General features: G+C 37.5%; 1 protein-coding gene and 3 long non-coding RNA genes across 7 annotated transcripts; all 4 read right to left on the reverse strand.

The window, feature by feature from the left end:
* Window positions 1-5,859: 5,859 nt before the first annotated feature.
* On the reverse strand, window positions 5,860-6,793 carry LOC113092081 (CD209 antigen-like protein A; the record flags this gene model as incomplete). The annotated part of the gene is made up of 4 exons (XM_026257681.1): window positions 6,634-6,793; window positions 6,397-6,524; window positions 6,077-6,186; window positions 5,860-5,966 (listed from the first exon to the last, which is right to left on the reverse strand). Coding segments are annotated over exons 1-4 (349 nt in total), but the record flags the coding sequence as incomplete, so codon positions are not given.
* Window positions 6,794-19,799: 13,006 nt separating this feature from the next.
* LOC113092085 (uncharacterized) lies at window positions 19,800-20,445 on the reverse strand. The gene is made up of 3 exons (XR_003287499.1): window positions 20,324-20,445; window positions 19,991-20,100; window positions 19,800-19,880 (listed from the first exon to the last, which is right to left on the reverse strand). It is a non-coding gene; the product is annotated as an uncharacterized LOC113092085 (long non-coding RNA).
* Window positions 20,446-32,430: 11,985 nt separating this feature from the next.
* LOC113092082 (uncharacterized) lies at window positions 32,431-54,353 on the reverse strand. Of its 4 annotated transcripts, XR_003287495.1 has the most exons (6): window positions 54,084-54,353; window positions 43,531-43,561; window positions 43,291-43,433; window positions 37,462-37,661; window positions 34,207-34,291; window positions 32,431-32,925 (listed from the first exon to the last, which is right to left on the reverse strand). It is a non-coding gene; the product is annotated as an uncharacterized LOC113092082 (long non-coding RNA). The 4 variants fall into 4 exon arrangements; XR_003287494.1 differs by lacking the exon at window positions 54,084-54,353 and having other exon boundaries at window positions 43,291-43,585; XR_003287496.1 differs by lacking the exon at window positions 54,084-54,353 and having other exon boundaries at window positions 37,451-37,661; window positions 43,291-43,585.
* LOC113092083 (uncharacterized) lies at window positions 46,264-48,756 on the reverse strand. The gene is made up of 2 exons (XR_003287498.1): window positions 48,575-48,756; window positions 46,264-46,665 (listed from the first exon to the last, which is right to left on the reverse strand). It is a non-coding gene; the product is annotated as an uncharacterized LOC113092083 (long non-coding RNA).
* Window positions 54,354-72,089: the final 17,736 nt, after the last annotated feature.

Genomic DNA, 72,089 nt, shown 5'->3' on the forward strand with positions numbered 1-72,089 from the left:
CTGGATGGCTAGTTGACAGAAAACACAGCTCATTTAATTTCATTCATCTTCAAGTGCACTCGGTCCTGTTGGTGTCGTCAATCTGGCAACATGCATGTGCATCAAGTCTGAGGAAGAGGGGCTGGGTGAAAAGAAAGAAATCTCTCCAATATTTGTAATAACATCCACTCAGTGTCAATCCTACACACAGCACCTTTAGGTTTCATTTAATTATATTGTTGATATTATTATTATTGAGTTTACTAGGCATGGTGGTTTTGCTGTTATAAACACAGTTGTTGTCGTTATTGTAGAAAAAAAAAAATTCTGTCTTATTTAAAATAGAATTCTATTCTTATCCTGCTTTAAATTTAATATTTTGAATGATAATAAAAACAGGACTGATAAGTAAAATTTGGAAGATAACAAAATCAGTGTTGTGATAATATTTTTATCCACTCTACTTCTTTTAAATAAATACTGTAATAAGCGCTAATGATCGCTGAAAACTCATGCAGTGTAAGTTGAATTTATATTCGAAGCCAGAGGGTGCTCTCACGGAGAAATTGGACTCATAGAAGTAACTTATGACATGCAGGAAATCCCTAATATGGACAAAAGCATCTGGCTATCACCTTATAGCTGAGTTGAATAAAAAACAGAAATACTTTTACTGATGAAACCGAAACAGTAGCAGGTGGCGAAGACAAGAAAAAATGAAACTAAATTACAATGTCACTTGCAATCGCTACTTGCACTCTCTGCTACATGCGATGTCACTTGTAATCGACACAAATCGTGCGTGTTGCCAATGGAGACAAGAATCTGTAGTGGTGATTAAACGATTAAACCTAATTTAGTAATATAAAATACAGGGTCCTGCAAGAAAAAGACAAAAAGACCGGCAAATCCGTGGCCAGAACACCAGAATATGAATGCTTACACAATGTGTCTCGCTAAGCATTTTCCTCCCTAATAAAAACATAAACACCTAACATGGCTTAATGCATTAAGATGCTATTAAAATATCAAATTAAATATACAGTTCATTATTTTAATAAAAATATATATCGTATTTTCCTCACATACAGCAAAATGTGGCATAATGTATATATATATATATATATATATATATATATATATATATATATATATATATATATATACATATATATATATATATATATATATAGATCAGTGACGTGAGCCCAGAATAAATGCAAAACACAAAGTTTCACGTTTAGCATTTTTCAATATATAATAAACTGTTTACAACTCATTTATATTACTGTCTTTGTCCATTAAGCTATACTATGTGTTTTATTTATTATAACTTTCTATAGGAGGAAAATGTTTAATGTAGTACAATTTAATGCACTGCATTATGTACTCGTCTGCTTGCCTGTACGGAGTTGATCCTTTTAAAATGACGTCACTGTCATGATTCTGCCTTCATGTCCTGACTTTCCTCTAGTCTTGAGGCATTATCATGACAGACCCGTGTTTTGTGTACAAGCACATGGCCTTGTCTTTGGGCCATGTGCTTGTGTTGTCTCATTCCCTTGCCCGCCCCCCTTGTTTTCCTAGTTGCCGTGATTGCCTTACCTGTGCCACCTGTTGTGTCTTGATTAGTCGTCTTATTTATATCCCCTAGTGTGCTCTGTCTTTTGTCGGTTCATTGTTTACATAGTAGCCTGTGAGATATTGTATCATTGCTACCCTTTGAAGAAGTCTTTGTATTACCCGTGAGTGTTTGTCTGTAGTTAGTGTTCCAGTGTTTTGAGTCTTTGTTTATCATGTCTACCCAGTCTTGTTAAGTTATTTAGTCTCTGCCCTAGTCATTGTTTTCCTCCTCGTGGGTTTTGTTTTCCCCTTTTAGTATTTAATAAACTGTTGTGTTGTACTTCCTGTCTGCAAGTGAGTTCATCCCTACCCTCCACATGACAGTCACAGGTAGCAGAGAGTGCAAGTGGCGATTGCAAGTGACATTGTAATTTAGTTTATTTTTTCTTGTCTTCACGACCTGGCTACTGTTGTAAAATGTCGCTAGCAGAAGCACAAGTGTCTGAGAGTGTAAGTCTGAGAGTGCAAGTCTGAGAATGCAAGTGCCAGTGCATGTCTGCAGCCAGATATGGGAAGCCGTTTGAGGCGAAACCCACTGAAAGGCGATACACACTGAAACACTTGCGATTGGGCGATTAAAGGGTATATGCAAAGAGTTTCTATGTAACCGCATGTCTTTCATATATTTGCACAGAGATAGTGATTCACTTGTAAGCGCAAGTGTTTCAGTGTGTATCGCAAGAGTTTCAGTGTGCATCGGAAATGTTTCAGTGTGTATCGCAAGCGTTTCACTGTGTATCACAAGTTTTCAATGGGTTTCACCTCAAACGGCCTCCCATAGCCAGACCCTTCTGGCGTGCAAAGTTTAAAGGTGTCTGAATGTAAGGGTTTGTCCCGAATGAGATCATCAGGTGAAAGATCATCATGTGGATTATTTTATAATTTTATTTTTTTATCAAGCACCCACCACACTCCACTCTGCACGTGCCTGCCTGAATATGTGCAAACTATCAAATAAATAAATGTCATTACCTGTATGCTGAAGTGGTTGGAGTGTGTTTGTCTCTGTCCTGAAGTCATGATCTCTCACAATGATCCGCACTCAACCGTCATCTTCACTCTCCTTCTTTTTTTCCATTCTGTCTTGTCTTGATCACATCAGCATAAATATCTTGAGACATTTCTGCTCAATTAAAGTCAGACACTAGCTATGCTAGTATTGAATGATTTTCCTGTGTAGTTCTCTTTTCATCTTTAGCTGCTCTTCCCTCTGCTATAATAAGTTAGAATGAAACAACAAAATAGACTTGAGCCGAGGTCAAAGGTTGAAGTCTAAAAGGATGTGATCCTCAAGCATCCATGCTAGGCCATACATATGGGTCATTGAAATAGTATATCCAATATTTATTTATTTATTCATTTATTTATTTCACAATTGTACAGAAAACGTTGACTATGAATATACAAGAGTAATTGAGTATTTCATGTGCATTTCACCATTTCTTTATGGTTTCATTGTTTTAATCACCTTTTTACCGTCACTGCACTGTAAAAAATCCAACTCACAAAAAGTTAGACTAATGATTATATTTTAGTTAACTGGACAATTAAATGCAAAAAAGTTGGCATAACTAGTGAAAAGACGTTGGTTCAACAATCGTAGGACCAACCTAGAATTGATTGTAAATTCAATTTGTAAATTCAAGCATACAAGTTGAGTTGGAGGTTGGAGCATACGCACTGTAACGACCATGAAATTGGCGCGTGTGCAATGAAGCACGCCAACACCGAACAGACAAAGGAGCCTTACCCATAACTGTGGTGGATACGGTGAATAAGCTAAAGCCCCAAAAAGTCAGCGTACTCCTTTAACTTGCACTTATATTGCTCGTTTTGTAACATGTTTTGTGTTAACAATTTAAAATGTTAAACATAGAACATTTAAAGTATTTAGGACCGGTTGACTGAGATAGCACTTTGAATGTGTGTGTGTGTGTGTGTGTGTGTGTGTGTTTTTCTGCCTACTAATTTAATTACTTTTTTTAAGAATTAGTATGGCTAAAGTTACCAATGTGTTGCTGCTGGTTTGAAATAAACCTGGACCAAAATATCAAGCATGTAGTAGTTTTTTTTTTTAACCCTGTGATGCTGTTTTAAAACACATTTTTAGTCAACTGAACGTACTTTATTAAGTCAAGTGAAAATAACGTTAAAAGTTGAAATTACAGAACAAAAGTTTTTTTAACTATAAAAACTCAATCAGCTGAACAAAAGATCTTAAGTTGGGAGACATGTGACCTTACTCAGTGAATTGAGTTAAGTGAACTAATTCATTTTAAAGTTGAGTAAACTTAAAAAAGATGTGCAGCAAATTACCTTGTAATTTTAAGTTAAGTCAACTTTTCTTTTTTACAGTGTGCATGCATGCATATCCTATGTGTGGTTGATAACTATTGCTATTGGTAGGATGTTGTGTTCTGTAAGCTTTAATTTGGAGTTCAAACTCTGCTAGCTAGGGTATTTTGGCTAGGTGTTTTTGTTGTGTGTTTTTTTTTTTGCTATTATACAATACAAGTTTATTTTTTATTTTTTTTAACAAAATGTAAAACACTAGGCATTATATCATATACTTGCCAATTGTGTAAAAGGTTATGGAGTAAATCTTTCAATTTATTCAGAACACGGCAAACTCACAAAGAAACATGCACCTCATAGCAATATGTGTTCTATAATCACCTCAAAATATCTGTTTATATTTAATATATGTTTGATATTCTCTGAATGCATAAGATCAAAATCTAAAGCAAAAAAAGTCATGCCTGTGCACTATAGCCACACTACACAATTCTCTGTGAAATTACCTCTGATTGCCCAAAATATATAGACTGCTTCTGGTTTTCGGAAACTATCATCAACTCCTACAGACTGCAAATTAAAGGCAAAAATCCAAAATGTATGGATGAAATAATAATAATAATAATAATAATAATAATAATAATAATTATTATTATTATTATTATTATTATTATTATTATTATTATATGAGACAATTTCTAAAAAAAAAAAAAAAAATCCATTAATGTATATTTTTCAATGTTAATGGACCTAAAGCTAACTCATTAACCTTCAAATATATATTACTTTCTGAGGTGCCCACTTGCAATATACTGCATATATTGCATTGCACCTTTGCCCACACCACAGTTTTACTGAACTCACTCTAAAAATTCAGCTGTAGTCTAGAAAATTAAAAATTTAAGGGGGTCACTTCGATTTCATTGCTGAACCTTGTGTGAACAGAACCGTGTTTAGTATGGTTAGTATTATGCTGCTGTGTGAATGCAGCCATCAGATGAAAACACGGCGGCTCCAAAGTCACTTTTGCTTTAGTTAGTCCTGTATATTTATTCATACCAAAGCTTCTCTGAAGGACGTCAGTCTTCATTTTCTGATGCACTAATCAGAGTTTCACTGTTTATAAGAACGAATCCTCGATATGTGTATATATTTGACATTAGAAAAACTTTTATTTCATTAATGGCAGTTACAGGACTGAGAATAAGATGACAAATATTCATCTTATTCTTTACTAGGTCAAGAAAATATGATCATATTACCCTAATTTTACAGTATCTGCACTGGCTACCTATTAAGTTCTGTATAAGTTACAAATTATTATTACTTACCAATAAGGCCCTTAATGGTTTAGCTCCTGCATACCTAACTAGCCTTCTACCATGATTCAAACTATCACACTCCCTAAGGTCACAAAACGCTGGACTTTTGGCAGTTCCTAGGATAGCAAAGTCCACTAAAGGAGGTAAACCTTTTTCACATTTGGCTCCCAAACTCTGGAATAAGATAATGTTCGGGGTTCATACACACTCTGCTAACCCTGAAAAAATATACAGAACTACCGAATTTTGCTACAAGTGTGAATGCATCATATAATAATTACTGTTAAAAGGGTTCATCGTCTGTTTGACTACGTCTTTAATTAATTTGATTTATGCACATAATTATGCCATATGCACATAAACTGACAGTCACCACTGATAAGCTACTACTAAATATTGTAGAAACTAAATTTTCTGAAAAGTTGCTTTGTAATGATTTGTATCATAAAAAGTGCTATACAAATAAACTTGAATTGAAACTTAAACTTGAAATTTGAAATACAGTACTACAAATGTGTATGTTAACCACTTCAAAGCTTTAATAGTATAGTATATATATATATATATATATATATATATATATATATATATATATATATATATATATATATATATATATATACATAAATGTTCTTCTCACAGATCCATTTGAATTTGTCGTTACATGGACAGTCATGAAACCCTGATGAATAAGACACAGCACAATTCTCATATGTTTTTCCACCGGGCTGTCCAAACCCCCAGAACCTGCATCAACAGATCAGCATTAGATGTTCAGTGCTGCTTTCTGTGTGATATGACACTGACTTGAGAATCATTTATTAGATAATAATAAGTTCAGTTCAGTGATTTCTTACCCAGAGGTCAGTGTGCTGCCATCAACCCATTTCCAGTTGCCCTCTTCTTCACTGTCAGTCAGACCAATCCAGAATCCAGTCTTGCCATCTTGCATTTTATCAACAGTTTTCTGAAAAGCATTTGCTTTTTAAGGTGATCCCTTCTTATATAAAAAAACACCACCATACACACAAACACACTTTCCATATTTTTATGCAGACATTCCATAGGTGTAATTATTGTTATACTGTAAAAATAGAATTTTACCTCTTCTCATATATCAATATACAAGTATTACCACACACACACACACACACACACACACTCATCTCTCACTCACTTGTTTCTCTGTGTTGTTTATGATGACCAGATCTGCTCCTCTCTCTGTACAGTATCTTCTGCTCTCAGTCCAGCTCTTCATCTCAGAGGAAAAGTAGTAAAAACTACATTTATAGTATAACCATCCATCTGTAAGCACAAACAGTTTGAGTATTAGCAATTTATACATAGTATAAATTATTTTACAAAGTGTAAAATAGTGTAGTTTGAATGTTTGTTTATTGTATCTCATGATTACCCATTCCATTAAAACACTCAAACGGTTCATTTTTCTCTTGATTTAACTGTTTGTTTAATTGAATATGGTTGCTGTTGTTAGTTTGTAGCCATTCTCTCTCATCGCTCAGGTTAGTAGTGTTGGTCAAGATCTGGCCTCTCTCTTCTGTGAGGCTGTTGATCTTGGTTAGTAGCTGGTTTCTCTCTTCTGTGAGACTATTAATCTTGGTTAGTAGCTGATCTCTCTCTTGTGTGTAGTTTGTGTTGTTTGTATAGATGTGGACACACAGCGCTGTGACTGCAGTCAGCAGAAGAACAGACAGCAGAACCAAACACACTACAGCTGCTCTGGAGCTTCTGATCTTCACTGAATCACTTCCTGTACACCAAAGACTTGATGTTAAATGACTGAACGTGCAAACATTTAAATCAAAGAAATGACTATGTTTACCTGTACGCTGTAGTGGTTGCTGTGTGTTTGTCTCTGTCCTGAAGTCATGACCTCTCACACGATCTGCACTCTCATAAATATCCACCGTAATCTCCGCTCTCTCAGACTCAGTTCTGATCACATCTTCATAAAGAGCATCAGACATTTCTGCTCTTTTAACATCCAGCAATATTAATTTCTGCTAATTCTAATCATTGTTCTCTTCACATTGACCATTCTCTGCTTTTAGTTTTCATTCAGGTTTGGCATGAGATGCTAAAAGCTCACATACATCTCTCTTACTGGAAAGTAGAAAGACCACCCATTTTTCTGTTCTCTATTTTCTAGACCAACTCAGTCATCTCTTATTTTATTTCTGTGCTTTTGATTTCTTAATACTAGGATACAGTGAAGAGAGGGCAGGAAATTACTGAAAAGAGAAGGGAGTGGGACAAGGAATCTTTTCGTAGTGTCAGATACTAAATACAGCTGATTTGCAGCACAGTCATACATTTCCACATAATTTCAGTTCACTGAAGCTGCTGCTTGAGTCTATTTGACACCATGTGATGTCCAACTCTTTAGTGAATAAAAAAGGGTTTGTCAATTGTCTGTTCTCACAAGAAAAAGTGGCATTCCTCTGTGATGCTGCATGTATCACTTCTCACAGGAGCTTCAGAACATGCTTCAAAAGAGCTCTTAAATCATTTTTGAATGTTACATGCAGCTAAAGGTAGCATCCGTTAACTGAAGGCACACTGTTTGCGTCTGCTGTGTTGACAGCTTCAGTTGTGCAGACTATTTAAAAAGGATATACATACACAAATAAAATGACAGTGTTTGCTCAAAATGAACTAAAATGAAAAACAGGTTTGAGGTTCAGTCTTTGGTGATTGAATCTAATGAAATATGATTAAAGGTCATCTTAATGGCACTTGTGTAGCAACATATACTAACGCTGAACGTTTTTCCTGTGTCGTTTCCTGTCCATGTTTGTGGTTTCTTGATTCTATTTTAAACATCAGTTAAAACATGAAATGACATGAAACTGATGCGAAGGCTAGGCGTTAATCTCAAATAAAGTGATATTTGTGCAACTTTAACACTATAGAGCATGTATATGGGCAGCTGACATATAACATGTTGATAAACCTACTTTAATGAACAAAGATTTTACTATAAATAAAACATAATAAAACATTTATTATTTTTTCACTATTTTTAATTACCATTATATTATTATTAGTAAGGGCGTGCAGCAAAGTCAGTAAGGACTTTAAGCAACAGCTGCGAATGGAACGGCTACAGCGACCAGAAGTTTGCTGTCACACTGCCGTAGCCAAGAACGTAAAAATCACTAAGCAACGGTAAACAGGACAGCGCAACGTGTAATTTGTAATGTTTGCTCACTGGCTAAACTATATTATGGATGTATTAACTGGAACCGACACGGAGCTTTCTTCACTGTGTGCTTTTATTAGCCTCACTTTCTTTAATCTCGCGGGATGCGAGATTTGCCCGAGGGCTACGGTGTCACTTTTAGGACATACAGTATCAGTCAGGATGTTACATCTCCCTTCTCAAAAAAAAAAAAAAAAAAAAAAAAAAATTAAATGGAATTACCCAAGCACACACAACATTAATTCTGCGAACATAACAATTGTGCTGAATGGATATATAAACGGTCTGACATATACAGTCTGTAGTCGTTAGCGCCATTGCTGTGATGTAAACAGGTACCAGGTAGCAGTTAAATGACATACGACATGCACGACAGTCATTAGTTTTAAGTCAGAAATAATGTTTTCATTTCCTATGTGATTCAAGTAACTTAAAGGTGAACTAGTTGTGTAAGAAAAACAGAAGAGGCAGTTAAACTGATTGCACAGTGTTTCAGAGGTATTAGGCAAGTAACAGGTATTAATAAAAAATGAAAACACCTTTCTCTTGTTTACTTTTTTTATTTTATATATATATAGAGTCTGTCCATCTTCTGTCTGGATGTGGTATCTCCTGTGTGTGTGTGCATGTTGTGTAACCGTTGCAGGTCTCCAGGAGCCATCTTCCTGATGGAAACGAATGGGTGTGCCGGCAGGTAGGTGAGGCAGTGGCCTGGTGCCTCTGTTGAAGTATGCTTGTTGGCGGTGTTGACATGCCTTTCATCTGTTTTGGACAGCTCTTTGAGATGCTACCTGTGGCTTCAAATGCCTACTGGTTGCTGGGAGTATGGAAAACAGTCGTCGGCTAATCAGAATCTGGGCCAGTGACTGAAGGTTGTCAACTGGAGTGTTCCTGTACTCCAGCAGAGCGAGGTAGGGGTCTGTGTTTCCAGCTTTTGCTTTGTCCAGGATGCGCTTTGGTGTCTGGAAGGTCTTTTCAGCAAGGCCATTGCTCTGTGGGTAACGCGGACTTGTGGTGGTGTGGGTGAAGTCCCATGCGTTTGCGAAGCGGCGGAACTCCTCAGAGCTGTAGCATGGTCCGTTGTCACTGATGACTATCTATGCGATGCCGTGACGAGCGAACACGGACTTGAATTTGGCAATTACTGCAAGTGAAGTGGTATTTGTGAGCTGCTCCATTTCAAAGAATCTACTGTAGTAATCTACAATGACAATGAAGTTTTGAGTGTTCCACGTGAAGAGGTCTGTGCCTACCACTTGCAATGGTCTCTCCGGTATGTCATGGGACCACAGTGGTTCTTTGGGGTTAGCATCACGTCGTTTCTGGCATATACTGCGCTGTTCTACCGTTGCTTATATTTGTTTGCCCATCCCGGGCCAGAACAGGAGGTCCCGTGCTCTGTGTTTGCTTTTCTCCATGCCCATGTGTCCTGCGTGCAGGCGCTGGATCATGTCTCCTCTGAGGCTCAGGGGAACTATGATTTTCTCACCTTTGAAAAGGATTCCTTCCATCTCGGAGATCTCATCTCGGTGGTTCCAATATTCTTGGATGCTGGGTGGGCATTTCCTCCTTTCGTTTGGCCATCTGTTCTGTGTGGCTTTTCTGAGTGCAGTAAGCTGTGCATCCTGTGCTGTTGCATCCTTGATCTCCAGTAGCTTCCTGTCGCTCACTGGAACAGTGCTTATGAGTGTGTGTACCTGTGCTTTCATGCTCTCCATAAGGCTGCTGTCCTGGTGCTCGATGGATTTTCGGGACAATGTATCGGCCACTGGGATGTCCTTTCCAGGCCGGTGGATGATGTGTATGTTATATTTCTGGAGCTGAAGTATCATCCTCTGTAGCCGCGGTGGTGATGCAGCCAGCGGTTTTTGGAGGATAGCTTCCAGAGGTTTGTGGTCGGATTCTACAATCACTCTCCGGCCGTACATGTATTCCTGAAAACGCTTACAGCCAAATAAAACTGCATAAAGTTCCTTCTCTATTTGAGCATAATTAACTTCGGTGCTGTTGAGTGATTTGGAAGCGTAGGCAATGGGTTTTTCGTCCTGGAGCATGACAGCGCCGAGGCCACATTTTGAGACGTCTACTTGGAGTCTCAGTTCTTTTTGTGGGTCGAAATATGTGAGCACAGGGTGGTCTGTTATCAATTTGTTCGTCTGCGTGTATGCTTTGTCATGGTTTTTGTCCCATAAAAACTCACTATCCTGCTTCAGCAGTTGTCGTAGAGGTGCATTTATCTCGGAGAGGCGTGGTGTGAATCTGGCCAGATAGTTAACCATCCCAAGAATGGTTTCTAACTCTCCTCTACTTGTGGGTGGTTGCATGTCTTGTATTGCTTTCACCTTCACTGGATCTGGCTTGACACCTTCTCGCGAGAGCATTTGGCCGAAGTAGCTGACCTCTGATACACATATTTGGCATTTATCAGGATTTAGCCTTACCCCTCTTTCTCTTGTGCGTTTCAGCATGGCCCTGAGGTTGTTGTCATGTTCAAGCTTTGTCTTGCCGAAAACGAGTATGTCATTTGACGCGCCTTTGGAATTCGTCTTTAGCAGAATTGATTCCGAATGACAGCCTCAGGAACCTGTATCTGCCGAATGGGGTGTTAAATGTTGTTAGTAGGGCCGTTGTACTCAGCTTTATGGCCCAATAGCCTGATCTGGCGTCGAGGATGCTGAAGTACTTCGCTCTGGCGAGCTTTGTGGTGACATCCTCCAAAGTCGGTAAGGGGTAGTGTGGCCTTTTTATCACCTTGTTGCCAGTCTGGGGTTTTTCTACAACAACAAGAGCATTAACCCATTCTGTGGGCTCTGTAACTTTGCAAATTACGTTGCTCTCTTCCATCTTGTCGAGCTCTTTTTTCAGTCTGTCTCACAGAGCAATCGGTACTCTTTGTGGTGGGTACACTACTGGTGTGGGGTGTGGGTCGACATGGAGGTTGCACTCCCCGGAAACTCTCCTATGCCCTGGAATACGTCTGTGCATTCTTTAAGGAGGCTGTCTGTATCGGTGCATGGTTTCGCTTCTTCCTCGGCCACAGTTAGTATCAGCTTGATTAAATTAAGGTCTAAGCTAGCTCTCATCGCTAGGATGGGGGGTGCTTTGGTGTCCACTATGTAGAATTCAAGCACAATGGAGGTGTTTTTATACTTGCACTTTAAATGACAGGTGCCTTTCACTTTCAGGAACTCACCGCCATATCCTGAGATTTTTTGAGTGGTTGGTTTTATGGCAGTGTCTCTGAACAGTCTTTCAAATATCTATACTGGAATTGCATTGGTCTGTGCGCCAGTGTCGATTTTAAATTTAACTTTCTGAGTCCCGATTTCATTATCAGCATAAGCTTGTTCGTTACATTTTCCTGTGTTTTCACTTGGGAGTCCATCAATAAAAAGTTCTACCTGCTCATCTTCAGTGTCTTCATCCATCGTGTGAATCACTTTTCTCGTGTGGTTGTTTGTATGTAGTTTTGACTTACAGGCCTTTGCAAAGTGATTGAATTTTTTGCATTTCATTCATTGCTTGCATTTAGCTGGACAGGCGCCATCTTTGGTCGTGTGCAGGCCGCCGCATCTATCACATTCGCTTTGTGCTGTGGCGGGCTCTCTCCTCCTGGCTTTGTGACTCGTGCGCGCTGATCTGTGTTCCGGTCTTCAGGCTATGACGTGCACAGCGTTGTTATTGGGGTATTTACTTCCAACCATCTCTTTGAGTTGGACTTGTGCTATCTCATGAGATCGCGCGATGTCGATGCTTGGTCTAGCGTTAGCTCCATGCCGTGGCTGAGCAACTTTCCCACACTCGCTGTGAATTTGTAGCGAAAACAATGCGGTCTCGCACCATCTCGTCGCTGTTGGGGTATCCACAGTCCTTAACTAGCAGCTTCAGCTCCGTGACAAAATGTTCAAAAGTTTCCCCATGACCTTGTGTTTTCTCATGGAAACGATATCTTGCATATATCGGGTTAGACTTTGGTGTGAGGTACGCGGTGTACTTAACGTAGTATGTTTGTAGTTTCGTCGCGTCTTCATCTGTTAGTGTCAATGTGTTGAAAATGCCGCGCCCTTTTTCCCCGATCCATAGGAGGAGATAGCTGCATTTGTCCTTTTCGCGTTTCTCCCGTAGAGGTCCGGAGAATATTAGCTCCGCGTGCTGCTTGAAACGCCGCCATGCTTCCGGCAAGTTAGCCGATTCCCAATCCATCTTGGGTGCTGGGACGCCGAAACTATCCATGTTTCTATCGGGACGTGAGTACTAGCCTCTACTCTGACACCATGTAATGTTTGCTCACTGGCTAAACTATATTATGGATGTAATAACTGGAACCAACACGGAGCTTCCTTCACTGTGTCCTTTTATTAGCCTCACTTTCTCTAATCTCGCGGGATGCGAGATTTGCCCGAGGGCTACAGTGTCACTTTTAGGACATACAGTATCAGTCAGGATGTTACAGCATTAATTAATTTATTGAGATACAAAAAAAAATTCATTTAAAAAAGCAAGAGAAGGATTGCTTTTGGCATTAAATGACTATCTTATGTCAGAAGAGGAGTTTTTAATATTGTATTATGTAAATAAGTCTAAAAAACTAAATTTACCATGTAAGCAATACTTGCCTTTTAACCTTGATTACATGGAGGAAGATGAATGCTTAAATGAATTTCGTGTCAGAAAATGTGACCTACCAATTCTGGTAGATGTTCTTGGGATTCCCAATGAGATCATTTGTGATCAGACAATCATAAACTGATGCAAATTACAGTGTCATATGCCATAAAACATAACATTTATTTACCTAATCTCTCACGTTGTAGCGACTCCAGCAAATCAGCTGTTCTCCTGTAGTAGACCGTTAAAGTAGAACGTCACAAAGTAGCAGTTAAATTTGCGCATGAGCAATGTTGCCGTTCCACCAGAGGCTGTTGCTTAAAGTCCCTAGTATTCGTATCTGTATCTGTATCTGTTTCTGTAACAATCACAATATCATTTGCATCTGTATCTCTATTCAGATAAAACTTGAAGTAGGCGGAGCTGAAACCAGTTCTTTGTACAATTATACATGATAAGACCATTGTCTATGGTTTAAAGCCTTTTTTTCATAGTTATTACTGAACAAATATGTTGTTTAACTAAAATATATATACATTTTTTTGCATGAGTATAACATTTATTTAAATGTCTTCTAACAGTCTGAGCTGATACCCTTGTATAGGCAGTGTTTCAAGATACAGTGAGCTTGCCCTTCGGGGAACGTGAGTTCGAGTCCCAACTTGGGGACCCTTCATGATCCGATAAATACATATTTAAAAGTCTTCTAATTAAAAACAATAAGGGTTCCTATGCAGTCTAGAAATATGGAAATTAATTCAAGTAATTTCCAGGAAATGCATGGCTCGCCGATTTCTGTTCAAAAAGTTATTTCACTTAAGTAAATTACAGGTCTGGAAAAGTAGTTATGAAAAAAAAGAAGATATTTGAAAAATATTTGCCCTATTCAGTGTTCTTAAAGGGGGGGTGAAATGCTATTTCATGCATACTGAGTTTTTTACACTGTTAAAGAGTTGGATTCCCATGCTAAACATGGACAAAGTTTCAAAAATTAAGTTGTACGTTTGAAGAAATAGATTTTTGTTCCCAAAATACTCCTTCCGGTTTGTCACAAGTTTCGGAAAGTTTTTTTCGAGTATGGCTCTGTGTGACGTTAGATGGAGCGGAATTTCCTTATATGGGTCCTTAGTGCACTTCTGCCGGAAGAGCGCACGCTCCCGTATAGCGAGGCTGAGCACAGACATTTCACTGATCAGAGCGAGAGCGTCGCGAAAAGTCACAAAAGAAGTGTGGTTTTGGTTGCCAGGGCAAGACAACCCTGCACAGATTACCAAAAAAAACAGCATTAAGGGACCAGTGGCTGGAGTTTATTTTTACAGAGCATCAATGGGGTTGTGCAAGTGTTTTTGTTTGTTCCCTGCATTTTGAAGATGCTTGTTTTACAAACAAGGCCCAGTTTGACGACGGATTTGCGTATTGTTTTGCGTATCGTTTATCGTTGCGTAAGGATGATGCAATCCCAACGAAAAAGGGTCACGATCGTGTGTTGGAACCGCAGGCAGTGAGTAAAACTGCTTAAAATATCTCTGCCTCCTTGTTAGTGCATCCCCTCCCATGCCGGAGACCCGGGTTCGAACCGGAACTCGCTCGGAGCGAGTCGTTGCTGCTGCTGCTCTCGTTCAGTTTCAGCCTCGGGATCTGATTCTGGATCATAAATAAACGGCTGAATCTGACTGTAAGCCATGGTTTGTTTTGGATGATGGTTTTTCCCTCACGGTAATGTCACAGCTTCCACATGCTCTCAACGCAAAAGCCTAATGGCACTCGTGATTTTTTAGCTCCGCCCACACGTCACGCCTCCAGCCGGTCGTGTTTTTCCTGGAAAAATCGGTACAGACTATCTTTCTCTTATGAATATAATAAAACTAAAGACTTTTTGGAGTTATGAAGGATGCAGTACTACTCTATAGGTACTCAAGATTAACAGGTTATTGAGTGAAAACGAGCATTTCACCCCCCCTTTAAGTATAAAATGAATATATTCTAGGTAATGGTAATGAAGTAGGTAATGAGATTTCATGACAAATGTTTAGTGATCTGCGCCCGTATTCACAAATCATTTTATCTTACCACTAAGAGCTCTCCTTAACAGCAGTAAAGGTCCCATATATTCAGATTTTAATCCTCTGGCTTGAATTCTCTGTTTAAAGGGGCGTGTCTGCTGTGAGACTTAGAGTAAACGACAACTGTTGTCATTGGCTGGCATCTTTGCATTTGAATTGTGCATTACACGTGGAACTCCACTCAAATACTTTTACTATGTTTTTTTTTTGTTTTTTTTTTTACCATTACAACTGCCGAGATTAACAAATTGTGGAAGTATTGATTATATAATTTGTTTTAGATCTTTTCCCATCACATGAATCGCTGCAGTGATAAGCATTGAGTAGACGGAGTCTGTTTATCACGTGAATGCAGTGATCTCTGTTTGTGGCGGTGCTGTCAAATGCTGTAAAAGTTAGTTTGTAACACCTGTGCTGGCATTGTGATTGAATTAAATGTAAATGTTTGGGCGGGCAAAGCAGAGAAAGGGGAGGTAACCTTTCCCCTTATGTCGTCTGGAATGACGACATAAGGGGAAGATTCCAGATCAGCGCGTCTTAGGTCTAATTTTCTCAAAGGCAGAGCAGGACACCCAGGGCTTGGTTTACACCTATCAAAATTTCTAGCCACTAGGGTACCGTAGACAGGCTAGGTAGGGAAACTCATATTAATGTTAAAAAAAACCCATAAAGTGAAATTTTCATGTCATGGGCCCTTTAAAACCTATTCACAAAACTGCTGAGACAAACTTCTACTAAGCAATAGAGATAAGTCTTACTGTAAGCTAAGATTAAAGGGACCAGTGTTGACAGATCTCGCGAAACAAATAAGCAACCAGGCCTGTGAAAACAAGCCCAAAACAAACAACTTTTTCTACGGACTGTCTCCTACAGTCCAGTCAGTCACCATCAGTCGCAATTCGCACGGATTTAATTAAAGTTTACGTCACTCACTGACGACTAGTGATGTCCGATTTGCGAACAAATCATTCGATTTAACCGGTTCTTCTTAGTGAACCGGTTGACCCAGTTCACCAAATCGTACTGAATCGTTTGATAAGGTTTGCGTCTCCAATAACCATTAATCCACAAATGACTTAAGCTGTTAACTTTTTTAACGTGGCTGACACTCATGTTTATACTGGCTACTGTATACAGGCCACCAGGGCACCAAACAGACTTTATTAAAGAGTTTGCTGATTTTACATCCGAGTTAGTTCTGGCTGCAGATAAAGTTTTAATAGCTGGTGATTTTAATATCCATGTTGATAATGAAAAAGACATAAAGAGTTTCTGTTCCTTGCCGCCGTCGCCTCTGACTTGCTTAGTTGGGGTCACTTCATCTACAGCGATATTGTTGACTTGATTGCAAATAAATTCACAGACACTATTTAAACTGAACAGAGATGACATCACTTAATTCAATGATGAACTGCCTTTAAAGGGTTAGTGCACCCAATTTGCAAAATTATGTCATTAATAACTCACCCTCATGTTGTTCCAAACCCGTAAGACCTCCGTTTATTTTTGGAACACAGTTTAAGATATTTTAGATTTAGTCCGAGAGCTCGTATTCCCTCCATTGAAACTGTGTGTACAGTATACTGTCCATGTCCAGAAAGGTAAAAAACATCATCAAATTAGTCCATGTGACATCAGACGGTCAGTTTGAATTTTTTGAAGCATCGAAAATACATTTTGCTCCAAAAATAGCAAAAACTACGACTTTATTCAGCATTGTCTTCTCTTCCGTGTCTGTTGTAAGACAGTTCAAATCAAATCAGTTTGTCATTTCCGGTTCACAAACGAATCATTCGATGTAACTGGATCTTTTTGAAACAGTTCACCAAGTCGAACTGAATCGTTTTAAACTCCAATACACATTAATCCGCAAATGACTTAAACTTTTACCTTTTTGTCATGTGGCTGTTTTTGGTTAAAACAAACCAATAACCCGGAGTAATTCATTTACTCAAACAGTAAACTGACTGAACTGCTGTGAAGAGAGAACTGAAGATGAACACCGAGCTGAGCCAGATAATGACTCGTTCACGAGTCAAGAACCGTTTCTGTCAGACGTGTCCGATTCGAGAAACGAGGAGCTAATGATACTGCACATGTGTGATTCAAGGTGAAGCAAACCGACACACAGAGCATCTGAACCGAACTGATTCTTTTGGCGATTGATTCTGAACTGATTCTGTGCTAATGTTATGAGCCCAGGTAAACCGAAGGCTTGCAGTCATCGCCAATGACGCCATTATGTCGAGCACAAAAGAAAAGAACCGGTGAACTGTTTTCTTCAACCGGTTTATTGAATCTAACTGTCAGAAAGAACTACTGGTGATCCGGCTCGGCTCGGCTCGGCTCGGTCTTCATCTCTCTCTTCACTGCAGTTCAGTCAGTGTTTGAGTATATGAATTACTCCAGGATCATTTAAAAAAGGTAACAGTTTAAGTCATTTGCGGATTAATGCGTATTGGAGACGCGAACCGTTTAAAACGATTCAGTTCGACTTGGTGAATTGTTTCAAAAAGATCCGGTTACATCGAATGATTCGTTCGCGAACTGGAAATGACAAAATGGAAATGTCTTACAACAGGCAAGGAAGAGAAGACAATGCTGAATAAAGTCGTCGTTTTTGCTATTTTTGGACCAAAATGTATTTTCAATGCTTCAAAAAATTCTAACTGACCCTCTGATGTCACATGGACTACTTTGATTATGTTTTTCTTACCTTTCTGGACATGGACAGTATACACAGTTTCAATGGAGGGACTGAGAGCTCTCTGACTAAATTTAAAATATCTTAAACTGTGTTCCGAAGATAAATGGAGTTCTTACCGGTTTGGAACGACATGAGGGTGAGTTATTAATGACATAATTTTTGGGTGAACTATCCCTTTAACTGTCATTTTGCATTATTGACTGTTATCCTGCATTATACACTGTTTTCCTAATGAATGTTGTTCATTTGATTTGATGCAATGTATTTTGTTTAAAGCGCTATAAATAAAGGTCACTTGACTTGACTTGTGTGTATGATTTGATTTTCAAACTATGCTAGCTAGGGTATTTCAGCTAGTTGTGTGTTTTTTTTTCTGCCATTATACACTACACAACTTTTTCAAATTATAACAGTATTTAAAACACTAAGCATCATATCATATACTTTGAAAATGGTTATGGTGTTAATATTTCAACTTATTCAGATCACGGCAAACCCAAACATAAACATGAACCTCATTGCAATGGAAACACTTTTACTTCATTAATGGCAGTTACAGGACTGAGAGTAAGATGACAAATATCCAGAGTCCTTACCATGTCAACAAAATATGATCATATTATCACAATTCTTCAGTCTCTGCACTGGCTACCTATTAAGTTCTGTATCAGTTACAAATTATCATTACCATATTTTTCGGACTATAAATCGCACCTAAGTATAAGTCGCATCAGTCCAAAACTATTTCATGACGAGGAAAAAAAACATATATTAGTCGCACTGGACTATAAGTCACATTTAATTGGAAATCGGCTGTAGACGGTAATGTTTTCTCTTGGTTAATTTCTCTCGGTTCATGTCAAATTAATTTAGATAAATAAGTCGCAACTGACTATAAGTCACAGGACCAGCCAAACTATGAAAAAAAGGGTGACTTATGGTCCGGTGTTCTGTCGATTTGTCCAACGCTGTCAGTTTTTACTACCTTCCAATAAAACAGTGGGTAGTACAATTCAACAATGAAAAATGCTATTGTATATTTTCTACCCATTAGATTGTTTACACCTAACCCTAAACCTACCCTTCCAGTAATGCAGATACATTAAAAATCATTGTTTAGCATGAGAAAAAGGATGCAATATTGATGTGGGCATGTGCACATGTAAACCCGGGTAGGAAAATCTGACGGGTAGGATAAAATGTCAGGACACCGGAAAATACGGTACTTACCTATAAGGCCCTTAATGGTTTAGCTCCTGCATACTTAACTAGTCTTCTACCATGCTATAATCAAAAAATGCTGGACTTTTGGTAGTACCAAGGATAGCAAAGTCCACTAAAGGAGGCAGAGCTTTTTCGCATTTGGCTCCCAAACTCTGGAATAGCCTTCCTGATATTGTTCAGGGTTCAGACGCACTCTTTCTGGAAACTAGGCTTTACACAAGCTTCATTCTGGATCCAGAACACCTGAGAAAAGATGATCTCACCCCCTCAGAGGACCTCAGATGATGCTAAACCTTAAACAATATACAGAACTACCACATTTTGCAACAAGTGTGATTGCATCATATAATAATTGTTGTTTATAGTGTTCATCATCTGTTTGACTACGTCGTCTTTAATTATTATTTTTTAAATAAGTTCTGCCATTTGCATATAAACTGCAGTCACCACTGATAAGCTACTACTAAATATTGTAGAATCTTAATTTTCTGTAAAGTTGATTTGCAATGATTAGCATTGTAAAAAGCGCTATACAAATAAACTTTAATTGAAACTTAAACTTGAATTGAAATAAAGTACTAAAGATGTATGTATGTACTACAGTGTATGTTAACCACTTCAAAGCTTTAATAGTAAAAAAAAAGTGTTATACAATATAATAAATAACTAATGCTAAATGATAAAAAAAATCCTGGTCTTTAAGTGTTCTTTCCAAAATGTTCTTCTCACAGATCCATTTAAAAATGGTGTTACATGGAGAGTCATGAAACACTGATGAATAAGACACAGCACAATTCTCGCTTGTATTTCCACCGGGCTGTCTAGACCCCCAGAACCTGCATCAACAGATCAGCATTAGATGTTCAGTGCTGCTTTCTGTGTGATATGACACTGACTTGAGAATCATTTATTAGATAATAATCAGTTCAGTTCAATGATTTCTTACCCAGAGGTCAGTGTGCTGCCATCAACCCATTTCCAGTTGCCCTCTTCTTCACTGTCAGTCAGACCAATCCAGAATCCAGTCTTGCCATCTTGCATTATATCAACAGTTTTCTGAAAAGCATTTGCTTTTTAAGGTGATCCCTTCTTATATAAAAAAAAAAAAAACACCACCATACACACAAACACACTTTCCATATTTTTATACAGACATTCCATAGGTGTAATTATTGTTATACTGTAAAACAATTATTTGACCTCTTCTCATATATCAATATACAAGTATTACCAGACACACACACACACACACACACACACACACTCATCTCTCACTCACTTGTTTCTCTGTGTTGTTTATGATGACCAGATCTGCTCCTCTCTCTGTACAGTATCTTCTGCTCTCAGTCCAGCTCTTCATCTCAGAGGAAAAGTAGTAAAAACTACATTTATAGTATAGCCATCCATCTGTAAGCACAAACAGTTTGAGTATTAGCAATTTATACATAGTATAAATTATTTTACAAAGTGTAAAATAGTGTAGTTTGAATGTTTGTTTAGTGTATCTCATGATTACCCATTCCATTAAAACACTCAAACGGTTCATTTTTCTCTTGATTTAACTGTTTGTTTAATTGAATATGGTCGCTGTTGTTAGTTTGTAGCCATTCTCTCTCATCGCTCAGGTTAGTAGTGTTGGTCAACATCTGGCCTCTCTCTTCTGTGAGGCTGTTGATCTTGGTTAGTAGCTGGTTTCTCTCTTCTGTGAGACTATTAATCTTGGTTAGTAGCTGATCTCTCTCTTGTGTGTAGTTTGTGTTGTTTGTATAGATGTGGACACACAGCGCTGTGACTGCAGTCAGCAGAAGAACAGACAGCAGAACCAAACACACTACAGCTGCTCTGGAGCTTCTGATCTTCACTGAATCACTTCCGGTACACCAAACATCTTTGAAATCAAAGAATGTTTACCTGTACGCTGTTGTGATTGCTGTGTGTTTGTCTCTGTCCATAAGTCATGATCTCTATCACAATCTGCACTCTCATATATATCCACCGTAATCTCAGCTCTCTCAGACTCAGTTCTGATCACATCTTCATAAAGAGCATCAGACATTTCTGCTCTTTTAACGTCCAGCAATATTAATTTCTGCTTATTCCAATCATTGTTCTCTTCACATTGATCGTCCCCAGCTTTTAGTTTTCATTCAGGTTTGGCATGAGATGCTAAAAGCTCACTTACTTCTTTCTTACTGGAAGGTGGACCAACTCAGTCTTCTCTTATTTTATTTCTTTGCTTTTGATTTCTTACTACTGGGATACAGTGAAGAGAGGACAGGAAATGACTGAAAAGAGAAGGGAGTGGGACAAGGAATCTTTTCGTAGTGTCAGATACTAAATACAGCTGATTTGCAGCACAGCCATACATTTCCACATAATTTTAGTTCAATGAAGCTGTTGCTTGATTCTATTTGACACCATGTGATGTCCAACTCTTTAGTAAAAAAAAAAAAAAAAAAAAAAAAAAGGTTAGCCAATTATCAGTTCTTGCAAGAAAAAAAGTGCCATTCCTCTGTGATGCTGCATGTATCACTTCTCACAGGAGCTTCACAACATGCTTCAAAAGAGCTCTTAAATCATTTTTGAATGTTACATGCAGCTAAAGGTAGCATCCGTTAACTGAAGGCACACTGTTTGCGTCTGCTGTGTTGACAGCTTCAGTTGTGCAGACTATTTAAAAAGGATACATACACACATAAAATGACAGTGTTTGCTCAAAATGAACTAAAATGAAAAACAGGTTTGAGGTTCAGTCCGTGGTGATTGAATCTAATGAAATATGATTAACGGTCATCTTAATGGCACTTGTGTAGCAACATATACTAATGCTGAACGTTTTTCCTGTGTCGTTTCCTGTCCATGTTTGTGGTTTCTTGTTTCTATTTTAAACATCAGTTAAAACATGAAATGACATGAAACTGATGCGAAGGCTAAGGGTTAATCTCAAATAAAGTGATATTTGTGCAACTTTAACACTAGAGAGCATGTATATGGGCAGCTGACATATAACATGTTGATAAACCTACTTTAATGAACAAAGATTTTACTATAAATAAAACAAATGTACAAGAGAAATTGTGTATTTCAAGTTATGTTGAACATTTATTATTTTTTCACTATTTTTAGTCACCATTATATTATTATTAATTGGGGTGTGCAGCAAAGCCAGTATTCGTATCTGTATCTGTTTCTGTAACAATCTCAAAATCATTTGCATCTGTATCTGTATTCAGATAAAACTTGAAGTAGGCGGAGCTGAAACCAGTTCTTTGTACAATTATACATGATAAGACCATTGTCTATGGTTTAAAGCCTTTTTTCATAGTTATTACTGAACAAATATGTTGTTTAACTAATATATATATATATATAAATATATATATATATATATATATATATATATATATATATATATATATATGAGTATAACATTTATTTAAATATCTTCAAACAGTCTGAGCTGATACCCTTGTATAGCCAGTGCTTCAAGATACAAGTGCGCTTGCGCTTCGGGGAACGTGAGTTCGAGTCCCAACTTGGGGACCCTTCGTGATCCGATAAATACATATTTAAAAGTCTTCTGATTAAAACAATAAGGGTTCCCATGCAGTCTAGAAATATGGAAATTAATTTAAGTAATTTCCAGGAAATGCATGGCTCACCGATTTCTGTTCAAAAAAAGTATTTCACTTAAGTAATTTACAGGTCTGGAAAAGTAGTTATGGAAAAAAAAAAAAGATATTTGAAAAATATTTGCCCTATTCAATGTTCTTAAATATAAAATGAATATATTCTAGGTAATGGTAATGAAGTAGGTAATGAGATATCATGACAAATGTTTAGTGATCTGCGCCCTAATTCACAAATCATTTTATCTTACCACTAAGAGCTCTCCTAAACAGCAGTAAAGGTCCCATGATGTGGATTATTTAATGTTTCCTGAGGTGTACTTATATTATTAGTATGATTTTTACATTTAAATTTTTGAAATAAAGCATTTTATATTCTGATTTTAGTCCTCTGGCTTGAATTCTCTGTTTAAAGGGGCGTGTCTGCTGTGAGACTCAGAGCAGAGATGTATAGTAACGAAGTAGAACTACTACTGTACTTAAGTACTCAAAGGCGGTATCTGTACTTTACTAGAGTATTATTTTTTTCTCCTACTTTAACTTTTACTTCAGTACATATTTTCGCTGAGTTTAATACTTTTACTCCGATATTTTTTTTATGTGCTGCATCGTTACTCGTCACAATTATAAAAATGTTACAAATTATTCCATTACAAACCACTGCCAGAACTGTAGATGGCAGGTTTGATGAAGCTGGCACATCATTGAGCGAATCAAGCGATTAAGAAGACTGCGTGTGCTGACTGAACTGCTGTGAAGAGAGAGATGAACACCGAGCCGAGCCAGATAATGACTCGTTCACGAGTCAAGAACCGGTTGCATCGGTTCTCGGATGACCAGTAACGTTAGTTCTTTCTGACAGTTCGATTCAATAAACCAGCTGAAGAAAACAGTTCACCGATTCTTTTGCGCTCGACGCAATGGCGTCATTGGCGTTGACTGCACCTGGGCTCATAACATTAACACAGAATCACACATGCGCAGTATCATCAGCTCCTCGTTTCACGAATCGGACGCGTCTGACAGAAACGGTTCTTGACTCGTGAACGAGTCATTATCTGGCTCGGCTCGATGTTCATCTTCAGTTCTCTCTTCACAGCAGTTCAGTCAGTGTACTGTTTGAGTCAATGAATTACTCTGGGATATTGGTTTGTTTTAACTCAGAGGGAGTGTCAGACACATTAAACAAGTTAACAGCTTAATTCATCTGTGGATTAATGCGTATTGGAGACGCGAACCATTTAAAACGATTCAGTTCGATTTGGTGAACGGTTTCAAAAAGATCCGGTTACATCGAATGATTCGTTCGCGAACCGGATATCACAAACTGCTTTGTTTTTAACTGTCTTACAACCAAGGGGCAAGAAACTCGAACGGAAGTTGAAGTCGGGTGGGGGCTGCCATCTTTTAGCAGAACTTCACTTGCGTTAGCATTCCCATTGACTCCCATTCATTTTGGCGTCACTTTGACAGTGAATAACTTTACATCTGAGGCGTTTAAAGACTCTGTTTGTCCATTATTTATATCTAAAGATACACGACAATGTATAAAGGGCTCCATTACCTTCTATGTTACATTATGGCCCGTATGGTTTTTGTAAAAAATAGGCTAACGATTGCGTCATAACCACTCGGCTCTCTGTCGCATTACCGTACAGACAGGTGGAGAAGCTCGCAGCAAATTAACTTAATATGGCGTACTGGCGTTACATTTTAAAATACTATACAAAATAATTAATCAGAATACTTACTCCTGCTCACTCACGACAAAGAACTCCCCGCTCAAGCTCGCCGTCTCTGCAAGATTAACGACGGCAGTTTGCACGCACAGCCACTTATAAGATTTACATCTGGCAGACAGGTTGCTGACGTCATCAAGCTTCGTTTGAGTCTGCGCGTCAGAAACGGAAGTGCTAAAAAACGCTAAAACTGGGCTTCATTTGTCTCAATTGAGTTCCAATGGGGTCGCTGTGTCCATTTCTTTTACTGTCTATGCTTACAACAGACACGGAAGAGAAGACAATGCTGAATAAAGTCGTAGTTTTTGCTATTTTTGGGCCAAAATGTACAGTATTGTTCAAAATAATAGCAGTACAATGTGTCTAACCAGAATAATCAAGGTTTTTCGTATATTTTTTTATTGCTACGTGGCAAACAAGTTACCAGTAGGTTCAGTAGATTCTCAGAAAACAAATGAGACCCAGCATTCATGATATGCACGCTCTTAAGGCTGTGCAATTGGGCAATTAGTTGAATTAGTTGAAAGGGGTGTGTTCAAAAAAATAGCAGTGTGGCATTCAATCACTGAGGTCATCAATTTTGTGAAGAAACAGGTGTGAATCAGGTGGCCCCTATTTAAGGATGAATCCAACACTTGTTGAACATGCATTTGAAAGCTGAGGAAAATGGGTCGTTCAAGACATTGTTCAGAAGAACAGCGTACTTTGATTAAAAAGTTGATTAGAGAGGGGAAAACCTATAAAGAGGTGCAAAAAATGATAGGCTGTTCAGCTAAAATGATCTCCAATGCCTTAAAGTGGAGAGCAAAACCAGAGAGACGTGGAAGAAAACGGAAGACAACCATCAAAATGGATAGAAGAATAACCAGAATGGCAAATGCTCAGCCAATGATCACCTCCAGGATGATCAAAGACAGTCTGGAGTTAAGTACTGTGACAGTTAGAAGACGTCTGTGTGAAGCTAATCTATTTTCAAGAATCCCCCGCAAAGTCCCTCTGTTAAAAAAAAGGCATGTGCAGAAGAGGTTACAATTTGCCAAAGAACACATCAACTGGCCTAAAGAGAAATGGAGGAACATTTTGTGGACTGATGAGAGTAAAATTGTTCTTTTTGGGTCCAAGGGCCACAGGCAGTTTGTGAGACGACCCCCAAACTCTGAATTCAAGCCACAGTACACAGTGAAGACAGTGAAGCATGGAGGTGCAAGCATCATGATATGGGCATGTTTCTCCTACTATGGTGTTGGGCCTATTTATCGCATACCAGGGATCATGGATCAGTTTGCATATGTTAAAATACTTGAAGAGGTCATGTTGCCCTATGCTGAAGAGGACATGCCCTTGAAATGGTTGTTTCAACAAGACAATGACCCAAAACACACTAGTAAACGGGCAAAGTCTTGGTTCCAAACCAACAAAATTAATGTTATGGAGTGGCCAGCCCAATCTCCAGACCTTAATCCAATTGAGAACTTGTGGGGTGATATCAAAAATGCTGTTTCTGAAGCAAAACCAAGAAATGTGAATGAATTGTGGAATGTTGTTAAAGAATCATGGAGTGGAATAACAGCTGAGAGGTGCCACAAGTTGGTTGACTCCATGCCACACAGATGTCAAGCAGTTTTAAAAAACTGTGGTCATACAACTAAATATTAGTTTAGTGATTCACAGGATTGCTAAATCCCAGAAAAAAAAAAAAGTTTGTACAAAATAGTTTTGAGTTTGTACAGTCAAAGGTAGAAACTGCTATTTTTTTGAACACACCCCTTTCAACTAATTGCCCAATTGCACAGCCTTAAGAGCGTGCATATCATGAATGCTGGGTCTTGTTTGTTTTCTGACAATCTACTGAACCTACTGGTAACTTGTTTGCCACGTAGCAATAAAAAATATACTAAAAACCTTGATTATTCTGGTTAGTCACATTGTACTGCTATTATTTTGAACAATACTGTATTTTCGATGCTTCAAAAAATTCTAAATGACCCTCTGATGTCTTAAGGGTTTGAAACAACATGAGGGTAATGACATAATTTAGCAAATTGGGCTAACTAACGGTAGCACTTTATTTAACAGTCCTGTTTCCCATGTACATACTATGTACTTATTATAGTAATTACAATAACTATGTAATAACTAGGTACTAACCCTGAACCTATCCCTAAACCTAACCCTACCCCATGTAGTTACCTTGTGTTACCAGAACGTTCTTAGATAAATACACTGTAAGTACACTATAAGTACATGTTAGTACACGTACTGTAAAATAAAGTGCAACCTAACTAACTCTAGTAACCGTTTTTTGTTTACAAGAAGTTACAGTCAAAGGAATTGTGATTGTCCTTTAGGTTAATCATTTGAAATAGTAAAAACAATATGTTCAAACTTTTGACTACTTTCTTTAATAGCTATATAACACAATACTTCTACTTTTACTTTCAGTACTTGAGTAGTACATTTTAAAATAGACTACTTGCAATACTTAAGTACAAAACATTTTGAATACTTTAGTACTTCTACTTAAGTGTGGTGCTTAAAGAGCACTTCAACTTCTACTCAAGTCACTTTTTTGATAGAGCACTTGTACTTTTACTCAAGTATGGGTCTCTAGTACTTTATACATCTCTGACTCAGAGTAAACGACAAATGTTGTGATTGGTTGACATCTTTGCATTTGAATTGTGCATTACACGTGGAACTCCACTCAAATACTTTTACTAAGTTTTTTTTTTTTACCATTACAACTGCCGAGATTAACGAATCATGCTAGAAGGGATACAGCTACAGGAAACCAACAATAAATATTATTTTCTGCCAGTTAGATTGCATTTTTATTAAAGTTTACACCTAACCCAGCCCTAAACCTACCCTTACAGTAATGCAGATACATTAAAAATCATTGTTTAGCATGAGAAAAAGAACGCAATATTGATGTGGGCATGTGCACATGTAAACCCGGGTAGGAAAATCTGACGGGTAGGATAAAATGTCAGGACACCGGAAAATACGGTACTTACCTATAAGGCCCTTAATAGTTTAGCTCCTGCATACTTAACTAGTCTTCTACCATGCTATAATCACAAAATGCTGGACTTTTGGTAGTACCAAGGATAGCAAAGTCCACTAAAGGAGGCAGAGCTTTTTTGTATTTGGCTTCCAAACTCTGGAATAGCCTTCCTGATATTGTTCAGGGTTCAGACACACTCTTTCTGGTAACTAGGACTTACACAAGCTTCATTCTGGATCCAGAACACCTGAGAAGAGATGATCTCACCCCCTCAGAGGACCTCAGATGATGCTAAACCTTAAACAATATACAGAACTACCACATTTAGCAACAAGTGTGATTGCATCATATAATAATAGTTGTTTATAGTGTTCATCATCTGTTTGACTACGTCATCTTTAATTATTATTTTTTAAATAAGTTCTGCCATTTGCATATAAACTGCACTCACCACTGATAAGCTACTACTAAATATTGTAGAAACTTAATTTTCTGTAAAGTTGATTTGTAATGATTTGCATTGTAAAAAGCGCTATACAAATAAACTTTAATTGAAACTGAAACTTGAATTGAAATAAAGTACTAAAGATGTATGTATGTACTACAGTGTATGTTAACCACTTCAAAGCTTTAATAGTAAAAAAAAAGTATTATCTACAATATAAAAAATAACTAATGCTAAATGATAAAAAAATCCTGGTCTTTAAGTGTTCTTTCCAAAATGTTCTTCTCACAGATCCATTTAAAATTGGTGTTACATGGATAGTCATGAAACACTGATGAATAAGACACAGCACAATTCTCGCTTGTATTTCCACCGGGCTGTCTAGACCCCCAGAACCTGCATCAACAGATCAGCATTAGAAGTTCAGTGCTGCTTTCTGTGTGATATGACACTGACTTGAGAATCATTTATTAGATAATAATCAGTTAATTTCAGTGATTTCTTACCCAGAGGTCAGTGTGCTGCCATCAACCCATTTCCAGTTGCCCTCTTCTTCACTGTCAGTCAGACCAATCCAGAATCCAGTCTTGCCATCTCGCATTTTATCAACAGTTTTCTGAAAAGGATTTGCTTTTTAAGCAACCACCATACACACAAACACACTTTTCATAGTTTTATGCAGACATTCCATAGGTTTAATTATTGTTATACTGTAAAAATTTGAATTTTACCTCTTCTCATATATTAATATACAAGTATTACCAGACACACACACACGCACACTCATCTCTCACTCACTTGTTTCTCTGTGTTGTTTATGATGACCAGATCTGCTCCTCTCTCTGTACAGTATCTTCTGCTCTCAGTCCAACTCTTCATCTCAGAGGAAAAGTAGTAAAAACTACATTTATAGTATAACCATCCATCTGTAAGCACAGACAGTTTGAGTATTAGCAATTTATACATAGTATAAATTATTTTACAAAGTGTAAAATAGTGTAGTTTGAATGTTTGTTTAGTGTATCTCATGATTACCCATTCCATTAAAACACTCAAACGGTTCATTTTTCTCTTGATTTAACTGTTTGTTTAATTGAATATGGTCGCTGTTGTTAGTTTGTAGCCATTCTCTCTCATCGCTCAGGTTAGTAGTGTTGGTCAAGATCTGGCCGCTCTCTTCTGTGAGCCTGTTGATCTTGGTTAGTAGCTGGTTTCTCTCTTCTGTGAGGCTGTTGATCTTGGTTAGTAGCTGGTTTCTCTCTTCTGTGAGGATGTTAATCTTGGTTAGTTGCTGATCTCTCTCTTGTGTGTAGTTTGTGTTGTTTGTATAGATGTGGACACACAGCGCTGTGACTGCAGTCAGCAGAAGAACACACAGCAGAACCAAACACACTGCAGCTGCCCTGGAGCATCTGATCTTCACTGAATCACTTCCTGTACACCAAAGACTTGATGTTAAATGACTGAACGTTCATTGTTTTTTTTAAATCAAAGAAATGACTATGTTTACCTGTTTGCTGTTGTGGTTGCTGTGTGTTTGTCTCTGTCCTGAAGTCATGATCTTTCACACAATCTGCACTCTCATAGATAACGACCGTAATCTCCGCTCTCTCAGACTCAGATCTGATCACATCAGACATTTTTGCTCTTTTAACATCCAGCAATATAAATTTTCTGCTAATTCCAATCATTGTTCTCTTCACATTGACAGTTCTCAGCTTTTAGTTTTCATTCAGGTTTGGCATGAGATGCTAAAAGCTCACATACATCTCTCTTACTGGAAAGTGGAAAGACCGCCCATTTTTCTGTTCTCTATTTTCTTGACCAACTCAGTCTTCTCTTATTTTATTTCTGTGGTTCTGATTTCTTACTACTGGGATACAGTGAAGAGAGGACAGGAAATGACTGAAAAGAGAAGGGAGTGGGACAAGGAATCTTTTCGTAGTGTCAAATACTAAATACAGCTGTTTTGCAGCACAGTCATACATTTCCACATAATTTCAGTTCACTGAAGCTGCTGCTTGAGGCTATTTGACACCATGTGATGTCCAACTCTTTAGTAAAAAAAACAAAAAAGTATTTGTCAATTGTCTGTTCTCACAAGAAAAAGTGTCATTCTTCTGTGATGTTGCATGTATCACTTCTCACAGGAGCTTCAGAACATGCTTCAAAAGAGCTCTTAAAACATTTGAATGTTACATGCAGCTAAAGGTAGCATCCGTTAACTGAAGGCACACTGTTTGCGTCTGCTGTGTTGACAGCTTCAGTTGTGCAGACTATTTAAAAAGGATACATACACACATAAAATGACAGTGTTTGCTCAAAATGAACTAAAATGAAAAACAGGTTTGAGGTTCAGTCCGTGGTGACTGAATCTAATGAAATATGATTAACGATCAGCCTAATGGCACTTGTGTAGCAACATATACTAATGCTGAACGTTTTTCCTGTGTCGTTTCCTGTCCATGTTTGTGGTTTCTTGTTTCTATTTTAAACATCAGTTAAAACAGCAACATGAAACTGATCGATGTGAAGGCTAAGCATTAATCTCAAATAAAGTGATATTTGTGCAACTTTAATACTAGAGAGCATGCATATGGGCAGCTGACATATAACATGTTGATAAACCTACTTTAATGAACAAAGATTTTACTATAAATAAAACATAAATGTATAAGAGAAATTGTGTATTTCAAGTTATGTTGAACATTTATTATTTTTTCACTATTTTTAATCACCATTATATTATTATTAATAGGGGTGTGCACCAAACCCAGTATTCGTATCTGTATCTGTTTCTGTAACAATCTCAAAATCATTTGCATCTGTATCTGTATTCAGATAAAACTTGAAGTAGGCGGAGCTGAAACCATATATATATATATTTGTTTGAATGAGTATAACATTTATTTAAATATCTTCAAACAGTCTGAGCTGATACCCTTGTATAGCCAGTGCTTCAAGATACAAGTGCGCTTGCGCTTCGGGGAACGTGAGTTCGAGTCCCAACTTGGGGACCCTTCGTGATCCGATAAATACATATTTAAAAGTCTTCTGATTAAAACAATAAGGGTTCCCATGCAGTCTAGAAATACGGAAATTAATTTAAGTAATTCCCAGGAAATGCATGGCTCACCGATTTCTGTTCAAAAAAAGTATTTCACTTAAGTAATTTACAGGTCTGGAAAAGTAGTTATGAAAAAAAAAAAAAAGATATTTGAAAAATATTTGCCCTATTCAATGTTCTTAAATATAAAATGAATATATTCTAGGTAATGGTAATGAAGTAGGTAATGAGATATCATGACAAATGTTTAGTGATCTGCGCCCTAATTCACAAATGATTTTATCTTACCACTAAGAGCTCTCCTAAACATCAGTAAAGGTCCCATGATGTGGATTATTTTCTTTTTTTAAATGCTTTTTTAATGTTTCCTGAGGTGTACTTATATTATTAGCAGACATGGGGACTTGTGACTTGGTGACTTGGACTCGAGTCGCTATTTTTATGACTTGAGACTTGACTTGGACTTGGAAGTTAAAGACTCGGGACTTGACTTGACTTGAGAGACGATGACTTGGATGACTTGAGTGTTAATCACACCATGTTTTCAGTTTAAATATACAATATATAAATTGTTTTTTAAAATAAAGTTGATTATCAGCTGGAGCGCAGGCTGAGAATACCAAGACAGCACACATACGTTGTGCCGATGTCGAGCCGACCTACAAAATTCCATTGGGACAATATCGCTCAGGGAGCGTTTGCTAATAGGCAAGATGTCTCGGCGACATCGGCCTCTGATCGGAAATGCTCTCAGGCTGATGGTGGGACGATACATCCCAGCCGCTCTGCGTGGACGCGGTTCACCGGCGTTTTGCTCATCGTTACGGATCACCCGCGGCTACCGCCGCTGGTTTATAATAAATCAATACACACCACTCTCAAGAACACATGCAACTTTATTAATATTTTCATTTATTTCATATTACATGCACAAACAAATACATTAACATTTACCAGATGCTTTGATCAAAAGTGGATAATTCGGTAGTCTTTCGAAAATTAACCATGATTTTACTACAGCTTTTGCAGTAAAACCATAGAAAAAACAAAATCAACCGTAGTTTTACTACAATCACCATGATTTTACTACAGCTTTTGCAGTAAACCCATAGTAAAAACAAAAATAACCATTACTACAGTACTTGCATGGTTAAATGTTGTATGAGTATAGCACCTTTTGACAATACTTATTTCAAAGCAGGTTTACAGGAAATGCATGTTTCAAGGTTACAGTTTAAAAAGCCAGAGATGACTGAGACTCACTGGGAAGACCATCTTCTAGTTCATAATAAAAAGTCATGTGTTCAGTGCTGTCAGCATCGCAGGCTAACTTTATGCCAAGAACTTTTTAAAAAGAGTTACATAAACACAAAATAAAACCAGGCAAACAATAATTAAGCAATTAAAATGTTTTAAATTGCATGGTAAAAATTCTAAAATATTTTCTGATAAAATCTTACTAAACAAGTCTCTAGTTTTGTATTCAGTTAACATTATCTTTCAACATTTTTAAAGGGTAAGTAAAAAAAATGCAATCCATTTTGTATTTTGTTATATTGTTTGTAACATTTGTAAAATAACAATTTATTCTTTCTCCAAGATACCGTTTATTTGCAAAACTGATACAAAACAGCATGTTTTCATTTAGATGCTGCATTGTGTCATTTCGTCAAAACTCGTCATTTCATTTTGCATGATCCTGCAGAGTGATGCTTACAAAATAAAAGGGGACATGTAGGTCCACATAACTCAGTAAATATTGTTCATTTACAGATATAAGAGAAGTTACAGTAAAGCAGGTTGAAAATAATCAAATTTACCCTTATAGGCAAAATAAGGATAATATTTGATTTGTGTTTCAAATGTTTTGTGTGTTCATGTACAGTTGTTGTCTGTAGTCTTTGTGAGCGTTGGTGTCATCTGAAGTCATCACAAGTGAGTTTGGATTCAGTTTGAATCCTGGTGTAATCTCTAGAAACCTTGGGATTGACATCCTGAGATAGAAACAGGAAATAAAAAGGAGAAAGTTTAGAATAGCTGCTGCTGTTCATATTATTTCAGACAAAATATTATTTATTTAATCACATATAACTGGAGTGCATGGTTACTAGATGTGTTGTGTGAATACTAAACTATGTATTTTAATCTAATTTAAACAAAAAAAAAAGTGAGTCCGAGCCCCAAATATTATTAGGATGGCTATTTCAAAGTAAAATACCAATAGGTTTTGCTTCCTTTAGTGGACTTTGATAAATTCTTGGTATTAGAATTTAGTGACACTACAGGCCATGCACCACAGATGCTGCTGCCTCAATTTGAGCTTATTTTGCTCTATATATCTGATTTAATCACAAGTAGGTTTAATAAACGCACATCCACTTCCAATTCACCAATCAATAAACAAAAATCGACACACTGCCACTAATGCTCTCAAAAATCAATTTATTGATGAAGTGTTTCATGTGATCCCTGTAAATGTAATATTGGTGGAACAGGCATCTCTTTAGAATGGAATACACATTTCAGTAGGTGGAACATTATATTTGTATTTTATACTACCGTTAAAAGTTTGGGGTCAGTACGATTTTTTTTTACGTCTTGGAGAAAAGTCTATTCTGCTCACCAAGGCTGCCTTTATTTGATCAAAAGCAAGTAAAAAAAAAACTGTAATATTGTGAAATATTACAATTTAACACAACAGTTTTCTACGTGAATATATTGTGAAATGTAATTTATTTCTGTGATCTAAGCTAATTTTTATTACTCCAGTCTTCAGTGTCACATGATCCTTCAGAAATCATTCTGATTTGCTGCTCAATAAACATTTTCAATTATTATCACCGTCTTATCATTTATCAAAAGTTAAAACAGACATTTCTGTTTCAAACACTGTACTGTTTTAAAACTTTATTCATCAAAGAATCCTGAAAAAATGAAGGAACACAGCGGTTTTCAACACTGATAATAGTCAGAAATGTTTCTTCAGAAGCAAATCAGAATATAAGAATGATTTCTGAAGATCATGTGACACTGAAGACTGGAGTAATGATGCTGAAAATACAGCTGTGATCACAGGAATAAATTACTTCTCTAAATATATTCAAATAGAAAACTTATTTTAAATTGTAGTGAATTGTATTCATTTCATACATTAAACTGTGGTTGCCATAGAATACTTTCAAAAACACAAAAAAAACATACCTTCCCAAACTTCTGAAACAGTTGTGTATGTTCAAGATTGTACTTAGTTCATTTTTGATTTATTTATTACTTACTAGTCCTGCAGTTTATAGCATCTTGGAGATGTTGTCTGACAGCAGCGGTGGGCTGACAAGGGCAGCAGGGCCTTCTCTTCTGGCCCTATAAAAAACAAAATTGTGTGAAAAATGCTTTTACAGACTATTTAGTTATCATTTACATTTGTGTAATGTTCACACATTGCTTGTGATTAGTTTAGTTGAGGTTGACCTGGAATATCCTACATTAAAAAAAGTCTATGGCCAGCACTACAGATTGTGCTCCCCTTTTGATGAAAGAAGTCACATCTGATTTGTTACGAGCATTAGTGACAGAATCATCAGCCAATCAAATTTTGACGTTCAATGACAGCACACCCTCTGGGTCTAGAGACGTGCCCAGTGCTACCCCCAGCGTTAGACTGCCCTTTTAGTCAGGGATTTCCAAAGCATGAAAGTGAAATTCAATGAAAAGAAAATACAGCCTACAGATCTGATTGCCAATCTGCTAAAATGCTTTTTTAAGGTGCTCTTTTGCAGAAAAAAAGAGAATAACTGAGAAATGAAGACCTACAACTGAGAAAGGAAGACCTAAACCCAAACTGAAGGCCAGCAACATTTTTATGCACCATTTCAAAGATTGCAACTACGAGTGCTATGAGTGGCTGACAGTTAACACCAAGCACGTTATTTTGTTGGCCGTGATTACTTTTAATCTGAGTCAAGGGACATGAAATGAGTTCTTTATTATTTGATGAGTATTGTATCATGCACTAGAGCTGAAGATCTTTGCCTGAACCCGATGGGACCCGTCGGGACCCGACGGGTTCGGGCTTAATTTCTACCATTTTACGCGGGCTCGGGCCGGGCTCGCGCTCAGGTTTGCGAGGTAAATGAGCGGTCATGTGATGTGTTTCGATTAGCGCGAGAAAGATGCGAAAATGAATGCTGAGCAGGTGTAACGGAGGCTTGCCTCTGGTGATTACGTTTTGGTTGCACCAGCAACTAAAGCAAACTCTGAGGTGTGGAAAAGTTTTGACCATGCTTATAATGAGAATAATGACTCACCATCAGTGAGCGCAGGAACGCGCTGAAGACATCTACAGTGGATTCAATCATTTTCCTCCACAAAAACATGTAGACCTAGCCTAATCTCTGTGAGTAAAGGTTTGTCAAATGATAACTAAATATTCATTGAGTCTTAAATGCATAATGTTGACAGAGTATTTACGCTAATGTTGGCATTATTCTTTTATTAAATAAAGCAAATCTGGCGGAGCCTTTATCTTAATTTCGTTATTGCCAAATACCCATCTTAATTTAAAATTTATCTTAATTTTATTTTTTTTAATAACTCGTTGTTATTGGTGCGTTGGTCTATTTATAGGTTAAATGAGCCTATGTCCAGAATGCTGAGATGTTATGATGTCACTGAGATATCTTATTTCTTTTATTCCAACTTCCAAGTGGTCTAGTCTACGTTAGTTATGAGTAAATTATGTTAAAACATGAATAAATTACTCAATGTTGACAAAAGGCAAAAGAGCTGTGTGCGTGCGCACATTTGAATAATGTCGGGCTGTAAACGGGTTCGGGCTTTAAAAAAGCTGTCAATCAAAATGTACTTGTCGTGCTCGGGCCGAAACCTGTCAGGCTAGGGTCCTGTCGGGCCTAACTTTTAAGGCCCGATTACAGCTCTATCATGCACATTGTTATAATACAGGTCGACCGATTCACTGGTTTTGCTGGTTAATCGGCACCGATAGTTGATTTGTAGAACTATCGGTTATCGCCAAAATCCATGGAGATATTTATCCTTATTGCGTTTGTTTTGCCATGTGACATTGTGCGCTGCAGAGTGGGAAACTTCAATTTACATAATGACTTCACCCAAGGCTATAAATTATGTATTGTGCATTTTACAGCAAAACGTTGGTCTTTCTGTGGCTCTAATACAGTCTGTATGCTTCATATAGAAAGCTAGAAATACAGATTGCGTGTTTTCTTTCCGTTTGCTGTTTTTTTTTAACACTGAACTTTAAACACATATGCCACATAGTTCATTCCTGAAGCAAACTTATGTCCGTTTGGTGATTAAATAAACAGTTTTAGACCGCTGCTTGAATTGAATGTGACACATCCGGTAGAGCTGAAGATCTTTGCCCGAACCCGATGGGACCCGTCGGGACCCGACGGGTTCGGTCGGGTTCGGGCTTAATTTCTATCATTTTACGGTATCATTTTGGGTATCGTTTCAATTTTAGCGATTCCAATTCCGATTATGCTTATTGATTCCTAGTTTCGATTCCAAAGATAAAAAATCCAATATAAAAAAATTAAGTCAAACATTTAGATGTCAAACATGTTTCTGTCTTTTTACAAAGCATTCTGTTGCAGCTGAATAACATGAGCAAAAATCAGCAGCTTACAAAACACTGCAAGAGGAATTTTGCCTGTGCTTAAAAAAAATAAAATACCATAGCAAAAACAATTAATTAATACAAATATTAAAGTGTTAAAGACAAGTAACCAGTCAGTAGTAAGATATGAACAAACAAATCAATTAGCAATATCATAAATACAACTAAACAAAATTTCAGGTACAGAAACTGTAATTAAAAGTTTAAGAACACTGCATAGTTTTCTTTTTATAAATAAAATGAAGATTAATCAATCTCTAAGTTATTAAATATATTCAGTCGAGATCAGTGAATGTTTTTCTTTTGTTTCTTTTGTTCTTTGATTAACATTAATGACAGACGCATTTATTAGGCTGTTGTCTCTTTAAACAAAAATACTGTACGTGTTTGTTTTCTTTCTCATCTGTTCATCTGTTTACATTCATGTAAGACAAAAAAGTATGTGTTTATGATGATATACTGATTTAGTTTTCTGTATATTGGTCAACAAATATGAAAGAAGTCAGTTTCGACTCGGAACAACCTTTTCTACAGTTGAAATACATGGAATGGTCCGAGAATGGACACAAACCCGGGAACCCACAGCGCGACAGCAGACCGCTGCTCTCGTTCAGTATACATTTCGTTCAGTATTCATTTTAAAAACTATTGGTTTATAAATCGGTATCGGCCAGTGTGGTCCAAAATTATTGGTAAAATCCACTATCAGTCGATCTCTAGTTGATTCTGTGGTGCTGTGTGGATGTCCAGAAAAAAAAAAAAAAAAAAAACAAGACCAAATCAATACCGGTGGCTACTGGTAATACATTGAGGTCTAATGAAGCAAAATGATCGGTATGTAGGAGAAAATGAACACTACTTACAACAGTATTACCTTTAATCCATAGCCTAGGCAACCAGCTGTCAGCACCCTCACAACTGTCTATAGAAACTGTCTATAGAACGTGACTTCTCTGTTGCATGACAACAGATGCACGGGCGAGATACTGGAGCTGATGACGCTGTGTCCGGCGCAGCATCGTGATGTCTATCAGCCATCGGCGATGGACGATGGCATCTTCAATCAGGCCAAACCTAACCAGGATGACATAATTAAACAATTGTACACAACTTTGAATAAAGATTTTATATTTTATTAGCTAAACAAATGCAGAGCTTCCACCAAGAAAAAAATAGTTCAAGCAAGAGTACAGCGCCAACTGCTGTTACCCGGATGAGCCTGTGTTATTACATTTTACAGGTTGTTATCCAGGGATAACATACATCGGAATGTCGCAACTGACCAATCAGAATCAAGTACCCACAGAGCCATGTAATAAAAGTAATTAACAACTGGTAAACTAATCATTCACAAAACATGACTATGTGTTCATAGATGATTAATAAGTGATGTTAATATTTTTATCTATGTTCTGTAGATTAAGTTATAAATAACTTACAAAGCTTTCTGTACCCACAGTCTAAAGTGTAAACTACTCATCAGTTGTAAATGTAAACTTTCCGGTTACAGGTTGGTTGATTTTGTGTGTGTGTGTGTGTGTGTGTATATATATATATATATATATATGTGTGTGTGCACTCTAAAAACTGCTGGGTTGAAAACAACCCAATTTGGGTTATTTTGACAACCCAGCGCTGGGTCAAAAAGGGGTTATCATTAGTTGGGTTATCATATTTAACCCAGCCTGCTGGGTTGCCTTTTTTATGGTTTAAAATGACTATATTGCAGGGTTTAAAAAAAACAGAGCGGGTGGTTTTTTATCACTGTATTACAGAAGGAAAACTACTGTATTTAGAAAATGTTCGATATCATTTCGCATGTGCTTGATAAGGCAGCGTTTGTGAGCTCAGCACCGCTCTGCAGCCGTTACCGGAGAAACCTACCTCTCCCGCTCTTAGCGCCTCCTGCTGGCAGAAAATAAACTCGCAGAGTGCAGCCATGTGGGGAAACAATGCATTTCTACGTTAAAATTAACCCAAATTGAGCTAGGCATTAAACCTACAAATGTTGTTCATTTTAAATATCACTTTTACACACAAATAATAATTACCAAAAGGAAAATATTTATTAAAAACAAGAGAAAAGTCAAAAAGTAACATGTTAGAAGAAATGCAGAAAAGGATGGCATTAACAGCTACAGAGTTCATAAACCAAGCATTGAACATTTGATGAATATAACTTAAGATCAAATTGGACTTTGTTCAATTGTATATATTGTATAAAAATATACGAAAACACATACAATAAATTTACAGTTAGTTAGGTTTTTTTCCACCTATTCTGGCATGACAGTACACAAATAAATCACAACATTAACTTTGATATTATAACATTCAACAGACGCATTTGTGTGTGTGTGTGTGAAAGAATGTGAGCAGGTGTATGAATGACAGAGTGTAAACTCTTCTACTAAACAACACAGAAAAAGCATTTAACTTTTTTTTTAACAAATTATACACTTACAGTTTGTTTCATAGTCCATGAATACAGATCATGCATCACAGTCAATTTTCATGATCTCTTTAGCATAACTGATGTAATCATGAAGAAACCCCATCAGCACAGCATGTGACATCTTCTACATCATCCAGGGCAGCGTCCTCCTTTAAAACCACTGCTGTTTAGGGGAAAGAAGATTCTCCTCTCTGACCAGCATTCATCCCAGTCACCGCCTGTTCTTCATCAGTGGCCTAAGAGAAACACATTTGAAAAAATTAAACATTTAATTAAACTATCCATTTTCAGGTAGAGGTGTATTCACATCCGTAAGGATAGGAAAATAATCGGTTTTAAAGTTTCAACACTTTGTGCGGTTGTTTAATGTCTCAGTCCACCACAGCGCTCCAGGAGGCTATAATGGCAGCACTAGTGTGAGGACATGCGATATTGTTTGAATAAATATTGCTTTCAGAAAGCTTCTTTACTGAAACATTAAAACAGACATGACATTCACATACCTCACAATATTCATGTACATGGAGGGCTGCTCTTCAAACCGTTAGTTCAACAAATAATTAAAATGTTTATAATTTACTCTCCTCATGTTTTTCCAGACTCATACAAACTCTGCTCATTTTTTGGAAAAGGTATGAATATATTTAATATTCTCTTTTTGTGTCCTCCATTGCTGGTCTGGGAGACCAGTATTTTATTTTGAACACACATGTTTGCTATCATATAATTTAAGATGTATTCATATATAAATACCAGAATTTACTTCTACAATAACTCTATATTTATGAAGCTTGAAAATACTGATTATCTAAACTATAAATGGATTAACAAATATTATGAGAAAACTAAAAATATATTAATTTATGTTGTAAAGACAGACAAAAGTCTTATAGGTTTGGAATGACTTGAGGGCAAGTAAATGATTTTTTGTGTGAACTTTACCTCTAAGAGCGAAGACCAAGAATGATGACTCTCCAAATCAGACAACTCCAAAGTTGGTTTGAGTTCTGCAATAAAAAACACAGACATCAATGGTCTTAATGAAATGAGCACGTAATCACACTGTTGTTGCATCAAAATGTGAAGTAAACCGGCAGGAGACAACAGAAAAATTTATTTTCTAAAAATAACTTACATAAAATCTCAAAGGAATGACGCTCTCCCATGTCTCTTGCTTTTAACATCTACAAAAACAAAAAACAAACATTATTTTACTCTTAGTAAAACACAACGACAACTGATAACATGAAATATGAAGTTTACTTGCCTTAAACTATCTTTCCCTCTCTTCAGAAGAAGCTGAGAAAACCACCTCCTCACACAAGCAGACTTGTGTGTCCTTAAACTTAGTTTGAGTTCTGCAAAGAGGGACATCAATGGTTTCAATAAAATATTAACATATACATACATACATATATATATATATATATATATATATATATATATATATATATATACATATACACACATACAGACATATATATATATATATATATATATATATATATATATATATATATATATATATATAAAATCACACTGTTTTTGCATCAAAATGTGAAGTTAACAGGCAGGACACAACAGAAACATTAATTTTCTAAAAAAAAAAGTAATAATAATTTAACTTACATCAGTCTCAAAAGAATGAAGTTATCTTGTCTCTGGATTTCAACATCTAAAAAAAACACACACATTATTTTAGTCTTAGTAAAAATAAAGATAACTTGATGTTATTCTGAAGTTTACTCTCCTTAAACCGTCTGTCCCTCTCTTCAGAAGAACACCTCCTCCTCATCCTCACACAGGTCTGTGACTCCTCACACAAACAGCTTCTGTGTCTTTAACTCTCAGCGCGAGGACAATGAAGACACAAGCTTGACAAGTCTGAAATATTACATGTAAAACATACTTTTAACAGTTACCACTTCAACAGCCTCAAAATAATTATGCTAGTCTTTACTACACAATGCCGTTTCCTTTAGGAGACAAACATACATTCAGTTTAACCGCGAAAAAAAAGACAAATTCACATGAGCGTAACCGTGACCATAACCGTCTGTTAACGCCTCAAAGAGAACAGATAATGTAAAATCTTATGTAAATATGACAAAATACATTCACAGACGTTATATTAAAAGTACATCCTCCGTTCAGAAACGTTACATGAGGCAGTTAAGACCTCCGTGTCCGAGGCGAAAACCGCGTCCGTTTTTTTATATATATATATAACGTTAAGCTCCTTTGTTTCCGCCTTTCATAAAACCTTCCGCCTTTCATACAACCGGGTAAACAATAAAAGATAACTTTACATTTTGAATATTTAACGTTATTTACCATAGTCTTTCACTCGCTTCTCGCTTCTATCACGCTGAGAAAATGGCGGCTGCTCGCACTGGAGACGTACGATTTTGACGTGACGTGCGTGCTCTCCTTCACGTCCGCGTCCTCAACCCACCCCGCTGGGTTGAAAAAGAGAGTTATTTTCAACCCAAACTTGGGTTAAAACATCCCAAAGTCCTATTCAACGGCCTCAACCCAGCAGTTGGGTTGAAAAAACAACCCAGCGTTTTTTAGAGTGTGTGTATGTATGTATGTATATATATATATATATATATATATATATATATATATATATATATATATATGTGTGTGTGTGTGTGTGTGTGTGTGTGTGTGTTATATATATATATATATATATATATATATATATATATATATATATATATATATATATATATATATTAGGGGTGTAACGATACGCGTATTTCGTATTGAACCGTTCGGTACGAGGCTTTCGGGTTGGTACGCGGTACGCATTATGTACCGAACGGTTCGTTGGACTAATTAATTATATTTGAAAAAAAAAAAAAAAAGAGAGAGAAATATAATGATATGCATTCAACAAGGTAGCCCAATAACTCAAACGACGTAACAGGCAACGCCCCTGACACTCCCGAAGAAGAAAAAAAACACCAACTTATACTTATATGTTTATGTTAGGCTACTCAGTCAGGCGCTCGCTCACTCAGTACCAGGGGGCAAGGAAGTCGACCGGAAGTTGAAGTCGGCTGCGTGCTGCCATCTTGTAGCAGAACTTCACTTGCGTTAGCATTCCCATTGACTCCCATTCATTTTGGCGTCACTTTGACAGCGAATAACTTTACATCTGAGGCGTTTAAAGACTCTGTTTGTCCATTATTTATTTCTAAAGATACACAACAATGTATAAAGGGCTCCATTACCTTCTATGTTACATTATGGCCCCGTAGAAACAGTTTTTGTAAAAATAGGCTATCGATTGCGTCAGAACCACTGGACTCTCTGTCGCATTACTGTACAGACAGGAGGAGAAGCTCGCAGGCAATTAACTTAATATGGCGTACTGGCGTTACATTTTAAAATACTATACAAAATAATTTATCAGAATACTTACTCCTGCTCACTCACAACAAAGAACTCCCCGCTCAATCTCGCCGTCTCTGCAAGATTAACTATCGCAGTTTGCAAGCACAGCTACTAGAACATTTACATATGTCAGACAGGTTGCTGACGTCGTCAAGCTTCGTTTGAGTCTGCGCGTCAGAAACGGAAGTGCTAAAAAACGCTAAAAATGGGCTTCAATTGTCTCAGTTGAGTTCCAATGGGGTCCTTGTGTCCATTTCTTTTACTGTCTATGCTCAGTACGCGCTGAAGGCTCGTTGCAAAATGGCCAATGCTGGATAAAAAAACAACGGTATGTCGCATCTGCTAGATGACAATAGGGTACACCAGCGGGAATAAAAAATAAAAAAAAACACCTGCGGGAATACTTGAAACATGTCAACTCATTTACACCGACATCACCTTATTGTGACAGAACAATTTGTATTAATATCTGTTTATCATGAAATATCAAGACTCATGTGAACTTGATTTCAGCCTATTACACTCACTGTAAGTGACGTCATCGATTCAGTAAATCAGCCTTTTCCAATAACATACTGAAAAATCACCAGCAAAACATTCACAGAGCCATCAAAATATCTCATACACACACGAAGATTTGATTAAAAGCCCAGAGTTTCATCAACAAGAGCTCAATCTATAGAGTTAGCCTACCTGAAAACTGCTAATATGCTAACGGACTTTTCTGAATACACAAAACCGTTTCTATAAAATAAATTTAACTGAAACATGTCAATAACAGGCAGGAAACATGTCAGGAACCTTTGTATGTAATATTTTTGTGGTTTTAGCGACTAAACTTACCTAAAACAGTGTAAACTGCAGCAAGAGACTGAGATTACTGCTTGTCAGTAACGGTTTTTGTGTTGATGCCCCGTTTCCATGGCAACTCTGCTCCCCGCTCGCGCAGGACTCAACGCGCACACAGCATTTACACAAACAAACATCTAGAGTTAAAGCATTATATTTATAATGTACAGTTTCATTTAATAATTAATTTAAAAATCATTTTGTAGTTCAGAAGCAACAGCAACAATAGCTCACCATATTATTTCACCGGATTATTTCTGGAAGCCTGTAAAAGAGTGAAAAACACGGTGAAAAAGCAGGCAGGACTTCTCTTTAATAATCCGCTTTTACATTTTCCCTCTGAGAAACTTCTGAAAACGCATTAAGGTGTTAACATTAATTTAAAAAAAAATTGCTACCATGACCGTTGGCTCAACAAGTTAACGGTAAAATTATTTGAAAATGAGCAGAGATGTATAAAGTACTAGAGACCCATACTTGAGTAAAAGTACAAGTGCTCTATCAAAAAAGTGACTTGAGTAGAAGTAGAAGTGCTCTTTAAGCACCACACTTAAGTAGAAGTACTAAAGTATTCAACATTTTTTGTACTTAAGTATTGCAAGTAGTCTATTTTAAAATTTACTACTCAAGTACTGAAAGTAAAAGTAGAAGTATTGTGTTATGTAGCTATTAAAGAAAGTAACGTTAGTCAAAAGTTTGAACATATTGTTTTTACTATTCCAAATGATTAACCTAAAGGAGAATCACAATTCCTTTGACTGTAACGTCTTGTAAACAAAAAAGGGTTTCTAGGGTTAGTTAGCCCAATTTGCAAAATGATGTCATTAATAACTTACCCTCATGTTGTTTCAAATCCATAAGACATCAGAGGGTCATTTAGAATTTTTTGAGGCATCCAAAATACATTTTGGTCCAAAAATAGCAAAAACTACGACTTTATTCATCATTGTCTTCTCTTCCGTGTCTGTTGTGAGAGAGTTCAAAAGAAAGCAGTTTGTGATATCTGGTTCGCGAACGAATCATTCGATGTAACAGGATCTTTTTGAAACAGTTCACCAAATCGAACTGAATCGTTTTAAACAGTTTGCGTCTCCAATACGCATTAATCCACAAATGACTTAAGCTGTTAACTTGTTTAATGTGTCTGACGATCCCTCTGAGTTAAAACAAACCAATATCCCGGAGTAATTCATTGACTCAAACAGTACACTGACTGAACTGATGTGAAGAGAGAACTGAAGATGAACACCGAGCCGAGCCAGATAATGACTCGTTCACGAGTCAAGAACCGTTTCTGTCAGACGAGAGCGTCTGGAACCGAACTGATTCTTTTGGTGATTGATTCTGAACTGATTCTGTGTTAATGTTATGAGCCCATGTGCAGTCAACGCCAATGACGCCATTGCATCGAGCGCAAAAGAATCGGTGAACTGTTTTCTTCAGCTGGTTTATTGAATCGAACTGTCAGAAAGAACTAACGTTACTGGTCATCCGAAAACCGATGCAACCGGTTCTTGACTCGTGAACGAGTCATTATCTGGCTCGGCTCGGTGTTCATCTCTCTCTTCACAGCAGTTCAGTCAGCACACGCAGTCTTCTTAATCGCTTGATTCGCTCAATGATGTGCCAGCTTCATCAAACCTGCCATCTACAGTTCTGGCAGTGGTTTGTAATGGAATGATTCGTAACATTATTATAATTGTAACGAGTAACGATGCAGCACATAAAAAAAATATCGGAGTAAAAGTATTAGCGAAAATATGTACCGAAGTAAAAGTGGAAGTAGGAGAAAAAAATAATACTCTAGTAAAGTACAGATACCGCCTTTTAGTACTTAAGTAAAGTAGTAGTTCTACTTCGTTACTATACATCTCTGAAAATGAGCCAGACTCTGGAGAAGGGTCTAGATGCAGACTGCAAGACGGGGGCGTAACTTGAAGTGGGCGTAACTTGAAGTAGGAGGCGTAACTTGAAGTTGTTCAAATCACACAGAACCACGCGAGACCTCAAAACGAGATTTTGTCGGGATGCGTTCGAAACCGCATACCCTTTAATTAGGCACTTAATTTCAATAAGTACTAACTTAAGGAGCGCTAAAAGAGTTTATACTCTACAGCCTAAATGCCTATGTATGAAGTATGAATCCAAATTGTATATCATCATCCGCTATGTTGATCATGTGACCTACAAAGTTATAACAAGCACAAAAATGTAAAAGATATGTGACAGGTTTAATTATTGTATTTGTAATTATCTTGATAATGAAGAACGTTGCAGAAACGGCTGCCTTTTTATTTTGTGATTGTAGTATAGCCAATACTGCAAATTTTTTTATATATATTTTTTTAACTCCACTAATGTGATCAATTGGTATCCTTAAAACATTTGTTTTTTATTAGAAAACCCAAAATCGTTATCTCTTGAATATTTTTAAAATAATTTTACGTGAAAAACGTTTTTCTTTTATAGCATCTCATACTATGAACACATAATTTTTTTATTTACTGTTTTATGGCATTATGATTGTTTATTGTCAGATACAACCTCTTACCATGATCTTTTATGTAATAATTTGGCAATAATAATAAAAAAGTGGGTCAGGTGCACAAACACCTCACAGCGACTGCAATATCTGCACAAAAGGGTACTTCGATCAGCTGCTTGAAGATCTCATCTTTGGAGAAGACTGTTGATTTGATACTCTAAAAATGTAAGTATTACTACTCGAAAATTAACATTACCCCATAATGAATTGCATCTTTTGCCCACCCCAACATTTACCATGCAATAATAACGATAAATGCCAACCAATAATTATATTTTTTTTTTCTTAAAATTACATTTTAGTAAAAGAAGCCAAATGTATTTTCTTTTGTGACACAGCTATACATGAATATATACACTAGTTAAATAAATGCAGTCGATGTGAATACATCCATTTTCAGTCAAGCAATTAATACATTAATGGATAAAATATTTATATTTTATTTACTGACAACCAAAAATATGTCTAAATGATTAAAATAATGTATAAAAGTTAGCATCACAATAAATGCATACATGCACAAGTCAACAACACATGATACAAAGCTTCATCCAAACTTATTGTTCTAACAATCAAGTATTTACAGATGGTGAACCCAACATCCTCCTGCCATCTGAACACAGCTGATACAGTTCTGCCCCTGCACTTCACAATCTCACTCTTCTCAATGGGGATGTCGTTGAGCAACAGGATGAGGAAGACCTTGATGACGGCTCTCTGAACCACACAACCTTGAAACTAGAGCAGGGGAACACGTGCAGGACAATCTGACCGCTGTGTCTGCTCCAAACTTTCGTGTGCCTGCACCCCATGAGCACGACTACCTGAAAAACATTTACACAGAGTTTACAAGTACATGATTTATTACTTTTGTAGTGGGCTAAACCACTGAAGTGGTTCAAATATATAAATAAATTATACATTTATCCAAAGTGACTTACAGTGCATTCAGACTAACAGTTTTTACCTAACATGTGTTCCCTGGTATTCCAACCCACAACCTTGCACTGCTAACGCAATGCTCTACCCCTTGAGCCACAGGAACACCAGTGTGTCCTTGATAGGGGTGCTCCGATCACGATCGGCCGATCGTTATGCGCATCTCGTCAGTAAAGCCGGTTATTTAATCAGCGGTTAATTCCATCAGGTGCGTGATTTCACATAGAGCAGCTGTTACTACACAGAGCCATTGTTAATAGAGAAGATGCGCAAATCCACTTCATTTTAAGCGTTTATTGGCGCATCTTCTCAGTTAACAACGGCTCTGTGTAGTAACAGCTGCTCTACGTGAAATCACGCACCTGATGGAATTAACCGCTGATTAGAAAAACCGGCTTTGCTGACGAAATGCGCATTAACAATCGGCCGATCGTGATCGGAGCACCCCTAGTCCTTGAGCAAGGCTCTCTTGTCCAGGTTGATCAGGGGATTGTAGGCCCCTGTTATAAGAGCACTGTCAATCACTTCAGATAAAAGCTCCATCACATTTTTTGATGATGCTTTTGAAGCTTCTGAAAGTCAGCCTTCATTGTTTAAACATTAACCAGCTGAACAAACATTACCAAAATCACATCCTCAGTGTCTTGTGGTCTTTCTCTAGATGCTCTCACTGGCTCTGGGGTCACTGAGGATGAAGACACCACAGCAGCATCTGGTCCTGATGAGACAGTAAGAGCTGGAGTGATGGAGCATCTCATCTGTGACTCTCGATCATTTCCAGGATGATGCTGTGGTCTTCTCCATCCTCAGTGCACACACCAGTCTACAGACATGTTCATGTCCTACAAAAATACACAATACAAAAAGTCATTACATTATTCTTTTGTTTCAGGTTTTCCCTCTTTTTCACCTTTCCTTGCAGGTCCTGCTCCACCACAAAAGATCTGCAGCAAATGCACAGAAATCAAGAATAAGAAAGGAGGTGTAATAGTTGTTTAAAATTACATTAAAATAAAATACAACTTAAGATTTAAAATGTTTCATTTATTTTTGTAGTGTACTTACACAAATCCTTTGATGGTAGCATTCCTTCATCAGTTACTCTACAGCAGATAAACACACGTGTCTCATCTGTCCCTGTAACATCCAGACAAGAGTCTCCTCTGTTATATATCTGTGATATACTGCATTTACATGTTGAACTAATAACTGATGTAACTCACTTTTTATCCAACACAAATGTTCCTTAAATTATCAATATTGCAAATGGACAAATAAAATAGATAACTTATGTTTAGTTACTTTATGTAGATTTGTTTGTTTACATGACTCACATTCATCTATAGCAGTGTTGACAAAAGTGAATTCTACACAATGTCACACACACATATCAATCAGACACCTGTTTCATGTCTGTTGGATGTGCTCATCTACAATACTTATCAAACATTATCCAGTCAGATGATAAATAGACATTTTAGTACTAGTCTTCAAGAAGTATATATAGTTTATGTAAATCTACTATTGAGTCGTGTACTTAATGGAGCTCCCCTGTTAGTTATGCATTATAAAACATGTTTACAGCTAAATCACAAATATGCTATATTATGTAGGTCACAGACAGACTGAGCCTGTGATACCTGGGGATAGCGTCTTTTTACCTTTTGCTTATATGTTGCTTACTTTACGCATTAGTTTTAATAAATTATTAACTCCAAAAACAATACCACTGTATGAAAATGACTTATACACTTCAATTTAAATAATTATTTCGGAAAAAAATAAGATTCTCACCGTTGTCTCTCACAGCAAGCTGTCATATTCGTCTTCTTTCCAGTTTAACGGCGGTTGGCATCCAGCTTATCTTCTCAGAAAAGAAAGAAGCAAACTCATTGCATTTGCTGTCTGATAGCATATCAGTGGGAATCTGACTTTGGGGTTTTGTTAGTCTCTCAACAGTGGCAAAAAGAGTACGAGTGTTATTTAACTTATTGGTGCATTACCGCCCTCTTCTGTTCCGGAGTGTGGGTCAGATAATAAGTTTTCCTACTAAAACGTACACTCTCACATTGTCCCCTAACATTAATATCTACACACACATCATGAATCAAATCCTGCCTAAAACCCCTGCCTCCCTTAAAACGTAATCAATATTCTACTCTGTGCCGCCATATTGCCAATAACTTATCGTTTTGAGGTCTCGCGTGGTTCTGTGTGATTTGGACAACTTCAAGTTACGCCTCCTACTTCAAGTTACGCCCACTTCAAGTTACGCCCCCGTCTTGCAGTCTGCAGACGTAGGCAAGGCAAGGCAAGGCAAGTTTATTTATATAGCACATTTCGTACACAATGGTAATTCAAAGTGCTTTACATAAAAGAAAGTAAAATAATCACGAAGAAAAATAAAACAAGCAATTTTAAAACTTTTAAAATGATTAAGACATTTAAAAACAGTTAGAAAATGATTTTACATAAAAATAAAATAAAATAAAACATTGAAAATATAGTGCAATCAGTTCGGACATTTGACAGTGCTCATTCAATAAATGCACAGCTAAAAAGATGCGTTTTGAGTCTAGATTTAAATTTGACTAGTGTTTTTGCACATCTGATCTCTTCTGGAAGCTGATTCCAACTGCGAGCAGCATAAAAACTAAAGGAAGACTCCCCTTGTTTTGTGTGAACCCTTGGTATTTCTAACTGACTTGATCCTAGTGATCTGAGTGCTCTGTTAGGCTTATATTCAGTGAACATATCTGCAATATATTTCGGTCCTAGGTCATTTAGTGACTTATATACGAGTAAAAGTACTTTAAAATCAATCCTAAATGTAACTGGAAGCCAGTGTAAGGACCTGAGGACTGGTGTGATATGCTCAGATTTTCTGGTTCTAGTCAGAATCCTGGCAGCAGCGTTCTGGATGAGCTGCAGCTGTTTAATGGTCTTTTTGGGAAGGCCAGTGAGGAGTCCATTACAATAGTCCACCCTACTAGTGATAAAGGCATGAACAAGTTTCTCCAAGTCTTGACTGGAAACAAAACATCTAATTCTTGCGATGTTTTTTAAATGATAGTATGCTGATTTAGTTACTGCTTTGACATAACTATTGAAACTAAGGTCTGTCTCCAGAATCACACCAAGATTCCTGACTTAATTTTTAGTTGTTTGACCCCTAGAGTCAAGGTATGCATTCACCTTGAACACTTCATCTTTGTTTCCAAATGCAATGACTTCAGTTTTTTCCTTGTTTAACTGAAGAAAGTTCTGGCACATCCAACTATTAATTTCATCAGTGCATTGGCAAAGGGAGTCAATGGGACTGTAGTCATTTGGAGATAAGGCTAGGTAAATCTGGGTATCATCAGCATAGCTGTGATAGGCAATTTGGTTCTTTCTCATTATTTGACTTAGTGGAAGCATATACAGGCTAAACAAGAGAGGTGCAAGAATTGACCCTTGTGGGACTCTGCATGTCATGGACGTCCACTTAGACTTATGCTCTCCTAGACTCACATAATAGCCTCTCCCTTCTAAGTATGACCTGAACCATTTAAGTACCATCCCAGAAAGCCCGACCCAGTTTTCCAGTCTCTCTAGTAGTATGTTATGATCGACAGTGTCAAACGCAGCACTGAGATCTAGCAATACCAGCACCGATATTTTGCCAGAGTCACAATTTAAGCGAATATCATTTATTATCTTAATGAGTGCTGTCTCTGTGCTGTGATGCGGTCGGAAACCAGATTGAAAATTGTCCAGGTATCCATTTGAGTTTAAGTATTTGTTCAGCTGATTAAAAACGGCCTTTTCTATAAATTTGCCTATAAAAGGAAGATTAGATATTGGTCTAAAATTGCTCAAAATGGTGTTATCAAGATTGGTCTTTTTCAGGAGGGGCTTAACAACTGCAGTTTTAAGGACATAGTGTCTTTTTGATATTTTGGCCGAATCTGTCTGACCTCTGCATTACTTGAGGATGTGCTAATCGCCTTCCTGATATTTATGATCTTCTCAGAAAAGAAAGAAGCAAACTCATTGCATTTGCTGTCTGATAGCATATCAGTGGGAATCTGACTTTGGGGTTTTGTTAGTCTCTCAACAGTGGCAAAAAGAGTACGAGTGTTATTTAAGTTACTGTTTATAAGGTTTGAGAAGAAGTTCTGTCTAGCTGTGGCTAGTTTCACATTAAAAGCATGAAGGATGTCTTTATAGATGCTATAGTGAATTTCAAGTTTCGTCTTCCTCCACATCCGCTCTGCTTTTCTGCATTGTCTTTTCATAGTCTGAACGGCTGTTGATCTTCTCCAAACTGATTTCTGTCTGTTTGTTTTCTTACTGACTATTATTGGAGCAATATCATCAATAACATTCTTAACTTTTGAGTTGAAGGAATCAAGGAGAATATCAACAGAGTCTGCAGAAATGCTTGGTGTTAAAGATATAGCCTCCATAAATAGTACACTTGTGTTCTCGTTTATGCATCTCCTTCTGACAGAGACAGATCTAGATTCAGTGGTAGCAGAGATCAATATATCAAAGAAAATACAGAAGTGATCAGATAGTGCTAGGTCCTTAATAACAACGGATGAAATGTTTAGACCCCTACTGATGATTAGATCCAGAGTGTGTCCACCTTTGTGTGTGGGTCCATGCACATGCTGAATCAAGTCAAATGTGTTAAGAACCGTTATCATTTCTTTTGTAGTTTTGTTTTCTGCATTATCTATGTGAATATTAAAATCCCCTGCAATTGCAAAACAGTCAAACTCTGAGGAAATTATTGATAACATTTCTGTGACCTCTTCAACAAAGGCTGGAGAGTATTTTGGAGGCCTGTAAATAATAATAAACAGAATGCGTGGAGCACCTTTCAGCACAATCCCTAGATATTCAAAAGATAAGTACTGACCAAATGACACTTGCTTGCATTGATAGACATCTTTAAATAGAGCAGCTACACCCCCACCTCTCCTAACAGTCCTGCAAACACTCATGCAAGTGAAGTTAGGAGGGGCTGCTTCATTGAGTACTGTTGCACTGCAGCTGTCTTCTAGCCATGTTTCATTTAGAAACATAAAATCCAGATTGTTTGTGGTTATAAAGTCATTGATTAGAAATGATTTAGTTTTTAGTGAGCGAATGTTTAAAAGTGCTAACTTGATGGCAGTGCTTGGTGTCTTTACATCAATCTTAGTTTGATGCATAATAGGCCGCAGATTAGATGAGTTTGCCCTTCGGCTTGAGAAGGCCTTAGACTTTCTATCACGTGATAAAACTGAAATATAGAAAGCTACAGGCACACTGGGTTCCCGCTTGTTCAGTAAGCATTTGTCAATGTTGCTGCTATTATAGCGGGGACCCGACACATATCACTGAGAGCTGCTATCAGTTGTCTTTGGTTCACCTTCAGCAGATAGAGGGTTTGGGCCCTGGCGTTGTGGCAGCGGTCGGAGAGCTCTCATAGGAACATGGCCCACAAGCTTAGGTGGTTGGGGGGCCCACCGTTTTTTAGTTGATATCTGCGGGCTAGCAGCGAATGAGTGGGAGAGTTTAGTCCCAACATACACCAATTCCTCCATTTTCTGTGAGAAGCACAAAAGTGGAGATGCTGGAGAGAGGGATAATGTGTCTGGTGAGATGGGCTGTGTCTCTGGTGTTTCCGGTGGCTGTGATGTGTTGTTCTGGCTTCCCTGGCTGTTTTCCAGAAAGTCGTACTTGGGTGGTGAATCTTGTAGCTGTTTTGATAGATCACAGTCAGTCTGTGAGCTCTGTGGGCATGGCTCAGCAGGGATAGTGTCCATGAGCAGTGATTGTTTTGGCTGCAAGGTGTTATCAGTGTCCTTGTGGGATATGTCAACCACATGATGACTCGGACCCGGTGTGTGTGTGCTGAATGGATTGACACACTCTGCTGAAGGATGACGAAGGGAGAAGTAGATATTGTCCTTAAACACTCTTGCACCAAGTTTGTTTGGGTGGAGGCCATCCGGTTTAAACAATTGTCTATGGCCCCAGAAAAGATTGAAGTTGTCGATGAAATTTACTCCTTTTATATTACAAGATCTTTGTAGCCATGTGTTGAGCCCAAGCAACCGTGAAAACATATTTGTTCCCCTTGCTGGGAGTGGTCCACTGATGAACGACTGAACTTTGAGTCTTTGAAGTGTTTCAAAGAGTTCAATGAAGTCCTTCTTAAGGAGTTCTGACTGCTCTTTCCGAATATCATTCTTCCCCACATGGATGATGATTTGATTTGCAGTCTTGTGCTTCATCAGAATGTTCTGATGTTCCTTGTTCACATCAGAGACCGTTGCTTGAGGAAGGCAGCATGTTGTTGTAGCCCTGCTACGGATGTTTCTGATAACAGAGTCACCCACTATCAGAGTCCTTGGCTCGGCTGCGCTCTGAGCTGAAAGCCGCTGTCTGCTCGTCCTTGATCGCCTGTTAGTAGCGGTGTTAGCTGCTGGCTGATCAGATCCATGTTTAAATACATTTGGGGATTCCTCACCCACATTTATTAATGCTTCAAATCTGTTCTCCAGATGTATAGGGGGTGGTAGAATGCCAGTATTCACAAGCCTTGTCATAGTCGAATCTGGGGTAAAGGAAGCTATGGCAGCAATACGAGAAACCCGTGACAATCTGATATCTCGTGTTCCTTTGGGTCTCGCTCCCTGTTTGTGCCATCGATTAGTGTGGCGATCAGTTTTGGCTTGTTCCTCTACACTTGGTATAAACTGTTGAGATTCAGAAGATTCATGGGACTCACCGGCTGTATGCTGAGAGGGTCCATGACGACGGTCTGCTAAGTGTTCCGTCTGTTTTGGAAGTCCAGAAAGTAACTTTGTTTCAAGAATCACAATCCTTTGTAGAAGTTTGCAGCAGTTCATGCAACAAGTAGATCCAACAGGAGGCATTTTCTCTCTTTTCTGTTTGAATGTAGGCAGTTGTTTTCCTGTCTCCGGAATGTAAGCTGTTCGCAGTGGGAGACAAAGTCTTCTTTTTGTAGTATTATTCCAGTCCCAATGTTTTTAGTTTTAGCGTTTGTGCCAAAAATCTGTTGTTTGAGCACTGTGCTGATAAAAATCTTAGAAAAATCAGAGAAAAGTACAGAAATAAGAAGCAAAGCGCAGAGCAGTAAGCTAGAACGTCCGAACGGTAGCAAAGCCGGAAGCAGTACACTCTTGAGACTCTTCAGCTGCCCATAGACTGTATAAAACACACCGTGTGCCTTTTCAGTGTCACAGAATTAACAAAGTAGTATTTTTTGTCTAATTGAGCTGAAGTCAAATCGTAACGTTACCTGAGAGCCACAAATGTCGCTGGGATTATCCTCTTCTCTCTCTCTGGGTGGTTAAAAGAGATGAATAACTGGGCACGCGCACACAGATAAGCGCGGTATCGGCCCGCGGTCGTGAACCAACTCAGGGCCGACGATTGAAGAGCTGGAGAACAGAGCACTGACCAAATTATATCGGCATCCGCCAGGCCGATGTTTTATAGATGTTTTAGGTATAGAGGCCGACGTTTCGATATTGGGCCGACGTCGGCCAGACGTACATGTGCTGTCTGGGTAGCGCCGTGACTGGATCAGGACACTATCATCAGTCATGTCCTCTCTACCTTATGCACACCACGCCCACTCAAATCAACATGTCAGCCTGAGGGTTACCGACGGTCATCGCTTTTGTCTTCAATAATTTGCGCCTAAAAACGCGTGGAAAACGCTGGGCGCAACGCAACCGCGTTGCTTCCATTATGAGTGCGCATACCGCACGCCTACGTTGGAAATAACGAACTTGCGCGAGCAAAAGACGTGCTATGTGAACGCCCCCTTACGATCCGCTAGCAGGCCGTCAAAAAAACGCTTTCCAAAAAAACGCTAGGGCTGGGCCAGAGCCATAGAGAGAGAGAGTTGCGACAACGGAAGTTCGAAATGTTTGGTTGTCACGTGATTCGTGTAGACTTCAAATAGTTCCAGGAAGTGCATTGGTGGCCATTTAAACTGATAGAGTAGAGTGACAGAACTGTGATTTCTGGCAATAAGGAGTCAATAAATGCATTCATTTTTATATATTTATACAACACACCGCCATATGTATGTAACATGAGTATGTGGTTGTTTTTCAAATATCCAATCTGATAATATTTGAGGATTAGTGTTCAATTACCATTATTTTAAAAACGTATTTCAAGCTAACGTTAAGTTAAGTTGTATAAACACAGGTTGCTGTTGCCTTTTTACGTTACATATTGTCCTTTTTTTCACTGATCTCATGTTAACTAATGTCATATTGATGACTTTCAGGTAGTAGAGAGACAGGCTGGTGACAGGTGATTTTCAGCTCGCACCGCACTATGGGTCAATTAACTGTTAGCAGCAGTAATTAGCATGTTAAATAAATGTAAAATGAAGCTTACTGTTTATAATTCTTACAATTACATATAGTAATATAATTATGTATTATAAATAATATATTTATTATATCTAGTATAGTTCTTACAATACTTGTTCATGTACACAATATATTCAGGTTTAAAACAACTTAAGCATACTCGTTTATAAACATGTACACTGACATTCAACAATAATGATGCTGAAAATTCAGGTTGGCATCACAGGAGTATATTACATTTTAAAATAGAAAACTTTTATTTTAAATTGTAATTATATATTACGAGATTACTTTTTCTTTGTATTTTTATTCAAATAAATACAATTAACTATTTACAGCAATTCATGAATACATTTCTAATAAATTTAATAGCATGTCAAGCATTTTGTATGTGTCCTTTCTTTAACGTTGCCCTTACATAGTATCCACCATTGTTTGCTGTGCTGCATGGGGATGCTCCACTCCATCAGAGAAAGGTGTGCAAATGTATGGCTTCCCCGCTGACATTACAGTTTTTCTCAGTCGCTTTGGTACATTTCTCTAATCATTCTTGAGATTTGCAAAACAGTTAGTGCATTTCTCAAAACAACTCGTACAGATATCAAAACACAATGGATGACCTGCAAAAGCCAGTCTCTTGCTCAAAATCCTTAGTTCATCTCTCAAAAATAAATATCTGTGTCAATGAACATGTCAGTGCCATCAGAATGTCAAGTCCTTGTGTCATAGTTTACGGATAAGACAGTCAAATTGCTTAGTCATGTTGTCAATTTAACAGTGGAGGGATGTTCTGATGTAAACTACTGTATTGAACAGTATGCCATATGCTTATGTATGCCATATATCCATTTCAAAACTACACATTTACACATTACTGTTTGTGGGATGTTGATTGAAAGAGACTGGATAGAATTCCCAGTTACACTTTTACTAGTGGTCTGACCAAAAAAATAAAAAAATAAAAAATACTTTTACAATGCCATTGTGATATAGAAAAGGAAATATGGGAACAAAGATGAAAATAATTCCATTTTCAGAATTTGTAACTCTTGTGTTGTCCTTTGTCTATACAGTATAAGCTTTCCTACTGAAGATTCATGAGATGAACCTTTGAGCTATTTCAGAGAAATGGTTTATCATTGGTTTATCATCTACATTCTCTTCATTAGTCAAGATTCACTTGCACAATTAATGCCAAATTGACAAAACATCTAATAATAGTGTGTAAAAATACAAATAAAAAGTGTGCTTGGCAGTTTATGACAACTAGATTAACCATTTTGCATTTAATGACTTATACGATGAACTAAAGACTAGATGTTTTGGGGGGTAAGACTATTGCACAGAAAACTGTATAATACATTTTGAGCAACATGACATTAGCAACTGATAATGTAGGAAACCGCAGATAAATGTGCGTAATCAATTGCATGAATGTACAAAAGCAATCGCAACTTGTTCAAAAGAATGAGAAACTGGTTTTATGATGTGTATTAATGACTAGATGATGTGGAGGTTGTACAAGTAGTTTTGAAAATTTCATTTCTGTTTTGAAAAATTCACCAAAATGACTGAGAAAAACTGTAAGAGGAGAAAATAATGGTTGGCTCAAGTCAGCAGGAGCAATCTAAATATAAATAAAAATTACAACAACAAAAAATTGTTAGGTAATTATACTTAAATTTATATGCACTTTTTTACATTGAAAATTATTTACTAGAAATAAGGAACAAGCAAAGCCTTGCAAAACCCAGGGAGCGGAGACTCATGGTGAGACATTTGCAGGGAGTCATCAGTGTTTCCTATAACTGTGCATTTAACCACCATGTGATATGTACTGTATGTGGGTAGGCAAAAACTAAACTCAAGTCACTCTGCAAGGCACATTGAGACAAAGCAATTAGTCATGACCAAAAAATTCAAGAGTAGGCTGAAACCAGATGCTATTCCCACAATCTTTGTACATCGTCCTGTGGTCAAAAAGAGGAGGGCCCTGCTCCACGATGCACCCCTAGACCTGTGAACATACAAGAAATGGCTGCTGATTGAAAAAAATCAAACAATGTAAGGCAGCACTAAGAAAAATAAAGAATGAAAATGCAGCTATCAAAAAAAAAAAGGTCCCCTCAGCACTCCTGACCTGCATCATCACTGATGCTCCATCACAGAACAGTCCAGTGGCACCACTAATCCTCCACACACCAGCACCCACAGAATGTTACAGTATGTTACTTTTATACACTAACAAGTTTAAGTATATAATACAGTTTTATTATATAATATAGACAGGTAATAGTCAAAATGACTAAAAACACTCCACCCATGTTTTTTGCAAACTCAATTCACTCTAAAGTTATATCAATAGGGTGCATTTTATTATTAAGGAATTTAATACGTGTAATACGTAACAAATGTTATAACCTCATTTTTACCACTTCCACTCACCGCTGTCACACGTTATATTGAACTAACGTAATAGGCTATGTAACGTTAGCTAACTTTCCCCACCCTGCAAAAAAATATGTTTAGACTCCTTTTTTCTAATTCCAAACACTATGGATTAAACAGATTAGAACAGATTTTACAATTAATAGTGTGTTCGTTACTAACTTTATTCAGCTCCAATCCTAGCCTAATCTGTTAGTTATCTGATAACATCCCTTAAATCTACTAATTTAATGAGTGATAATCTACTAGAAGGTTTTAATTTGCAATTTATTGTTATTAAGATGTACTGATAATATTCAATCTTATTATTTAAACGTCTTACCTTTTAAAAGAGCGTCGCAAATGGTTTGTTCTGCTGCATCTCTACGGCGCCATCGGTTTGCTGCTACTTCCGGGAACTATTTAGCGGCTCCACGAGCCGCCATTGCTGTAAAAAAAGCGTTCCATTGGAGTCAATGGAGTTGTCGCAACTCTCACTCTATATGGCTCTGGGCTGGGCTAAGGGCCCAGATAGCAAACAGTCATTGAAACGATGCTGAATCAACATTCCGTTGTCAACATTAAGTCATTGAATCAACATCGAACTCTGATGTTGATTCAACATCTTTTTGCACCCTGATTTAATATTGAAACAATGTTGAAATTCTGTCCATAGATCAACGGAATTTCAATTATCAGGAATATTGAAACAATGTTGAAATTTCAACTGAACTAATGATCAACTTGATTTCAATGGAATATCAATTGTTTTTAAATGTTAATTTTAAATGTAATGCCATAAATTTAATAGCCTGCTTTATCTACAGCCAGGATGTAAAAAATTAATGGAACATTTTAAATCTTGTATAAAACACAGAACACACCACAATATTTAAAATCAAATTCATGTTTATTAGCCTCTCTACTCCTTATTTACACTTCATTGTCATCTGATGCCTGCATAAGTTATTGTCCAGTCCCTCCTGCCTGGTCTGGCGCATAGCGTAGCCACTTTTGGGTGAAAATTTAGTGTTGGTAGCTGTCCCCATCGGCTGAGTAAGAGCATCTAAAACAGAAGATAAAATCAGTTAAACAGAACATATATTTGAACAAATTCAGTAGCCTAGGCCTATGATTTTTCAATGATCGGATAAGGCAATAAGTCATCGTGTTGTAGGCTAGATCATATTTCCCCTATATTCAAAGCACTTTTCAAAACTGCCAGTTCATGGATGTATTCGAATTAAAGGGAGGCAAAAAGGATTAGCTTGCAGTAACCTCTTTCATAAGGAAAATGTATGAGGCCAATTGACTCAAAAATTTTATGTTTATTATTTTATTAGTTCAGAAGTAGTTGTTTACTCCACAAATTTAATATAAATAACTGGATACTAATTAAATAGTTAATGTAGATTAGAGTTACCATAGACAAAAGATGTTTTGACAAAATAATCATAGACAAAAACAGTTCTCAACAATTCTCATTAAAGCTAATGAATTACGCCCCATTAACTGGACTCCCCCTCCCTCTCAGATCACCATAAATGTTAAAGAGATTTTAATGCTAAAATATGATATTTTTTATGCTGCACTTTCTTCCTATAGTGAATATCAAGCTACAATATATCTGTTTGTCAGCTCAAATGTTTCAGTGGTAGAACTTTTGCCTAGCGTGTCAGAGGTCCGGGTTTGGGTTTTAACCCACACTCGTATGTTTTTTTTTTTAATGTATTTATCAAAACTGATTATGTTTATCAGTTGTTGTATATCAGACAGGGATACGTTTGTGTATATTTATGTTTAGTAATTTCACCGGAACGAATAGACCGTCTGGTCTCCACAACGAATTGAAGCACGTGTCCGAGTGCAGACCTTATACAGTGCAGACTGTACACAGCATCCGGGCCACTGATCGCAGCGACAACAAACACTTTGATCACTTGATAAAAAAATAATAAAAACAAAACATTTCAACTCTAGATCGCCTCTTATTAAATTAAACTTATTGTACTAACGTACAATTGATGCTCAGCTAAATAACTGGAGATGTTATATTTATTTGTAATGATACATTCGTGCCGCAAGATGTTTCTATTATGAAGACTGGAACACTCTAATAGACTGGACTCTGAGGTTTTGCTAACTTTATAACATAGAAGACAACCACAAAGTACTTTTGGCAGATTTTGACATATTGGTAAAACGAAAATAAATTTCAGTGACTGCAGCACTGCGTCGGTTAACCAACTCAAACAGTACACTGACTGAACTGCTGTGAAGAGAGAACTGAAGATGAACACCGAGCCGAGACAGATAACGAACAATAGACTGACTCGTTCACAAGTCAAGAACCGGTTGCATCGGTTTAGGGATCACCAGTAGTTCTTTCGGACAGTTAGATTAAATAAACCGGTTGAAGAAAACGATTCACCGGTTCTTTTGCGCTCGACGTAATGGCCTTCGGTTTACCTGCGCTCATAACACTAGCACAGAATCAGTTCAGAATCAATCACCAAAAGAATCAGTTCGGTTCAGACGCTCTGTGTGTCAGTCTGCTTCACGCTGAATCACACATGCGCAGTATCATCAGCTCCTCGGTTCTTTTTATCTGCCTTGGCTCTGTGTTCATCTTCAGTTCTCTCTTCACAGCAGTTCAGTCAGTGTACTGTTTGAGTGCATGCGGGAGTGTCAGCCACATTAAAAAAGTTAACAGCTTAGGTCATTTTTGGATTAATGCGTATTAGAAATGCAAACCATTTAAAACGATTCAGTTCGATTTGGTGAACTGAATTATTAGTTCGCGAACCAGATATCCAGACTGCTTTGTTTTGAACTCTCTCTCACAACAGACACGAAAGATAAGACAATGCTGAATAAAGTCGTCGTTTTTGCTATTTTTGGACCAAAATGTATTTTCAGTGCTTCAAAATATTCTAACTGACCCTCTGAAGTCACATGGACTACTTTGATGATGATTTTCTTACTTTTCTTGACATGGACAGTATACCATACACACAGCTTCAATGGAGGGACTGAGAGCTCTCGGACTAAATCTAAAATATCTTAAACTGTGTTCTGAAGATAAATGGAGGTCTTACGGGTTTGAAACAACATGAGGGTGAGTTATTAATTACATAATTTTGCTATCTGGGTGGTCTAACCCTTTAAGCATGACTGTTGAAATTTAATTGTAATACTTAACAATAAGGGTCCATTTGTAACATTAAGGAAAGCTGCAGAAGTATTGTTCCTTGTTAGAGTGTGTTCATTTCATTTAAATATTTACTATTACTAATAGGTTTCCTTTTTACATTTTAATTTTTTTTTACATTTGTATCTATGAAATAACTTTAATGATCAATATAATAATTCATATTAATATTAAATTTTTATTCATTTACAAAGTATGGTTCAGTACTTTTACTGCTTTTTTTTTAATAGTAAAGCTCTATTTTAGTTTTCATTCAGTATCCATTTTAAAAACTATTGGTTGATAAATTTGGTATCGGCCAGTGTTGTCCAACCTAGCTATCAGTATCGGTAAAATCCACTATTGGTCAATCTCTAGTTGATAATACTGTGGTGCGGTGTGTGGATGTCCAGCATTTGTACAGTTCTACTGCTTTGGGCGTCATCATTCCCGTCACCTGTGTATTGGCTGGTTACTTTTACTGAGCATGTAGGGAAATTTACTCTGCATTTAAAGGGATGGTTCACCCCAAAATGAAAATTTGCTGTTAATTTACTCACCCTCAGGTCATCCAAGGTTTTTGCAGTAGAACAGTAAAGGTTTTTAGGTGAAACCTAATGTTTAGTTGTGCATTTATTGAATGAGCACTGTGCTATGTCCGAACTGATTGCTCTATATTTTCACTGTTTTATTTTCTATAAAATCATTTTCTAACTTTTTTTTAATTGATTTTAAGGAAATGTTTTAATGATTTTAAAAGTTTTAAAATTGCTTGTTTTATTTTTATTTATTTATTTATTTATTTTTTCATGATTATTTAACTTTATTTGATGCAAAGCACTTTGAATTACCATTGTGTATGAAATGTGCTATATAAATAAACTTGCCTTGCCTTGAAACCGTTGCCCTTGGTGATTCTTAAATGCAAGTCAGCGGCTGCTGGGTTTTTGAGAAAAAAACAATAGGACCAAATACCGGTGGCTCCTGGTGACACATTGAGATCTAATGAAGAGAAATTATTGGTCTGTACAAGAAAATGAACACTACTTACAACAGAATTACCTTTAACCCAAAGCCTGGGCAACCAGCTGTCATATCTTACCTGTACGCTTGTGCCGAGGGTCCAGAAATGAGGTGTCCGGTGCAGTACGTTGGGGATACCACCCGTTGATCACCCGGTCAACCAAAAAATCGATGGATTTTTAATCATATTTCCCGGTCAACTATATTTCGATGCATTTTCAATTATATTTCCCGGTCAACTATATTTCGATGACTTTTCAACAACTGCATCGTTTCTCTGTCCATTATAAATCAATTACTTTTCAACACATTCAGGGATCACCCTGTAACCAAATATCAATGCTTAATCAGTTATAAAGATAACTATAGATCAACGTTGTTCCAATAATGTTGCCATCAACATTAATAACATCAGGTTTTCATCGATATGGTAATGGTGATTCAACATTTATTTTGCGTTGAAATTTCAATATCAACCATAATGATGATTCAGATGGAAAAACAATGTTTATTCAATGTTGGCTTGCTGTCTGGGGGGGCTTAAGCCCCGAATATTTTGTTACCTTGTCTTTCTCATAGAGCAAAACAATTAATCAGAAAAACAAATGTGAATAAGACTACAGCTGCCGCGATTACCTAATCATGAGAAGTGCATATTACAGTATATATATATATATATATATATATATATATATATAATATATAATATATATATATATACAGTGGGGCTCGAAAGTTTGGGCACCCTTTGTAGAATCTGTGAAAATGCGAGTAATTTTCAAAAATTAAGAGAGATCATACTAAATGCATGTTATTTTTTATTTAGTACTGTACTGAGTAAGATATTGTACATAAAAGATATTAACATTTAGTCCACGACAAAAAAAAATGTTGAAATTATTAAAAATAACTCCACTCAAAAGTTTGGGAACCCTTGGTTCTTAATACTGTGTTCTGTTACCTGATGATCCTCGACTGTCTTTCTGTTTTGTGATGGTTGTGCATGCCCTTTCTGCTGGAAAGGGTTCAAATATGCAAAGATGCTGGAAAACTGAAGAATCTGCATGACCTTAAAGATTTTTCTGAAGACTGCTGCTCATTTTAACTGTTCAGAACAAACAAGTGACACATGCCCAGACTTGGGAGGTCTATCTCCCTTTAAATCTACAGAAGTGCCGAACTTAGGTGTTCTTGTTGACCAGTCTTTAAAGTTTGATAAACACATCTCATCTGTAGTCAGTTCTGGTTTCTACCAACTTCGCTTACTATCTAAAATCAAAGGCTTTCTCACTCCAATAACTCTGGAAATGGCGGTTCATGCTTTCATCACGTGTCGACTGGATTATTGCAACTCACTATATTGCGGTATATCAGATTCCGAAATCTCTCGTCTTCAGTTAGTCCAAAATGCGGCGGCCAGACTCACCCTTAATTGTCGCAAATATGACCATATCTCTCCCATCCTCAGATCTTTACATTGGTTACCAGTGGAACACCATGCCTCTAGAGATCAGAACTGCTCCCAAGCTCTCTGTTTTTAAGTCTCTGGTCAAAACTTATCTATTTTCGTTAGCATATTGATTACTTATCTTAGACTGTTCTTAATATTTTATATTTGCCTCTTGATTTTATAATAAATCTTAGCTTAGTTGTTCTCTATGTGCTTAAGTGTGTTTTGCTGCTTTTATTTTTATATGCTTGTTCTGTAAAGCACTTTGGTCTGTCTAGTGTGGCTGTTTAAATGTGCTATATAAATAAATGAACTTGAACTTGAACTTGACTCATGCACAACCATCACAAAACAGAAAGACAGTCGAGGATCATCAGGTAACAGAACACAGTACTTAGAACCAAGGGTTCCCAAACTTTTGAGTGGGGTTATTTTAATAATTTCAGCATTTTTTTTTTTTGTCTTGTGGACTAAATGTTAAAATCTTTTATGTACAATATCTTACTCAGGACAGTACTAAATAAAATATAACATGCATTTAGAATGATCTCTCTTATTTTTTGAAAATTACTCGCATTTTCACAGATTCTACAAAGGGTGCCCAAACTTTCGAGAAATGTAACAAAGTTTAATGTTGTATGTAAACTGTGTTTGAGAGAGAGAGAGGTGTTCAGAGAGGAGTCTGTTGGATGTTTAGCTGTTATTTGTTTTATGGACTCAATGTTGAAAATGTAAAACATTTCACAAACTGTTGGCAGAAGTGGAAAACAAATAATTTTATGAAGTTACAATTTTGTTTGATTCCATGATGTATTTTACTGAACATGAGTATTTACAATGCAAATCCAAATTATGTTAATTTACTGACAGTTACTTATATCTTGTCTTTTAACTTTATTAAGATCAGATTCTGCAGTTAAAATTACAATGATAAGGTGACTTGACTTGGACTTGACTTGACTTACTACAGAACTTGACTTGATTTGACTTGACATAGCTTGTGACTTGACTTGCCCAAGAAAAAAAATACTTGGGACTTACTTGAGACTTGAAGGTTAAGACTTGAGACTTACTTGAGACTTGCACATGTGTGACTTGGTCCCATCTCTGATTATTAGTATGATTTTTACATTTAAATTTTTGAAATAAAGCATTTTTATATTCTGATTTTAGTCCTCTGGCTTGAATTCTCTGTTTAAAGGGGCGTGTCTGCTGTGAGACTCAGAGTAAACGACAACTGTTGTGATTGGTTGACTTCTTTGCATTTGAATTGTGCATTACACGTGGAACTCCACTCAAATACTTTTACTAAGTTTTTTTTTTTTTTTACCATTACAACTGCCGAGATTAACGAATCGTGCTAGAAGGGATACAGCTACAGGAAACCAACAATAAATATTATTTTCTGCCAATTAGATTGCATTTTTATTAAAGTTTACACCTAACCCAGCCCTAAACCTACCCTTACAGTAATGCAGATACATTAAAAATCATTGTTTAGCATGAGAGAAAAGAACGCAATATTCTCAACTCAACTCAACTCAACTTTTATTTATAAAGCACTTTCAAAACCATTAGAATGGACCAAAGTGCTGTCCATAAGTAGGCTGATCACTGACTCTAAAATACATACCAACAATAAGTTACATTAAAAACAAGACACAAGAAAATCAAACCACAAATCACTCACAGTTCTCAGACCTAATCAAACGCCAAAGGCTTGATTAAATAAATAAGTCTTCAATCCCTTTTTAAAAATATCCATGCCTGATGAGGTTTTTAAGGATAGGGGCAACACATTCCAAAGTGCAGGAGCCGCCACAGAAAACGCGCGGTCTCCACTACGCCTCAAGCGAGACCGTGGGATGGTTAGGAGCATATTCCGAGAAGAGCGAAGGTGACGTTGAGATTGATAAGGAATTAACATGTCTTTTATGTACTCTGGAGCTTGATCATGTAGTGCTTTAAAAACAAACATCAACACCTTATATTGTATTCTGTATGTAACAGGTAGCCAGTGAAGGGATATCAATAAAGGTGTTATGTGATCCCGTTTTCTGGTATTTGTTAAAAATCTCACTGCAGCATTCTGGACACACTGAAGACGAGTAACCAGTGATTCACTTATGCCCAGATAAAGAGAATTACAATAATCCAGCCGGGTTGAAACAAAGGCATGCACAACAATCTCCCAACAACATCAATATTGATGTGGGCATGCGCATTAAACCCGGGTAGGAAAATCTAATGGGTAAGATAAAATGTCAGGACACCGGAAAAAGGGTACTTACCTATAAGGCCCTTAATAGTTTAGCTCCTGGATACTTAACTAGTCTTCTACCATGCTATAATCAAAAAATGCTGGACTTTTGGTAGTACCAAGGATAGCAAAGTCCACTAAAGGAGGCAGAGCTTTTTCGCATTTGGCTCCCAAACTCTGGAATAGCCTTCCTGATATTGTTCAGGGTTCAGACACACTCTTTCTGGTAACTAGGACTTACACAAGCTTCATTCTGGATACAGAACACCTGAGAAGAGATGATCTGTAGCAGAAATGAGTCGAATCAGACAAATCAAAGAGTCTATCAGAGCTGTGTGCATTGAAACGAGAGCCGAATTCCTCAGGAAGTCATAAATCAGTTCTAGTGCCACAAGAACCAAGCAAGATAACCAACCAACCAACCAACTTGTTCACACAACAGCTTTCAACATTAACACCAATAGAACAATTATTAACAATTTTAATTCGAAGAAGAGATTGTCAAATTTATTGTTCGTGATTGGAATGCAACGCTGGACATCACATGTAAACCCAGGAGATCAAGTTAAATACTTGCATTGACTCCCCCCCCCCCCAGCCAGTGAAACCAGACTGAAAGGGGGAAGGGCTTTAAACCTTTGTCTTCACAGAAAAGTCCTTTGCCAGAGAATGGCAAAGAAACCCTTTTTATACATTATATATGGACCAGAATGAACTCAAAAAAGACTTATGAATGAATCATTCCATTGCTTAACTCCATATTCATTTACGTGTAACCCACACATTTGACTATCATGTATAATCACTTATTGTGTATGTCTTTTGATAACTATAGGATACCTAGTCATGTCTAGTATTGAAATAATCACATTTTCTTGCTTGATATTGTCCTGACAATCATTTATTTGTAAAATATATCATAATCATGTTATAGGAATCATGTCCAAAATTAGACCCTGTGAGGCAAGAACCACATGCTTGGTAAGATAAACAAATGATTTATGATACCCACCCCAAGAACATATCTGATTGGTCAAGGCAACATTTGAGGGGTGGCCAACAAGGAAGTTTAAAAACTTTGGACACGATTAAATCTTGCTTTTAGTTCTAGTCTAGCTGCTGCTATTAGCCATGTCGGCTTTTAGTTCCAGCCTTGCTCATGCTATCAGTCATGCCTGCTCTTAGCTTTTAGCTTGTAGCTTTGCTACCTAGCTTTAGCTTGTAGCATCTAGCCATGCGGTAGTCATCATTGTTCTTTGAGCGCGGTTCCAGCGTGCCTGCCTGCTGCTACTATGAGAAGGAACACAACCTAGTCTCGTCAAACTTTATTTCTTTTCTTTTCCGTTTGAGAGTTTCGTGTTCTGAGTTAAGTTTTGTAACGTCCATTCAACTTCAACCAGCGAACACGACTCTGCACTTTCAGCCAACGCCCAACAACCACGGGCTTCCCAAGACGTCACTTCAGAGACTGAACTTCCAGCCAATCAACGACCTCGGGATAGCCCTTTCACCGAGGCTCCTTCTTCACAGGAGATGCAAGTAACTTTACCTCCAGACTGTGACCTTTACTGGTGTATCTAATATAATTTTAACCTCATTGAGGAACTCAATGCGAGCGCTAATTACGTGATTGATGGTTGTTCATGTCTATGCAATTTAACGTATTGCTGTTAACTTGGGATTCCATATTTCCATTCTCTTAAACTCATCTTTCCCTAACTTTCGACCTTCCTGCAACTTGTGTGAATGTGTGTGTGCGTGCGTTTATATGTTAGATTAGTTTATATGTCTTAGATTTATCTAATAAAGCCTTATTCATATTGAAAAGAGAAGTATCTTGTGTTTTGTGCTTACAAGTTAATGTCTTAAACTGCCGATCTTGTTACTGTGCTAATTGATAGTGTTTTCACTATAGTTTGGATATTAGTATCCAGCGCAGATTTGATGTTAAACGGCTCGTTCACTGAACCGCAGGCGCGTCTCCGTGACCAGCCGTGAAACAGTGATTCTGTTCAAATTCCCTTTAAAATCTTAAATGATTCCCTTTGAGCTAAATTGACCTGTTTCCCTTACATTTATAATGGTGGAGAATGATTGCGGGCAGTTTAATCTAAATTGTGAGCATAAACCAAGTTATTTAATCTTTGATTTTGCTAAAGGAATGAAAGATGAGAAGCATGCGAGACCTGAGTATGTATGTGTGACGCGTGACGTAAGCAGCGCACGCCTCCCCGCTTGAATGAAAGGAGCTAGAGGAGACTAACTCAAGTCCGTCTTTTCAATGTTAACAGCAGTAAGTGAACTTAAAAGTAAACATCTGAGATCGTACAATAAGGTAGAAATTGAGCGTGTTCCTCATTTGTGTAATGCCTTGTTTTATAGCTGATTTGATTTCACTGCGTGTTCCAGTGTCTCAAACGCTATCTCAGTCACTGTTTGCTGAACGGAGCTAAACTGTTAGTGTTTCAAAAGGGATATAAATCGGTGAATAAAGAATAGTTTTGAGCGGGTTCCTCAATCTATTTATCAAAGTCCCCGTATTCATATTTCATATAGTTTGATTGCCAGTGCGTGTTCCACTGCCGAATCAAATTTGATATTCGACTCCCCTAAGTTAACGTTAAACATTAGAGAACAATGTTTGCCCATTTGTATCCGTTCACAAAGTGAATGCAATCTCGCGTAACACGGCGTGTGTCCGAGAGTAATTTGAATGGGAGTGTTTTAAAAGCTTGATCAAGTAAATTTTAACTGTGTACCAACAGCGAAGGAAAACTTTTATGTTTGTGTCCAGAAAAACTGGCACGGAGAATCAAATTGCTGAGATTGATATAATAACTACAGCAGGAAGCTGCTATTTGAATTAAGATAAATTTAACTCTATACAAACTGAGAGTTTAAGTGCCACATCGCAAAACCAACTGAAAGGCGGTGTTGTTATTTGTACAGTGTTGAAATGAGCCGACATTTCATGTAACATGCTTAACTGTATTTGCAACAATGCAACGATTCATGTGCTAATCCACTAGAATGTGTTTTGGTTGCCATAGTGACGACCGTGACCCGGAAGCCTAACGTACTTCCGGAGCAACTCTGAACTGTGCACACGCAGCGCACAAACTCCGCGGTGTCGCTAAGCTAACGAAACCATTGCATTTACATTGAAGTCTATACTAAAGCCACTAGCCTCAAAGGTTAGCCGTTAGCATTAACATCCAGTGGTTGAATAATGTGTGTTTGGGCAACGCTGACGTGATTTAACCATTTTAAACATCTTAACTAACACTTGTTAGTCCCTTTCTTTTTATCGCTCTCTTTCTCACTAGACCACTTATTTTCATTTTACTAGAAAGGGAAATACTGACTCACAATTATTAATTGTCAAATTGAAATTTAATTGAAACATTAAATTTATTTTTAATCATTTAAAATTTCCCTCTCAGATCATTTCATATGATCTTTTATTTCTAGTATTCTCTTTTGGGTCTAATTATTTTAGGAATGAATAAGCCTTGAACTTTGGAAGTTAAAGTAAACTTATTCTTCCTAATTTATTTATTACCCATCTGAATATATGCTATTCAGACCTTTACTTATTTGAATGCGTTTTACCCCTCTTCCTGTTTTGGTTATTCACTTAACCACTATTGTTTTACGTATTGATTTCCTCTTTTTAATTTCATTTTTGCATATTTTGCCCATTTATTAATTTTTTTTAATTTTCCTATTTCTTACTATTTCTTTTGTGTATCCTAGCCTGGGAACGACAAACCTGAGTCCTAAAAGGAGACATTGTTATCCCTCACTACGAGTTCAAATAAATTAGAAAGACAACTCTCTTTCACTTAAAGTTTATTTTGTTTGATAAGTTGTGCAGCAACTAACACAACGCTCTCCTTGTAGTTGAGATAACCGCTACTGAGACTTACCATCTCCGTCCTCTCTCTCCTTTACTTTCCTCTTCTCTTTTTACATTTGTAGGACATGTAAGAACCATCAATCAATTCTAAGTGAAGTAAATACACAATCGTGCCAAAGACGACGAATCATTCTTATGAATTTGATTGTAATCATCCTCTCATTTGTTCTTCCTAACCTCCCTACATTTGGAAACGCAATCCAAGTTTTAGCATCTCATCCAACGTTGAGATCAATTTAATAGAGATACGTGTTGAGCAACTGTCGCCTTCGCAGCCTCCCTGGTGAGCGGTCCAACTGAAAGGTGTACGGTGTCAATCCTGTCAGACTAAGAAAAGAGATATCAGAATTATTATTGTATTCTTTTGTCCAAAGCAAGAAATATAATAATATTGTTTATGTTTTTGATAACATTTAATTGGAAAAAATAATTTTCCTCATTTGAAAAACAGAAATTTTGCTTGTCATTTGAATTTGTTTTTCACCTCTGTCTCTCTTTTCCTCTTCCTCATTAGAGTGACAAAGTCTTCGCATCTCTAGTCTACTTAGACACCCTGAGACCAACACAGTCATCACCACATTTCACTAGTGGTTCACAATCACTGATAAAACACTTAGTTGTCCCACCACACATAGGCTTTTACTCCACACAGATCTGTGTCAGTCTCTCTTCTTCCCAGCGTGCCAACATGCCGCAGACTGCAGACCCCATTTCCCATGGGGAAGATGTGAACATTTGGCTGAGAGGCATAACAGACAGCCTCACTCCAAAGACATTTGAACTGTTATTATTTTTAATAATAATCCTAATCCTGAGAAGATTCCTGACACAAGATTCAAGACAGAACAACAACCACAAGGAGTTAGTCAAGATCACGAGCTCACTAAGCTATGCCTTCACCACCCAGCTGAAACTGAGCGACAAGCACATAACCCACCTTCAAGAGGAGCTGACACGTGCTCAACGTCGCATAGACAAGCTGGAAGTGAAAGTTCAAAATCAACTCAAAGCACCCAGCGAGAGGGAGCAGGATACAACAGAACAAGTTATGAAGCTCCTAGCAGCCCTGGCAGCAGCTCAGCTCGACCAGCAACATACAACGGCTGCTCAGAAAAACCTGGTAAACAGACTCCAGTATGCCGAACAGCTACTAGAGAAAGCCAAGATAGACATCAGAAACAAGAACTCTGAAATCAGTGCTTTGAAAGACCACCTTGAAAGGTACAGAACTGAAATGGACAATCTGACCCAACAACTAGACGATACCAACGATGAGCTCTACATGGTCAGAAAAGAACTCCAAAATGCTTACAAGCACAAACAAGAGCCAAGGAAAGAGAAACCTCTCTTAGCCTCATCACTGCTGAGCAGAGCAGAGTCCCACGTCCAAGAACTGGCATATGACGAAAGGAGCGAAGGGCCACAACCCAAAACCTCACCTGCCTTCGCCACACAACCCTTTCCTGCCAATGAAAGAAAACCTCCCGTCCAAGGCCTTGAAGCTGCACACGGGATGACCATCAAAGACCTCAACAAGCTGTCTAAAAACATCAGCAGGTTCAACCCGAACTCCACAGAGAGCCCCGACATCCAAGCTTATCTGCGAGATATCGAATTTCACCTGGAAGTGAGACCTCATGTGACTGACAGAGACTGGTTATACCTCCTTAGAGCCACGTCCAGTTCCGAGGTACGAAACTTTTTAGATCGACAGCCCAGTCAAACCAAGTCAAACTACCAGCGACTTCGTGAGGTCCTGATTAAAGAGTTTACAGACCCAGAGTCTAAACATGGACTGTTAACTGCCTTGGAAACCAAACAAGGTCGTCAAGAGACTCCACAAGCTTACTACAACCGACTCCGACAATCCTACTTTGGTGCACACAACAACTCTGACCTTGAAGAGGATGTGAACTTCAAAACCCTCTTCCTAAAGAATCTGCACCCTGGAGTCAGTCACCATCTAGGTGTCATGGCCTGTCCGAACTCCATGACCATCCAACAGTTGCGTGACCTAACACAGAAGGCCTATAACAAGCAGAAGTTGGCCTCAAAGAAAGGTAACAAAACATCCACACTCTTGAACTCTGTCAACAAAGACTCAAGCCTTGCACTGGACGACACCCAGTGGCATCACAACACCAGAGTCTTCCATCAAGAGCACAGAGAACGTGACGCCCATATCCACGACCGCTTTCAGCCCAACTGCTGGAAAAATCCATGGGACCAGCCACGCTTCTCAAGAAACCAAAAGGATAACATCTGTAAACCTAACCAGAGATCCAAAGGTAATCACCTGACTCATCCAAGAGCAACTCGTGTGGGTAAGCGACAACAAAACCCACCTCAGCACCACTCAGACATGCACAGTGCTGAGTATGCACAAGAACATAACCGCTTACCATTAGAAGACACGGAACAAGTCATGGAACAACTAAGAGAGTTCCTTCAAGACAATTTACATGCATATGACCACAAAGTTGAGTCATGCTCGCTGTGACCAGCGACAGAACGGAAGGCCGGTGATCACCTGGTGCACCACATCAGAAATGACAAGCACCTGTTCAACAACAACCCAGAATGAACAAGTCTTTCACGGCCAACTGTTGATGAAAAATCTGAGGTACTAAAGGACATCACCTCA

The sequence above is a fragment of the Carassius auratus genome, unplaced genomic scaffold, assembly GCF_003368295.1.
Source record: "Carassius auratus strain Wakin unplaced genomic scaffold, ASM336829v1 scaf_tig00214442, whole genome shotgun sequence".
NCBI classification, from domain to species: Eukaryota; Metazoa; Chordata; class Actinopteri; order Cypriniformes; family Cyprinidae; genus Carassius; species Carassius auratus.